Here is a 72089-nt window from a genome sequence, read left to right on the forward strand (position 1 = left end):
AACTTTATGATTCCATTATTCAGATCATTTTATTTTCAATCTGCTAGCTTGCTCATAAGGGCTCATAGACAAGAATTTTATTTCAGTACAACCAAAGAGCAGTATATTAAGACAATGCAACCCATCTGGATTTTTATTTCAGAAAAGGGATATATATCTCTGCATCAAATAAGGGAGCTAAGTCTAATATTTTTTACTTAACGAGATACCGTGTGATGCATGTACTTACCTCTAATGCACATTAGATACAATTTTTAAAATGTCACCATAACTTTATTCCTTAAAAATTTACTTATTTACCACTAAGAAGTTGGAACCAGACACTTATTTTTTGCAGAACAGCTCTTCAAAGTATAAACTTACTTAAGAGAAAGATAACTTTTAACATTTTACCTGTGGTTTAGTCACTTATCAGTGAATGAGAAAACAAAACCAAATACCATCTTCTGGCCTTAAAAACAAAGAGAAAAAATTCACTGAAAAGCAAATGCTGAGCAGTGATAAAGAATAAGTATTTAATTTATATTGTCACCTGTTGGATTAACAGGTAAGCAATGAATATAATGTGTATGCAGAGTATAATTGAAAAAATCTCTAGCCAATCAATCCATCAATATAGATAAAGAGGGAATTTAATAGCTTCTTTAATAATGCAGTAGGGTAGAATCATAGAGAATTCTATATATAGGCTCAAAAATAGATGCAAACATGACCTACTAATTGAGATATCCCTGTTTTGATATAATTGCTATGTAAATTGTGCCAAGAGTAGACAATATATTTATACTGATAATCATTATAGTTAAGTGAGAAAAGAATGATAATATAAATGCACTCATAATTTTCTGATTTTTCTTTATCAATATCAACATGATTAACATTATTGCATTTCATTTACATTGGATATTTGAGGTGATAATTTCATGCAACAATAAATATTTTGGAGTGATATTAAGTGATGTTTTAAACAGAGATACAATTTTTATCAGAGGAGAGGACATAGAGTTTGACAACTATCCACTTTTCTTTGGGAAAAATATTACCAATTAGAAGTTACTAAGACAATTTGGAAGTTTAGTATTAAAATATAGTATATAAAATTGCAGCTATCTAATGAAAAATACTATTTTGCAATTGGCAGTTCTTTTTTTTTTTGTACGTGCAAACCCGGGACTCTCTGGTCCACAGGCCGATGCTCCAGCCGCTGAGCCAAACGGGCCAGGGCGCAACTGGCAGTTCTCAATGTGCTCTTACAAATAAGGTCATGTTAAATATGTATGTGAACAATTTTTTATCATTTCTTAATTTTTATTGAAGTATACATAAAATCATTAGAGATAACCAAATTGTATTGTTTTATTTAGATTTTTCATTTGAGTGTTTAGAAAGCACCACATGAACCAAAGAATTTATATGCATGTATGCATAATCAACGGACATGGACAACAATGCTAGGGGGCTGGGGGGCCGGGATGGGGCGAAGGGTATCTAGGGGGGAAAGGAGAAACATCTATAACAGAAATAAATTAATGAAAATTGGAAAAAATAAAATAAAAAGCACCACATGAACTGCTTTAACAAACATGCAAACAAAACCATGACAACACTTCTAAATGAACTCTGTAATGTCCAGTCCTTTTTTTTCAAGGTCCAAAGACAAAGAATATGATTAACAGGCTTAAAATTCTTGGGAGATTCTGGATGAATTTCAATCACCTCATTTAAATATGCAGTCATAAAAAAATGTGTAACCAGAGCTCAACTGCTTTAAATACATACGGATAAATGAAAATTTTTGTTTAAACATTTGAATAACAGGTCTATCTTTACGTGACCTTTACTGTCTTGAATGCATAAAAACAAAAAAATTGAAAGACCAGTGAACAAACAGATAAAGTTGGTCTTGTGAATTTTTGAAATTTAAAGAAAAAATACAGAAACAAGTTATCCTGGTTTAATTATTTTTTTGATTCATCAGTAGATACAACCTCTGTATGTAGGTAAAAACAAAAAAATAAAAAGCTTGTGTGAGGACTGAATGTTAGAAGCCAGGCAGAAGTTTTAGTCCCTCTCAAGTTTGCAGAGGAGCTGAGTTTTGAATATGACCATGCAGAGGGAGGGGCACCGGCGCCCACTGCTGTTATAGAGAACATTTTTAAGCTTCAGTGTCGCGCTGTGGCCATGGATGACAAGCACGTTGGGAGGAGATCGGAAGACTTCTGGCATCCGTCTGATGTGCTTTTCCAACCATAACCACACCTTAGAGAAAGTGCTGGGGTGGAGGTGGAGGAGGGTATGGGGGAGATAAATGGGATGAATGGAGACTTGACGTGGGGTGGTGAATACACAGTACAGTGCTGTAGAATTGTGCACCTGAGACCCATATTATTTTGTTAACTAATGTCACCTCAATAAATTCAATTAAAAAAAAAGAAAGAGCCCTGGCCAGTTTGGCTCAGCGGTTAGAGTGTCAGCCTGCGGTCCGGAGAGACACGGGTTCGGTTCCCGCTAAGGGCACGTACCTCGGTTGCAGTTTGTCCCCGGCCCTGGTTGGTCGTGCGCGTGGCAGCCACTCGATGTGTCCCTTCACGTCGATGTTTCTGTCTGTCTGTCTCTCCCTTCCTCTCTCTCCCTCCCACTCTATCTGTACAAAAAGATGGAAAAATATCCTCGGGTGAGGATAAAAAAAAAAAAAGAAAGAGAGAAAATGCTGGGTGGGTACAGAGGGTCTCCGTTATAACTTTAGCCAGTTCTAACTTTCTGCAGCACCTATACATGAACCAGCATCAGGCTGTTGTAAGAAGTGACATCTCAGTCCCCTCACGAGGCCATGTCTGTTGTCTAAGTGTCTGTGTAAGGAGAACTGTTTTTTGATCGTTTTAAAATGAATTTTGTCTTCATCAGAATCTTAAATTTTTATGTAAAATAATACTTCTCAGAAATGACCACAGGCATATAAGAAATAAATTCTCCTGTATGATTTTTAAATTAAGAAATGAATAGAATAAAAGTATAGTAACATTATGCAATTTGAAACACCTTGAAATATTTTGTATTGAGATGTCTAAGCATATAAAATATATAATGTTAGCATCTGACATTTTGGTAGCATTGCAGAAATGAATAATCCTGTTTTTTTCTCTTTTTTTTTCTGATTTATCAATAGATAAAAGATTAAAACCAGAAATTCAGAATTTTTAAATTAATAAAAGCAAATTACTTATAAACACTTGAAAGCACTCTTCTTTTTGGTTTTCTATAAAACAAATATTCAGATTTGTTTTCTTTCATTAAAATGTAGAATTTCAAGGCCAGTTTTTTTTCTTGGTATTATTAACAACAGGCTAATGTTATTCTTGTTGCTAGGGGATAATTATTCATTTCTTATATAACATCACATATCCTCATTTTAATAAAAGGGAACAGAAATATATATTTATATTTATTTTATGTTTATATTTTATACATGTATTTTTTTCTTCAACAACAAGCTAAGGTTCTTTTAAATAAATATTATTAATATTATTAATGATTGATAAGTCTAATCATTACATAGTCTTATATTTAAACTTGAGTGAAAGAAACATAGAAGACTTTTAAAAAACTTGGCATGGTTTTGATCAGGGTTATGCAATTATCTTTATAGAGGAAATTACTTTAGGATACATTATTAAATTTATTTTAGGAAGTATTTAAATAGAAAGAACTTATACGCCCACCCCATGGACACGGACAATAGTTTTGTGAAGGCCAAGGAGGGGGCAGAGGGTGGGTGGAGGTGGGCAAAGGGACAGGAAAAAAAGGGGTGCAGCTGCAATAATGTCAAATTAAACAAAATTTAATAAAAAATTTCCAAGTAAAAAAAGTCAGACATTTAAATGCCCATTTATATTAGAAATTCCAGCTTGTTTAAATTCTGTGTTTGCTACATATGCATATCTATTACAAACAGTTAAGAAGAGAGTGAGGGGCGTATGAAAGGAATAAACTGGTAGGAGCCTGAGACTTGGCTTCTGATGCAGGCACCTCACAGGACTGCTAAGGAATGGTTAACTGGGGCTTTTTCATCGCCTCACTACATATTTGTATGACAGTTCCTTTGATCTCAGTGGGTATCATTTTTCTAATACTGTCCTGAGAAAGAATGGCTGGATCTATCTCTCAAATGTTTTACTGAAATAGACAGCTAAAACTCTGATATTGATATAAATGGAATTTATATTAGTTTCTAATATCAGAGGAACGATTGTCCATTTTGGGCCAGGATATGTGATTTATAGGATATAGTGAATGTTTTCTAACGTGTGTGTGTGTGTGTGTGTGTGTGTGTGTGTGTGTGTGTGTTATTTTTGTTGTTGTTGACAACAAATACTCTATGAGGAGAGTTTTGACTGTCAGGAAGTTGGAATTATTTATTTCTAGCTTCAATCTCTTCTTTATATTTGTTTTAACCAACCAAGTTACTGTTTTTTAGCTTTCTCATTTTATAGTTGAAAATATTGGGCCAATTAAGTAAATTTTGGTGGTCTTTGAATTATTTTCCTTAATGGTGGTTACTTCTATTATACTTTTATTATAATTTCAAAGGCTCCTTAGATGAGAAATAAAAGGAAGGGAACAGTTTCCATTGTTATATTTCCAGGATCCAGGTCTACATTTGAGCGTCTGCATGGAGACAGGACCCAGGTCTGTAAGTCGGGGGCGGGGTCTGTGTGGGGAAGGAACTAGGTCTACAGTGAATGTTGTCTGTACAGAGACAAGACCCAGGTCTATGAGTGTGTGTGTGTGGGTGGGTCTGTGTGGGGAAGGAACTAGGTCTATAGTGAATGTTGTCTGTACAGAGACAAGACCCAGGTCTATGAGTGTGTGTGTGTGGGTGGGTCTGTGTGGGGAAGGAACTAGGTCTACAGTGAATGTTGTCTGTACAGAGACAGGACCCAGGTCTATGAGTGTGTGTGTGGGGGGGGTCTGTGTGGGGAAGGAACTAGGTCTATAGTGAATGTTGTCTGTACAGAGACAGGACCCAGGTCTATGAGTGTGTGTGTGGGGGGGGGTCTGTGTGGGGAAGGAACTAGGTCTATAGTGAGCAGTATCTGTAGAGAGACAGGACCCAGATCTACACTGAGGGTCTGCAAGGGAACAGGACCCAGGTCTGTAATAGGAGGAAACTGAAATAAAAATGGAAAGATCACAAACATTGATAAAACATGATAGAAATTTAAGAGACCCATTTGGCAAACAAAAACAGCCTCACCCATAAATGAGGGAATACCTGAGCAGATAAGAGATTTAAAGGCAAATTCAAGCAGACATGATATTTGGGATGAGTGTGCAAATGGGTGTATTGATACACAAAGAGGAAAAAAATAAGACAATATACTAATTAATTACGGTTATTTGATAAAGGGAGTTAGAATGAGCACCTTTTCAAGTGTTGTTTATCTCCTTAGACATCTTTACAAAAAATTTGGAAAATACAGACAAAAAGGCAATACATTCAGGCAGCTAGAATTGATTTATTTGCATTGAGAGTATGATATTAGTATTTTGTGTAGAAATACTAAGTAGATTAAAAGGCAGTTGTAAACTGTAATACTTATTTTAACTGATTTAAAATTTTTTATTTATAACATGATTCTGATATAATTATCATAGGTAAGTATGAATTACTTTATATCTTCAAGGTAATAGAATAATAAATGATGCTATTTATTCCTAATGGCAATTATACTTCAATTAGTATTTAATGTGATACTTAAACCTGATGTTTTTAATCCTTTCAATATTAGGATACATTCATGTTAAGGATATTCTTTTAATTAATTTTTTTAATATAAGAGAATTGTAGCTAATACTTACAAACTTAAAATGGCAGGCATATTAATCTCTCTTTTATAGATGAGAACACAGAGGAGCAGAGATGTGCCCAGGGTCACACAGTGAGCAGCCAGAATGTGCCCCTTGCCATAGGCTTGAAAGACCATGGCTTTATCTGTTGCCTCTCACATTCTACTGCTATGTGTAAGAAATTAGAATCATAATTTACTAGAACTATAATGCCAAATTTAAGAATTCCAGATACATTTTGCAAAATATTCTTTTTTAATTAAACTCAGAACTTCTCAAAAGTTATATTTAAATGTTTCATTTTAATAGTGTATTCTGTACAGACTTTTTGTAACATAATATCAAAATCTGGCATACAAAATGGAGAACATGGACTTCTTTTCTAAATACACTTTTGTATTTGAGCTTGGAGAAGCTCATGGTAAGAGCATTTTAATGTGTGATTAACTATCAAATTGATTCTTTCTGTTTTGTTTTCCTTTTTTTGCTTTTTGTAGATACATATTATTTTCCTTTGGAAAAGCTAATTGCTTATCTGTGGAGGGCAGGATGTTTTCACTCAGCCCTCGAATTTTGGCACTAATGTTGTTGCAACAATTAAATGTACCAGCCAAAGTGCCAACTTAATATACTACATTCTCTCTTAAGTTATTTTCAAGAGTTATTATTTCCACTTTTGAAAAAAAACTAATAATTTGTCCTTTAAATAAATGGCATAACACTTTGCTCCTTGATATTTTAAAGTCAACATTTTGCTATCTTTCAATACATTACAGAATTGTCTAAAGAGGTATATTTGAAATTTCCTGATGACATAATTTCCATTATTAACAGTCTTGTAAAATTATAATTGAATATTTCAGGATGGATTTTTGTCAACTTATCTATAAAAATATTACTGAGTTAAAATATAATCTCATCACCAAATTTTAAAGGGATAATAAATGGTGACGGAAGGAGACTTGAACTTGGGTGGTGAATACACAATACAGTATATAGATGATGCAGTAAAAAAATGTATCCTTGAAACCTCCATAACTTTATTAATCAATGAGACCCCAAGAAATCTTATAACATTTTCTTTAAAAGTGTCTAAGTAATCTTTTGACACATTCCACCATCGGTGGATCATTAGCAGCATTTTTTCCAAGAGGACTCCCTATGATTTCCTACATTCTTGTATATATATATATATATATATATATATATATATATATATATTTAAGCATTTGTTATTTTTTTGAAAATATGAAAATTGGGTAATTACTAATTATCTTTTCTTCATGGGACAAACGAGCTAATAATTGCACTTTCCTTTAACATTAAGGGATTTATACTTTTCCAAACAAATTAGGCCAAGTTCCTTGACTTCAGTGTTCTTCAGTGTTAGATGCCAAATCATTATTTACTTTTCTCTAAATCATACCATTGAGTAGCAGAATTTTCACCATTTCTTGTTCTGCTTCAGCACCAATACTTGTCAGTATTGCCTGATACTAGCCGATTCTAACCACTTCACTGTATATTTGAAACTAATACAGAATAATATTGAATGTAGAGTGTAATGAAAAAATAAAGTAAGAAAAAAAAGCAAATCACAATAACAGTGATATCAATTAATATTGTTTTCTTACTGCATGCCAGACAATATTCTAAATTACATTATCTTGTTAAATTTTCTCAACAATTATATGTGGTTGAGGTTACGTCACTTTCCCGAAGTGACAGACTGGTAAACAGAGGGACCAGGCTTAAAACCCATGGGGTCCATATTTGGGGCCCATAGTTCTCACCATAGCCTCTCAATGATTCAGCATGAGACTATGACTTCATTTTCTGCATTATTAATTTTAACACTTCATAAGAAGCAAATTGAACCTTTGCTGATATTTAACCTTATCATCAAAAGACTTTAATTAGTCCTTATTCTGCTGACACCAGTCTCCTAAAATAAATAGTTCTGACCTTATAAGGTTTGAATGTTTCATTGTAATATGACATTTCAGATTTCTGGGAATGATTGCTATGCTATTTTACTTTAATTGCCATGCATAACATACAGTAGAATGGGGAATTTTTCTTTCATCAAACTTGAGCTATCAGATACTCCTTTCATAGTGCAGCTTGGAATTTAAAATATTTGGTTCTGTTTTGTTTATTTGGTCATTGATGGTCCTCACACTGTTAGTTGTGTTAGTACAGCTTAGGGTGACTTCAGACTGCTGTCGCCCTACACATTATTATATTTTCAACTTATATATACTGGGAAAAAAGGTGGAATACATCTGAAACTGATTTTAATGTTTTTTTTTTTTCTTGAGATAGTCCACATATGACAGAATGCTCTAAAAATAACATTAAACATACCCATGATAAGTATATTTCAGTCACCAGGACAGTGTAGAAAATGGCTGTCGGTGTATAAAAGCCTCCAGGGATTCATTTGCAGATCTTCAGAACAGTGTCCTGAAGACACAGTTTGACTGGACCTCTTGACTGCCTGTGACTGCTGTCTTCCTACAAGCTTATGAAACCTTGTATCTTTCTTTAGTGTTCTCTTGGTCCTGTCCAAGTTTCTTGCCATTTGTTAGCTATAAATTGAACCCAGCAGCTCGATATCATGCATGGTTTGCTCCTCGATAGTAGGAAAAATAAATTACACATATTAATCAAAATTTAGTGGTTGTACTAGAACTCCCAAGGTGATAACGCAGGGCTTTAGGAATGGTGATGGATTCAGAGGGTCCTACGGTGTGTTCAGATTTCTGTGTGGTGTGATGACATGCATTTCGAAGGTTGTGAAATTAGAGTAGGGGCTCTCTCTTTTACTCAGGAGAGTGCCACGTGCAACATTGCAGTTTTCTATAAACATAAAAAAGTTACTTGTAATTTGGTTGCTTACCAAAATCAGGAACACTAAAACTTTTTAAGAAAATGATGTCAATGGTAACTTCCTAAAGGGTATGGTGCTCCTTTTTCCTTTGAAAACCTGTGCCGCCCAGATCATCATCTAAAGGTGTCTGGAGAGAAGAGCACAAGATAGAACAGCAGTTTGAACTTGGCCACACACATCAGGATCGATGTGGAAGCCTACATAGAAACACAGGTTCACAGATACCTCATCAGATATGCGGGATAAGGGTCTGAGGCTCAGGGTTTAGGGCTTCAACATATGAAATTGAGGTCAGGGTCAGGGTATGGGGCATTAGCCCATAACACCTCTCTAATACCTGATTCACATTTCTATCCCAATAACCTTCCAAAAACAAGGGGTGGGATCTTGCTAACCATTTGTTGAAAACAGTCGATGTTCCATTCTTGTCTTCTGGATAAATCTACACTATCTTAGACAGAATACATGACCTGGTCCTGGTAGCCTCTTTAAGTAAACTGATTGACTGCCTGTGAAGCTGTTCTGAGGATTGGTAGGCTGTGAGGAGGTCCCTGAGAAAGCGAACTTCGATTAACTGAATGTTTGTCCCTCTAGAATTCATGTGTTGAAGTCTAACCCCCAATGTGAGGTTATTTGGAAATGGGGCCTTTGGGAGGTGCTTAGGCCACTGCGTGGAGCCCTCATGAATGAGATTAGTGCTCTTATAAAAGACCCCAGGGAGCTCCCTTGTCCCTCCACCCTGTGAGGACGCAGAGGGAAAGTGGCTGTTTATGAACCAGGGTTCTCAGCAAATGTTGAGTCTGCATGTGTCTTCTGCGTGGACTTCCCAGCCTTTAGAACTGTGAGAAATAAAAGTTTGTTGTTAAGCCTCTCAGTCTATGGATGTTTTTAAAGCAGCCAGAATGGACCACGAAAGCACTGTGGTCTATTGACAGAGTCTGCCGTAGCTTCAGGAGGCAGGGGTGCCATTCTGCAGACAGCGAATTTGCTAACACTCATCTGCCCTCGGCCTGGTCCCCCAGCTCATTCTCACCACCCCCTTTTCTCGGGTCCTGGGAAGTACTGAGCGATGTCTGTGCCATTGTATCATTTTTCCTTGTTTTGGCAAATCTTATTTTCTTGTTGGCGAGTGCCTTTTAGTCTCTCTCTCTCTCTCTCTTCTCTCTCTCTCTCTCTCTCCCTCCCTCCCTCCCTCCCTCCCTCCCTTCCTTCCTTCCTTCCTTCCTTCCTTCCTTCCTTCCTTCCTTCCTTCCTTCCCTTCTTTCTTCTTTCTTTCTTCCTCCCTCCCTCCCTCCCTCCCTCTCTCCCTCCCTCCCCTCCTCCTCCTCCTCCTCCTCTTCCTCCTCCTCTTCCTTCTTCTTCTTCTTCTTTCTCTTTCTCTCTCTCTCTCTCTCTCTCTCTTTCCTTTTTATCCCCTCTGGTTACCTCTTTTTCACTTTCCAACTTCAACTCACATTTCACCTTTTCCAAGTAGTGTCCCTGGTTTCTTTTTCCTCATGTGGCCTCTTTTATGTGCAGGAATTAGTACTTATCTCAGCAAGTATTAGCATACATTACAATGGTTAGCTCCTTTTTTTCTGTTTCCAAAAAATGGCTTGACCTTGTTTTAATCACAAATGTTTTAGACTTAATGAAAACCTTATGTATTTGATAAGTGATTGGCTGGAACTATTTTTCATATATGTATGATTACATGGTAACATTCATACATTGTTTTCTGTAACAAGAACTAATCAGAACCTACAGGTGCTATTGTCCACCAAAATACTTCTGCCAACCATCATGTGTTCAAAAACACTCTGGATGTATTAGTGGTTACAGTGGATAAGACCATTTACTTGATATTGACTCCCTGTGAACCCAAGATGACAAAAGGAGCTAAATTCCTCCTATTAATCCTAGAGTATAAATTCAATAAAATATTTGAGTTTTATAAGAAACCTGTTTGGCTCCATAGCCAATACCAATGGTTAGGATGCTATGGAGGCATTTCGAATAGTTTTTACCATAATTAAAAAGAAAAAAACAATAGTTATGTATAGACCTGAGTTGAATCTTGGCATAAAAGTACATTCAGCATCCTGCTGTGTTCCCGACCCTATTTTATGCAAGAATTGCAAATCTAAACAAGACTCTGATATTAATAACTGCTTTAGGGTAGTGATTCATACTGAATGAAATTCTTGGCCATTGCTGTTGAAACTAGTAAAGGTAAATTAAAACTGCCCTAAAGTGTGAGCAAAGTCAAGATGTCTTCCATTCTGATTGCTGAGTGACATTGATACTTAATCAAAAAGTTAACTTTTGCGTGGGTTTAATTGTAATTTATATACCAAAGCACTAAATAGAGGCAAGTAGTGATGCCATGCTATCTATCGCCAATTTTGCTATTAAAAGCACGCCACTGAGGCATGGAAAGTGTATATAGATTGGATCAGAGCATTTTCTCACTGGAAAGGTTGTAACTATAACCTAACAGTCTATTCAGAGGTTACTTTCTACCAAGGAGTATTTGCATCTTTCATGAGTAAGATGCCCGAGTCTTACTGTACTATTCGAACAGTTTTTTGTTTTGTTTTTATTGTCTTTGCTGAAGAGCTGGGGGAAAACAAAATCTATGAACATCTGTTCACTTATTTTCCCCTTGTAGGCTGGTGCTTCTGGGCTTCCAAGTATCGATGGCTTTGCACTAGCTACACTACTTTCTTGTTACATGTTTGCAAAAATGGATAATACTTTAGTGTGTGTTTTACTCCTTAGCTGAACCCTCTCAATGTTTCTGGCCAAAGAGAAATACAATTGGGAAATTACGTTTATTTTCTCCATATGTTGAAAGCAGTGATGTGACTAGCACTATTTCTAATTGCAAAACTTTAACTATAATGAGGTATTACATTTTAGAGGTGTGGAAAGTGATGGAACACTGATGCTCCTGATTAATATCATCACATATTAATAACAGTTAATTAAGTTTCAACTGAAGCGGTGCAGCTGGATTATATGATATTTGAATAAATTGAACTGTGACAAAAAGGACCTTCATGCTAACATATTTTTGCTTTAATCTTTATTAGTAATTAACTCATATGCTGCTTATTTATAGAGACTATCAATAGGATTTTTCTGACTGCATCACTAGGATTTTTTTTTTTACATGAGACAATGTGTTCTTTGTCATAAAAACATATAATGTAATATTTTCAGTCATATGCTGGAATAACCCACAAAAGTATGTATTTTATGGTATAAAAATATTTTATCATTGTTTAAAACCATAATAAATTTAAAGAGACTTCCTAGAAGTGAATATTATTCGCCTATTAAGTATGTAAATATATACTGAGAAGGAGAATCTACATGGCTGTGTGAATGTTGGGGAAAAAGAAAACAAACAAATATATGATCATAAAATAAATGCTTAGCTTCAAATGTCAGAAACTTAAAAAGAGATGCATTCATTTCCCCAAAAAAGCTAAGAAAGATAGCAGCACCCTCAAGATAAGAGAAATCCCCCAATATCTACCCATTTTCAAAGAATTGACATGAAATAGCACCCTCCTTATCGGTCTGGTTGAAAGCAACATTATAAGATTTTCATTAAAGGCAAGCTGGACTTACAGCACTGATGATGGGCTATTAACCAAGGATCTTCTTGTGCGACTGGGGTGCCCTATTCGATGACTACCTTTGAGAAGCCGGGCAGAAGTTTCAGTGCCTCTCAAGCTTGCCAAGGAGCTGAGTTCTGAATAATGACCATGCACAGGGAGTGGCACCGGTGCCCAGTGCTGTTTGGGACAGAGCAATTCTTAGCCCAGTATCAGGTTGTGGTCATGGATGACAAGGACCTTGGGAGAAGATCCAGAAGATCTCTGAAGTGAGTCCTTCTGATGTGCTGGTCCAAGCATAAGAACAGCTTGGAGAAAATGCTGGGTGGAGACAGAGCCTCTCAGTTGTAACGTTAGAGTCAGTTCTGATTTTCATCTGACTTTCTGCCGTGCCAACGCTTGAGCCACCATCAGCCCGTTACACGAACGTCCGTCCCAGTCACTCTCACGTGGCGTGCCAGCTGTGGACAGGCATGTGTAAAAAGAGATTTTTTGATCATTTTAAAGTGGATTTTGTCTTGATCAGAATCTTGAGTTTTTGTATAAATAAATACTTCTCAGAAATGACCATTGGCATAAAAGTAAATCAATAAATGCTGCTGGCTTATTCTGGGCTGGGAGGTGCTGGTTGCTCCTTTAGGTCAGCGATGTCCAACCTTTCTATCTCCTGGAGCACACTAATTGTGTATTAAAATCCTGCAGCACACCAAAACATACGTTTTTTTGCCGACATGACAAAAAAAATAGGTATCATTTTGATTCATTCACACCACTATTGTTGTGTTGGCTGTTGTCATGTTTTAATTTTTTTTATTTGACAATCTAAGGGAAAAGAGGTCAGTGCCCCCGACTAAGTAGTCAGATGTCACACGTTTTAGAAATTCTTGCGATGCACCTGTGTGCCTCCTGCGGACACTGGTTGAAAATCGCTGCTTTTGTTATTGCTTTCTCTGAATCCCACTAAATTTTCAGTTTTTGCTCTGATCTCCCACACTGAGCATGGCACTCTGTGTTTTTAAAGTGTGTTTGGTTAATTGCCACCTTGTGAAATACCAAAATTCATGACTGTGTGGGGCAACATCTGTTGAAGGCTTGGGAACTGGGAGGGGAGGGCATTGGTTACCAGCAAACAAACGAGACTCCACTCCTCACAGGTTCTCTCTATCTTTCTCTATTTCTGCTCAGCTCAAGCACCCATTTGTGCTGAAGTCAGAAAATGTAACCTTGACAATTGAGGTTAACTAGGTTATTTCTGGATTGAAACATGACCAGCTGAGGGCTTTCCTTGGTCCAGCCAAGCTTTTCATATGCTCTATGCTTCCCTAGCAGACAGAATCCTCAAGGCCCTTGGGCTCTGTGGACTCTGCTTCCCCACCTTTATACCCCTCCTGGGCCACGGGAAATGAATCTCTTCTTTCTTACGCCTTGTTGGGGAGCACAGGGCACTGATGTGGGCACCCTTGGGACCTCCCCCTATGTCATTTCCTCAATTATTATTGAAGTACTATTCAAGTAGCATTTTGGATATGTATTGCCTACTAGTTTTCAATTACTCAAGTTAACAGTCCAAAATCAGGCTACAGAGACTTCGGCACTGGGGATCCTGTAGGCCTAACCGACTGTCTCCTGCCCTGGCCACTGCCCAGTCTGGGCACAGAGCACATTCTGCACCGAGTTCTCGAGGGTAAGCCACGCTTCTCCCGTCCCGTGCCGCAGCGTTTCGTTCTTCACAACCAAGAATAAAACCATTTCTATGGAAGTTTCAGTTGAGCACTACTAATATTTCAGCCTAATGACATTAGCTCTCCCTTCCAGATGTCACTGACCCAGTTAATGGAGGGTCACATGGCGACTTTGCTTATCCAGGAGTAAGTGAAGGTTAAAAGTTGATCGGTTAATATTCCAAAAATATTTTTTCTTATATTTCTTAACAAAAAAAGTAATTACATCTTTCTTTCTCAGCCCTGAGTATGTTATTTTTACAGTGAAATAGGTCCAATAAGACGTTATAGCATCTATAGTAAATACTTCTATGTAATTCTATGTCCAACTATGAGAGTAACAGCTTTCGCTTTTTTTTTTTTATTGTCATGCTGCATTGAAAATGTTAGGAAAACTAGATTCATCAGCTACATAAAAACTGTAAGATGACATGAAATGCACTCAATTCTGCCTCCTATTTTTGATCCATATTTTGGCCAATAAAGAACTTTATCCTATAGGAAAATTCAAGCTTCTCAAGGTGACTTGTGTAAATGTGTTTCCACAGAAAATCCCAGGAAGAGCCGTTAGTGATATAAGAGAGTCTATCAGGTTATACCATTAAAAATTAGGATGTTAGATTTAAATATGAAAAGTAAAATAGAACCCTAATGATGTTCTCAGTGATTATTGTAATGAAATCCACTCTGTGTTTTACATGTGAATTACTTGACATTGACATGACACTGAAGAAAGTTCTGCTGCTCTGTAAGTTTGGGAGCAAATTAATTTTTCAAAACACTACTGGCAATTTAATATACATATTAATTGATATTTAACTTTAAACAGTGAAATTGTTTCCTGAAAAATTAATTACCTTATCCTGCATTTGGGTTAATTATGAAGCAATACAACTTCAAATTAAAAAGTGTAAATGGTTTTGATTTAATTACATTGTGATCATTCATAATGTAGGTATATTTCTTCCACTTAAGGTACCCATGATCACAGAATATTCTTGGAATATATTTATATTGTATTTTGCAGAGGGATGCCTAGGTATGTAAGTGGAAGATAAAAGTATATTAATAAGAAAAGTTACCGGTGGAATTCCTATGCAGAGTCAGAATAAACAAACATTATAGTATTTGCTTAATACAATGAGAACAAGATTTAGTAGTGGGAAGATTATCAAATTATCTTGTGCGTGTCAATTCAATTATGTACAATAATGTTGAAAAAAATGATTCTTTAAACAAAAATTTTTTTTCTTTATTACTTTTAGAGAGAGAGAGAGAAACATCGATAAGCGAGAACATCAATTGGCCGCCTCCTGCATGCCCCCCACTGGAGATTTGGCGCACAACCCGGGCATGTGCCTTGATCGGGAATCAAACTGAGACCTCTTGGTGCATGGGTCGACACTCAACCACTGAGTCACACCAACCGGGCAAAAAAATGATTCTTTAAAATGTAAAACATACAATAAGTGAGATGTAAGGGCACATATTATTTTTCCTTTCTACAGGTGTTTTAATACTTGAAATGCTTTCATTTCTCTTTTGAATATTTCCTTTTCTGGGAATATTTAGTTTTTGAACTTCATTGTTTGAGTCAATGCTACAGTATCACTTCTTTTTAAAAGTACATTTCTTTCTTATCTATAAAGGAAACATTCTTGCTGTTTAGCTCATAGTCTTTAAGTGCCTAGAGGGCTAGCATACGAAGCCTAGGAACGCTGAGATTCACAGCTTTCTAATCGTGGTCCCTTTCAATAATAGTTCTCCTTCCGTGTGTTTTCTGTGTAGAACAGAGGCCTTACAGACTACTTAAACCTTTGTTGTTAAGTTGACAGCTCATGAAAGTTTGCCCTGGGCTTCTGCAGCTCAGTCTTACCTGGAGAAGAATCTGGTGGAAGAGGATCCCGCATTTAAAACTTTCTCTCCATCTCCATTTCAAGCTGACCGACTCAGAGAAAAAGTTATGCAAACTTGAAAAGCGTTGGATAGTATAGCACTTAGCCTACACGTATAATTGGCAAATATATAAAATTGATCACTAAGATAATATTCCAAATTTCTACATATTCAGCAGGAAAATATAATTTACCTAAGACTGACTATTTCATTGGGAACAAATCACTTCAAATTTATTCAATCCCTGCTGAAACTTTGAATGTAATAACCAAAAATCTCAAGGTAATTGACTCTACCAAAGTCAATGTTGACAGTACTGTATATCACTAGATGGCCTCCCACTTAATAACTGTGTTTTGCCCTGGCCGGTTTGGCTCAGTGGTTAGAGCATCAGCCTGCGGTCCAGAGAGACCCGGGTTCGTACCTCAGTTGCAGTTTGCCCCCGGCCCTGGTTGGTTGTGTGGGTGGCAACCACTCGATGTGTCCCTTTCACGTCAATATTTCTCTCTCTCTCTCTCTCTCTCTCTCTCTCTCTTCCTCTCTCTCCCTTCCACTCTATCTGAACAAAAAATGGAAAGATGTCCTCAGGTGAGGATAAAAACAAAACAAAAACCAACCAACCAACAAACAAACAAAAAACTGTGTTTTGAGAGATAGATTTGTGTATATCACAGTAAAATATCTCTTCTACAATTTATCATCAGAACATCAACTATATTTATACTTCTCAATTTACTGTATAAATACTACTGATTATTTCAGACTGTAATATTAATTGGGGCCCCCACCAAAGACCAAAGCATCTGAATGTTTTTCTGTCTTTTCTTCTATATTAATTTCCTTGGAAAACAAATCATTCATTATTTGACTTCAAGCTTTCTTATTCCATAAAATCTCAGAACTAAAACAATTCTAAGTATTTAGTGAATACAGTAAGACCTTCACTGGGATGTCCGTGGGATGTTCTCCTTTCAGATGCAGCCTGTGCTGTTCTTCCGAAGAACGCGGAGGGCTGGGCCACCCCTCCTCGAGCGCAGGCTCGGCTGGCGCCTGGGTACACAGCGCGCCAGTTCGTGCCCAGCCGCCCCTGGGCCGAACACGTTAGACACACGTCCAGCTTTCTACACTGTCTATTTTCTTTGAACTGTAATTCAAGGCATGGAGGCCAGTCCCTACATCTCTGGATATTCTAGACTCTAGTTTCTGCATAATGTTTAGCCCTCTGTGTCCCACGGCAGAAAGTGGCTGGAGAGAAGGTGGCCTCCGGGGTGCTGTTGGACGTGGGAAAGGAACGGTGCTCTCCTACTCCCTCCCCCCGGAAGGGTGGCACCGCCTCCTCGCTGCCCGCTGCCCAGGACGTGCCCCCGGGCTGCAGCCTGGGAGGGCCCCTGGTTCCTGGCGCTGCTTCTCCCATTCCGGGCGAGATACAGAGAACCGCCGCCTGGATGGGGTTTGCTTCAACTTTAGTGTCCTGGATTTGCTGGATTTGCCGGTAAATCTGGGAAGAAGCAAAGATAAAAATCCAATTGAACCCTTCAAGAATATTTATCTCATTTATTCATATTTGACTGTTGGGTATTTATTTGTATTTAGATAAGCAGAGCTGGAGACTCAAGAAAGGTGAGCAATTATCAGTTTAACAGAGGGTCCTGACGTTCTGAAAGGACAAGGAGATTAACAAAAAAATTTACAAATGGATCATGAATGTGACACAAGGATTCAGAATATCAAAACTTCTGTGTTGTTCATAAAAATTAGAATGCTGTTGGAAACAATCCTAAACACAGAAGGCGACCTACACCAAACCGGAGGTTGAACATAGAACTGCGCCCTGCCCAAAGAAATTTTAGTTCAATGATTCAAAAATGTCCTAGAAGGGCACTAGATAGATAAGCAAGATGTATCAACTTTATAATATTGCATTATTGAAAAGATATTTGTTGCCAAAGTATCAAACCTGAATTTGATCAAGCGTCTACCTCAAATGTCCAACTCTCAGGACACACAATGATCAGAAAATCAAGTTAAATGATACCGTGGGGCTAAAGGACTCTCAAAGGAACAAAACACCAGCCTGTTTTTTTAGCCCCCAAATGCTAGATAAAAAGAAATAGAGGGGAATAGAGCCATAGATTAAAGGAGAAAAGACATGAAAAAGAATTTCTAAATGTGGACTTTACTTGTATTAGGCTTAAAACAAACATTTTTTGAAATCCTCACACAAGGATATTTTCCCATTTATCTTCAGATAGAGAGGGAGGGAGGGAGGGAGGGAGGGAGGGAGGGAGGGAGGGAGGGAGGGAGGGAAACATCAACATGAGAGGGACACATCGACTGGTTGCCTCTCGCATGATCCCCAACCAGGGTGGGGGACCAAATCTGCACCCAAGGTACATGCCCTTGACCGGAATTGAACCTGCAACTCTTTGGTTCACAGGCCGATGTTCTAACTGATGAGCCAGACATTTTTAAAAATCATAAGACAATTAGGGAAATGTGGATTCAGACTTGTGATTTGCTTATACAATGTAATTTTTGCTGTTTTATAGACAACGATGGAATTGTAATTATGTTTTGTCAAATTGCCAGTATTTCATACTGAAATAGTTAAAAACTAAATGCTATACTCTCTGGAAATAACTTCAAAGTAATTCAAGAGGATCAGAGATATGGATGAATCCATATTGGCCATGAGTTGATAACTATACATGGAGGTCCATTATGCTATTCTCTATATTTATGTAAATGATTGATTTTCCATAATAAAAAGTGAAAAGACGTTGTTGAAGCTAATTCTTATGAAAGTAGCACTGCTCTTCAACGATTACCCCACTCTGGTATATCTTCATAATGTCAGGTACTAATGTGGTGAAAGTCTACATTAAAAGAGAACATGGGTTGAAAGAATCTGACATAGTAAAGAGTCTGTGGTACATGTATACAAAAATATAATTCCAAATAGTTGAATATATAAATAAGCAGGAGAATATAAAGGTAAAATAGATATAGAATGTAGTTGGGGCTTTATTATAATAAATAAAATGAAGATGAATTTAGGAGATGAACCAGTATCTGATGTCCTCATTTGCTATTTGTCTAGTTAGAAAATCATTGAGTCTTCTGAGCCTCAACTTCCCCTGCTATAAAGAGGGTGGTACACATACTTACCTAAAGAAGTATTGTGGACATTTAATAAATTGTGAAAGCCCAGCCAGTGTGGCTCAGTGGTTGAGCGTCGACCCATGCACCAAGAGGTTTCTGGTTTGATTCCTGGTCGGGGCAGAGCCCAGGTTGTGGGCTAAACCCCCAGTAGGGGGCATGCAGGAGGTGGCCAATCCATGTTCTCTCTCATCGATGTTTTTGTTTCTCTCTCTCTCCCTCTCCCTTCGTCTCTCTGTAAAAATAAAGAAAGAAAAGAAATAAAAATAATAATAATTTGTGAAAGCTCCTAAAACCATGAAAGAATCCCTGGAACTTATGTAACACTATGTTCTACATATCTTCTTAACATAGTAACTCACTTAATCCTCACATCAACTCTGTAAGGCGAATATTTTTCTACCATATTTTACAGATGCGAAGATAAAGACACAGGAATTAAAAGAATCCTTTAAGGACAGACAGCTAGTAGGTGGCTGAGTTGGGATCAAACTATGCCATCTGTCTCCAGAAGCTCTGCTCTTTAACCAGATATGTGACATAGAGCAAAATGACAGATAGCAGGTGCTTAATACGTATTTTAAAGATGAGTAGCAGTTGGTACTTTTAGTGGTAAAGCATGAAAAGAAGTTAACTTTTATATTGTATTCATTGGAGACAACCCCTTTCAAAATTATATCTGAGTGTTTGAAAAACTAAGATTAAAAATGTTCTACAATTTAATTTCTTTCTGGCAAACTGTTAAATTGACCACTTACAATTTCAGTCACTATACTTAACACTGCGCATGTCAGCTTAGTTTCTGCTCACAACAGCCACAGCAGTCAGATAAGGTAGGAAACAGTTTCCCTGTTGAACTGATGAGAAAAGTGAACTTAGAAGATGATGAATATCTCATCAGATAACATACATCTTGTAAGTGAAGGAAACTCTTTTTTTTTTTTTTTTAATCCTCACCCGAGGACATTTTTCCATTTATCTTCAGATAAAATGGGAGGGAGAGAGAAAAAGAGAAAGGGAAAGAGGAAGAGAAACATCAACGGAAGAGGGACACATCAATTGGTTGCCTCCCACACGACCCTGACCAGGGCCGGGCATGAAAATAAACCAAGGTATGTGTCCTTGGCCAGAATCAAACCCTCAACTCATTGGTCCATGTGCCGATGCTCTGCTGCTGAGCCAAACCGGCCAGGGCAGTGATGGAAACTCTTGGTGCATGAAGTGTGGCAGACTTGGCTCCAAATCCCGTTTGGGTAATTTTATTATTCAGATATCTCAAGAAGGGATAAAAAAACTAGCAATTAATTTGCATCTGTTGTATTAAAAGTTTTAACAATTATATTACACTGTACTCTTATTACATTCTTCTGAGAAAGGTGACATTATCATATTTTTCTATATGATAAAACTCAGGCTCAAGTGAAATTAAGCAATTTGCTCAAAATTGTACAGCCAGTGAATTCTGAGGCAGGTATTTCAGCCCATGGCCCATCTCAAAGTCCACGCACCTGGCACTGTATCAACTACTGGAAGTTTTTGGCTTCAGACACTTGAGACAATAACCACCAACATTAGAATCCAGCAAGAAATGGTTTGTTTCGGTTTTATTTACATTTTCATATAATGCCATTCACTCCCTTTTGAAGTGCTATTTTCTAGAGAATGCACTTGATCCAGCTGATACACTTCCGAGTGTAAATGCATTATGATTTCAATGTGTGGTAGGTCTCGCATTCACGGTCATGCAGCTTATTCATGGTCATGCTTGTTTCTCCATATAGAAATACTAATGCTGATGTTGTTCCTAGAATCAGGTGTATTGACTGCAGCAAATTGGAATCTTCAAGTGTTTGAACCATATAAACAAAAAAACTTGAGTTGGCATAGAAGAAAAGGATATTATTCTAATCTAGTTTCTAAAGCATTGCTCGAATAGCTAAGGCAATCAGTCTATGCTGAGGAGTGTCCGTATGTAGAAATGTGCCCACCCTTCTCCCTACCTTTTCACACAGAAAGCATTTGGAATTGACTCACTTTATTTCAGTAGTCCTCTAACTTCTACCAGGTGCTTCCTTCCCTAGTCATTCTCAGGAAAGGGCTGAAAAGAAATCTAATTTGTGCTCCCTTAATTTTGGTAGCACCTTAATACAGATGGAAGGATAAGGAGAAAATTATAAAATACATTCTGATGATAAAATGTATGGAAGATTAAGGAACCAATTAAATTGGGGCCGATTTAGTTGGACAAGATTATATAGAAAAAAATGGGATTTGAACTGAGTAACTAAGGGGTAATTTCAATGAAGGAGATATATGGTAAAATGAGATTAGCAAGGTTTCAGTGCAAGGCTCAGGCAATGTGCTTTATTCCGGAGCAAATAAGAATCGATAGTAGACTTCTGAGCGAGGGAAACAATTTTATACAAGTTATATTTAAGTTAAGATTTAGTATGGCAGTCTTATTTTTAGTGAATTGTGTCAAGGAGAATTTATGAGCAAAGAGATTGTTGTTATAGCCGTCTAGATGTCAAGTAATGAGGTATGGTGTGGAGTAGGTTGTGGAATTGAGAAGAAAAATAGACTAAGGGTGAAAAGAAATAGAGAATGTACAAATGGATGAGGATAGATAAATGATGATAGATAGATGATAGATAGATAGATAGATAATTTTTCTACACTAATTAAAACAAACATAAAGATACTGTAAAAAAAAAAAAAGTTGAACCTCTAAATATAGTGACATAAAAAAGTAGAACATTTCTGGTTTTATGTCAGTCCTCTGGGACTCCCAGTCTCTGATCAATGAGAAGCAGTTTCCTTCTTGCTCTTTGCTCTGCTTCCTCTTGTTTACTTTCTGCATCAGATCTTATCTGGCTCACTTACTTTTCTCAGCATGGAGGAAAGAGCATGACCAGGCCAAGAAATGTCCTTCTCCTGTAGTGCCGACCATAGTCCACAGACAGCCGTGCCACCACATGGCCAACCCTGGCTGCCAGAGCGCCCAAGCGTTGATGTCTTAGCATTTATGGGATCTCCATCATTTTACTTCTCTAAATCTTGATATCTCTAGTGGTAAATCAGAGTCTGCATAACTCCTAATTTCTTGTAATAAGGACTATGTTGGCCTTTTGGCTAAGATCATGTGTAAAACTAATTATAATATTGTAAAATAGTTTCTGAATATATCATTTCCCGGGTTTAATACATAGTGAGAAAAACAAAATATAAAGCAACAAATTAGTGGAAACTGGGAAAATACAAAACTTCCTTCCAATCACTTTATTCATATAAAGTATTATTTGTTGTCAACTACCCAAAGCTATCACTACCTATTCATATCCTAATAATCAGTTTAAGAACAAGTAAATTATATTTGTCTTTCATGCAAAATGTGTGTTGATTTCAAAGACATGGTTTTGAAGTTTAGGGACTGGTATTAATGATAATAGTGCCTTTGATTCAAGTGCACTTAGCAAACATTTTCTAAAATGCAGTCTGTGCCCAAGGTTTGATTCATTCACTTCTGTAAGTGAAGTTTTCTCAGGGGAGATAATAAGGTAGCAATTAACATTAAAGCAACACTTAACAGCCATAGCCAAAGGACATTAAAAAGGCAGCTCTATTTGAAATTCCAAAAGGGATTATGTAAGCATCTTGCATTCCTTTCCCATCTTTGTAGATCATTTAATTTTTAATGGCTACAAATTTGGGGGATCCTGGCTTTTGAATTAAAGATGCAAATAACTGACTATAAATACTTTGACAATGAAATTTAGCAACTCCAGATATTTATCTATTGGAATTAAGTGTTGTGTGTGCCTATGTTAGAGTGTGTGTTTGTATATTACGGTCATACACATTTATGTTTTTATGACAAGAATAAGCTCTCATAAAATTTTATTTTTATTTTTGAGGTCACCTGGGAGGGACAGTACACTTGTTTATGTTCAAATTAGTGCCTTTTCAGTATATTGATAATTCTATTTTCCCACTGTTTTGTATTTATGTTTTGTCTCTAGATCTTTGATGGCAGAAAATGGGTAATCAATTCTTGCTCTCTCTCTGTGTTAGGGAAATAGTAGGTGCTCCATAAAGCCTTACTTTATCAAGAAAGGTATTTAAAGACATAACATGTGAGTACACTGGGCTTTGAAGACATCTTCCAGGTTTACCAGATGTCAGGTGCAGGTAGTAAAACCCACTTAAGGCTACGTGGCGATAAAAGCTAGTATACAAAATTAAGCAGAAGCCACTCTGATAGAAGTTTAAGGTAGAAGACATCAAAGCAAGCAGACATAATTTATGCAAAGTAACTTTTAGAAACTAAAGTAAAATTTTGAAGAAATATAGATGAGTCAAAGTGGAATATGCAAAGCTGATAGAAATCACCTAAAAATTATACATAAATTTTTTCCTGAGTTTGAAGGGTGACAATTAGCTTATGATATGCTTACTATTCCTAGAAAAATGTGTCTCTTAACCATGAGAGAGGATTTTCATTTCACAAGTGTGAGGAGCAAGGTCCAAGCCTTAGGGCAGAACATGGTTCAGAGCTGGGCTTCAACATGGTGTGCTGCGTGTCTACTTCAGGCAAGTCTTTCTTTTTATATCTCCAAGTTTTTCCTCTCCCGTATTTTAAAAGCAAATAATACTTTTAGGTGGTTTAAATGAGAGAAAATGCAATGCAAAGTACCTTACAGTGTGCCTGGCACATACATTCTCAGTGTTAAAGTGTGAGAAAATATTATTTGAATAAAAATGTATGATGCTGCAGTTGTGGAAAATGAGAGAGTACTACTGCTTAAAACTGGAGATGAAGTAAATGTTTACCGGCATGGAAGGAAACATGGAATAGCCGCTCAGGGCCGGGTGCAGGGACTCCCTCACGATTCATTCCGCAGGTGTTTATTTAGCACCTGCTATGTACCAGGCACTGTTCTCTGTGCTGGTGACAGAGCAGCAAGAAGGGGCAGTCCCCATTCTTTAAGGAGATCCCGAAGCTGGGTGGGATGGAGGCTCATCTGTGAAGAAGACATAACACCTATTCTTAGTGACTTGTCTAGCAGAACGCTCTTTTTTTCCTAACATTTTTTTTCCATTATTGATTTTAAAGAGAAAGTAAGGAAGAGAGAGATAGAAACATTGATGACAGAGAACATTGATTGGCTGCCTCCCGCATACCCCCCATTGGGGATCAGGCCCACAACCTGGGCATGTGCCCTGACCAGGAATTGAACCAGCGACCTCTTGGTGCATGGGCCAACGCTCAACCACTTAGCCACAGTGGCCGGACTAGCAGAACAATCTTGCACAGGTTTCTGTATCAGAGAATGCCAGGAAAACGATGCATAGTTGAAAGAATGATATCCATGGAAAAGGTTACACCAACACAAAGCTCTGTGTTCTCCATATGCCACACTGTGCTTGGATGTGTCCCCGACAGAGGAATGACAACCACAGTAGTTTTTTACAATAAAGCTAATTTTAAGTTCAGCAGTGTATTTCACCCAAATTTTCAAGCAAATTCCTTTCCAGTAGTTAAAACACTACATATGGTGGGTCAGGTGCTCAACTTGGCCTGACTACCCACCCCTCAAACCCCCACCCTTTTTTTTATTCTTAGCATTCAGAGATTCATACAAATGGAAGGGTGGCAAATGTTCTGTAATCCATGAGCTTTAGAATAGAACCAACATTTATCTCAAGATTCACACTGGTGTGTGATGGTGTAAGTTTTCATCTTATTCGTTTTTGCACTCTGTATCTATTCAATACCCTTCACTGAATGCTGCGAGCACTCTCCTGCCAATTTGAGGGTCACGCTGCTATAAGTGCAAATGTGGTCACACCTTCTGTGTTGTCAGACCCTTCCCAGGCAGAGGTAGACGTCTTGCATGGGTTATAAGATTAAATATCTATAGATAGATTTATAAGATATAAAGTAGTTTATGCAATACATACAATATTATAAGTAAAAAATCAGAAACCAGGGAAGGCAGCAGCAATTAATGGCAATAGTGTTATTTATCAGTATACTGGTATGTAAAATGTTATTCTTCTAGACATTTTTGACTGTGAAACAGAGGCACACTTTAGTGTTCAAACTTCCTGGCCAAAACACAGGGAACAGCTGCGTCACCAAAATCATATTGTCAACAAGGTAAAAATGTACCATTTCTTATGTGAAAACACAGCATTTTCTGACCCCAGGACTGGAGGGAAAATGGCTCCTGTGGATTATTCCAGAAACATTCACTGAGTTCTACCTGAGACAACAAAGGTCTACGCATATTTATTACACTTCTCAATTCAAGCTGCAAGTCCCGTCTTAAGATAGACTCCAGTGGAAACAACCCTATATGACCAAAAATGGGGCGCAAAAGGGCCAGCTTGCCTCCTAGAGGAACACATCTGGACTGAGCAGCATGGGACCCCACCCATCCTGCAGGTCATTGTCTGTGACTGTTATCTTCTGCGCCCAGACACGGATTTTCTCTTCAGTATGATTTGGTTGACTGTTTCTGGGCACTTTCCCTTTAGATGAGCCTGGGGTCCTTTGGTATCATCTCTTTTTGAACACTGTCATGACGAGATCTTGGAGACATAGCAGGGAGACAGCCTGAAGTCCTTTCCCCATTCACATGGCTGGGAATTTCGTGTCCAATCACTGGGCCTCTCAGAGAGCTGAAGTGATATCATTCAATTTCCTTCCCACTGATTTTTTTCACTCAACTGGATTTGCCAAAAGTATGTTTCCAAGTACTTAAGTACTTGTAGTATAATGGACTACAGGTTATATATAACAGCACGTGCACCTCATAGGGCTGTTGTGAGAATCACCATGAAGTCATGCACTCAGAGTGCTCAGTACAGAGCCCAGCACTGTGGCTCCCACATTCGTGTGCACGTTGAAAGATCCAGGAAGCTTTGAGAAAGACTGAGGCTGTGTTTCACCACCAGAGATCTTGTTTTAATTGGTCTGGGGTGTAGCCTGGGCTTTGGATGTTTTAAAAATCTCTGAGTAATCTTAAATGCACAGGAATGTGGAAATCACTGCCCTAGCACCTAGTAAATGCTCCTCAGATTAGCTATTCCTATTTCCAGATATACTTTGGTAAAAGCTATGGTAGCATAGTGTAACATGCTTATTTAAATATCCCACATGCATATTCAATGTTACAACACGTGCCATAAAAAGTAGCATTTTTGTGTTTCCATTAGGGTAAATCACTGCATACACTTTTTAAAAGTATGTAAGAATGTACGATGCAACTTCCACAACTAATCGAATCTTTTTCTACATTGAAATAAAAAAAAATCAAATCATGAGTCCAACAATTATGGGCAGTTCAAGAGCTGACTTTGCACAATGTCAACAAGTAAAATGATGTGCTGAGGCATCCAGTAATGATCTGCAAGTCAGCAAACAGTGATAGCAGCTGTTTTATTGGGTATAGGAAAAGTGTACCTCGTTTTCTCCCTCAGGTGATGTACGTGTTTAATTCATCTCCCTCTGTAAATGTGAAAATGATCATCAGACTTAAAAAAAGCAAAGTCTCTTATGTCAAGTACGCAACTTGATGTAAATTAACAAATTAAAAACACAGATGCACTGAGATAGCCTAAATAATCAACAGTGCTGCAGCAAGAATGGAATCAAAGAGATTCAGAATTCAAAGGCAAATTAAGAGGTCTCCGTATCCACTCCTCTCATCTTGTAAAGGAGGAAACTATCGAAGCATCAGCAACTTTTCCAAGGTCACAGGAAGATCTAGGAGGAGAATATAGAGTTGTTTCTTCCCATTTACAGAACCATCGAGCCTTTTGATTATGTGCTGCTGACTTCCCGGAAAAGGATGTCATTGGATGCCAAAGCGTAGAAGTTCAAGGAGGTGAACATGCTAAGGAGACAGCAAAGCAAACATTGCCCTGGTAACGGCAACAGAGACTTGAATTGTGCGTGCGTGTGTGCGTGTGTATGTGTTGGGGTAAGAAGAACATGGGCCATCTTTATTTGCTTTATACAAACTGGTTTTACACAGAGGGAAAGAAAGGGAGTGGTCTCTGGTAGTGTCCAGCTCAGGGAGGTGCCCAGTTAGGCCCCTTCCCTCCCACAGAGACGGTGAGGGGTGGGGAGGGGCTATTTTCCAGGAGGATTTAAGAAAGATATTCCTGGATTGTGTAACTGGCAAGAGGCTTTTAAAAATATTTATATCTCAAAGGGGCAAAGAAAGAATGACCGAGAAGTAAAATAATACTACTTAATTAATTAATAAAAAAATATATAAAATAAAATAAATTTTTAAAGAGAGTGAATTACATATTTAAGTGTCTAACATCTCTCTGTTACCTTGAGTCTTGAATAAAATATAAGTTTGCTATCACTGTGGAAAAGAAAAAAAAGAATGGACAATTACAAGTTTTCTAGAGTAAATACTCCAAGAAAAGGCAAGTCAGAGGCCTCGATCCAGGAAGCAGCCTGGGCACAGTTTAGTCAGCCAAGGCAACGGGTAAAGCCATTTTGGTCAGAATAAAATTCCTGTTTTATTTCTTAACGATATCTTATATTTTAAAGTATTTATTCACATCCATTTTCTTATTTGATTTTCACAACAAATTATGAATTAGCCACAATAATAATGATGCTTATTCAGTAGATAGTATTGAGACAAGGATGTCACCAATCTTAGTAAGTCTCAAAATTGACAAATGGCAGAGCCGGGATCAGTCATGAACACTCTAAACCCAATGACTGAAAGTCTTCAAAACAGCCAAAGATTTTGCTGGTAATTTTGAGCATTTATTATACTAGTTTGTATATGAGTAAAATATTGTTTGTTAGTATGCTAGACAAATAAATCCTAGCACTGATTTATTGTTGTTGCTGGAAGTGACCTCAAAAATATTGTCTCCATTCAATACCCCATATGGTAGCCACTAGCTACTGAGCCCTGGACATGTGCTGATTGAGCTGTGTTATAAATATTAAATATCCGCTGGCTTTTGAAGTCTTAGTAAGAAACAGAGAATATAAAATATATCATTCACATAGATTTCTTATTGACTAAATGGGGAAATAAAAATGTTTTAGATAGCCTGGCCGGTGTGGCTCACTGGTTGTATGTCGACCCATGCACGAAGAGGTCACCGGTTTGATTCCCAGAGTTGTAGGCCAGGTCCCCAGTGGGGAGCGTGCAGGAGGCAGCCAGTCAATATTCTCTCTCATCGACGTTTCTGTCTCTCTCTCCCTCCCCCTTTTTCTCTCTAAAATCAATAAAGAAAAAAATATTTTTAAAAAATGTTTTGGATATAGTAAGCCAAATTAAATATAGCTTTGGAATTCATTTTACCACTTTCTTTTTGCATTTTTAATTTCCTACCAGAAAGTTAGAAATTCCATATGTGGCTCATTATATTTCTATTGGACAATAGTGATTTAGGTAATGAAATAAATAGGAAACATCGAATAAGATTTGTCATACAAAATTACTTAAAATTTGGATAACAAATGATCTTGTGCATATTTTGGAAGCTACGACATGGATAGTTTGCTTACAACAAAACAATTTATATTTGTAGTGAAAGAAGACCTACGACGAAGGTAAAGCTAATTTGAAAACTTGGGTATTTTGAGCCAATTTTTTGTGGAAGCATTTTGATGAAATGAATCAAAAAGCAGTACACATACAAAAAGAGACTTTAGGAGAGTGCGGGAGGGAAGCTCAGATGCACCATTGCACAAAGCCTCAGACCAGGAACGTGTTATAAACACGGAACAGCTGCTGGAAGTGTGCCTGGGAACATCATTCCTTAGTGCTGCGCGGGACTAGGGCGCTCTGCAAAACCACAGATGAGATGCGAAGATGAAAAATATATAGTCTGCACTAGGTTTTAGATGCTTGTTTCAGACGTGCAGTTTTAACCAGGACCTTGACAGAATGCAAAGCATGTGTACTTTTAATATATTTCTACCCAATACAGCTGTTAAACATGTTACTCTCGTGCCCTTATAAAAAATAAAAATATGTCTATAAAACTGACAGTCGACTCCATCTTCAGTGTATGGCCCAGAAGAGGTAAAATAAAACAAGAGAAATGGACAGACATACAAAACAACAGTTTTCAAGTCACTGTCTAGCAGCAATGACAATGACTCTTGAGAGATGTGCAAACAAGGAGGTGAGCCTTGTGATTCCCGAGCTAAGTTCCTGGAGGGAGTACCGAGGCCGTAAGGTTGGGTAGTGAAGTCAAGTGACCAGGTTGAACTCCTTGAATTGAGAAGGTGAAGCTTTGAGTTCCACTTTACAAGGTGACCTATGAGGACCACAATAACCTGAAACTAAACGTAGATAGAAGTATTTGTGGCGGGGGGTGGGGGTGGGGGGGGGGGTACAGACCAATGTACATCACAGATATAGATCCAGAAACTCTAAACTCAATTTTAGAAAATTATACCCAGCAACATATAAAAATGATAAAGTTTCATGACCGTCTAAGATTTATCTCAGTTTAATATTTGTAAATGAATTTACTATCTTAACAAAATGAAACACAGTAAAATTATCTCAGAAAAAGCATTTGACAAAATTCAGCATTCATTGCTGATAAAAATTCTCACCAAACTGTGAATAGAAGTGAACTTTTTCAAAATGAAGAAAACACCTACTAAAAACCTACAGCCAGCATTACGCTTAATAATGAATGACTTGATGCTTCTCTCTAAAATGAGTAACAAAATAAAAGTGTTTTCTGTGTTTACTTCTATTCATTATTATATCATAGATGTTAACCAGTAAAATAACACACAGACACACACAAACACATACACAGAGATAACAAGAAGGCCTCGCCTGAAAAAGAAGACATTACATTGTCTTTATTGAAAGATGACAACCACCCAAGTAGATAATCAAGCAGATGGAATCATAAAAAAAAATGCTACTAGAACTAATAACTGCAAGGTTGCAAGATAAAAAAATCAATAAGCAAAATAAATGATATTTCCACAAACTAGCAATAAAAAGTTGGAGATAAATAAAACATGCAAAATGTTTTGGGGTAAACTTATAAGCCATGTGAAAAAAAATGTAAAATGTTGCTAAGAGAAATAAAAACTACCTAGGTAAACATATATATGTTGTGTTCATGGGTAGGAAAATACAATATTTTTAGCATGCCAGTTTTCCCCAAATTGATCTATAATTTCAATGCAATGCCGATCAATATGTAAAAATTGGCAAACACAAAATCAATGTCAATGGAAAGTAACTCAAGTAGAAAAAATTGCATTGATAAAGGACTACATTGGAGGATTAACGCTACCTGATTTCAAGACTACAATAGTCAAGCCTGCGTAGTTTTGGCACAAAGATATGAATGGCACAGAACAGGTGCATGCATATGTAAACAATTGATTTTCTACATAGAAACAAAGAAAGTGACCCTGTTCAAGGAGTGGTGTTAAATCTGTCAGATATTCATATGCAAATAAGGAAATTCAATCTGTAACTCATACTATATAAAAGATGACTCACAATTCATCGTAGACTTAATAGTGAAGTCTAAAACTATAAAACTTCTAAAATATAGGGGAGGAAACCAAACCTTTTGTGCCTTAAAAAAAGTTTTCTTTTTGTACATCAAATGCATAAATCCCATCAATAATTGTACTTCATCTATTTGGAAAAAGTTCTACTCTCTCGAGAACAATGTTAAAGAGTATGAAAAACAAGCCAGAGTAGGGGAAAGTATCTGCAGATTAGGTATGCTAAAGGACTTGTATCAGAATATATAAAAATTTCTTAGAACTAAATAACAGTAAAACAAACAGCCTAATTAAAAGTAAGCAAATGATTTGAACAGTCATTTTACCAAAGCAAGTATAGAAATAGGAAGCAAGCTCCTGAAAAGATGTTCAACATCATTAGTTATTAGGAAATTGAATTAAACCTGCAATGAGACACGAGTATACAACTAGGAGAATGGCTAAAATTAAAGTGACTAATCTTACCAAGTGTTGCAGAGAGTATGGAAGAACAGAAACTCTCATACAGCAGGAAATGTAAAAGGATACAAACAACTTGCAATGTAGTTTGACAGTTTCTTAAAGTGGAAACTTATGTCTACCATATTAGTCCTGAGTATTTAACCAATATATCTGAAAAATATATGTCTATATGAAGACTCATACACAAATGACCATATCAGCTTTATTTATAATAGCCCTAAGCTGGAAATAATCCAGATGTCCATCAACAGGTGAGTGAATAAAAAAGCTGTGGTACATCATACAATGGTACATCATAAATTACTCAGCAATTAAAAAAAGAAAAAAACAGGGATAGATACTACAACATGGAACAATCTCAAAAACACTATGCTGAGTGAGAAAAGCCATATCCCAAAAAAGTACATTCTGTATGATCTTATTTATAAAATACTTTTTTAAAAGGTAAACTAATACACAGTGTCATAAAGTAGATTAGATGTTGCCTGGGAACAGGGGTTAGGGATTAGTAAGAACAGAGCTGAATTACAAAGGAGCAAGAGAAAATATTGTAGGGTGATATGTATGTTCATTATCTAGATTGTGATGATAGAGTTATCGTTTTATACATATGTCAAACTTATCAAATTATGTATTTTAAATACGTGCTGTTTATGTCAATTACAACTGAAAAAAATGCTTTAAATACATTATAGAGTAAATGGTTGAGTGTATAGTTGTAGAAGCCAGATCGGATGCGGTGTCACAAACAATTACTGTGGTGACCTAGAAATTTAATATCTCATAGACATCTAAATTTATTAATATATCTTAATAGCAAACATTCTTTGGAAATTGTGGGAGAAACATTTTAAGCCACAAATATAGTTCAATGTTTTTGTTTAAAAGAGTAACTTTATTGCATGTAAAAGTGCTGTGTTAATTGGGTCATAGATTCTCAGTAACTTGACCTCTTTCTCAGTCCAGGTACACTTTCCAAAAACTGCAGTAGTAATGACTTATGTGTTCTCATAAGGTTAATGTAGACTGTGTAGTTGAAGGAAATCTTCTGCACTTCACAATTCCATCTTTTATATGCACAGGAAAATGTTTGTGTGAAAAAAACAAAGCCCAAATGAGGAGTCATCCGGGTCATTAAAACAGTTTATTCAGAACTTCATGAAATTTGAAAGCCTTAGCCTCCAGTTATTACCAGTAATGTCCAGTAAGTTAAATATATACAAGTGAAATCATGAAAATGCTTCCTCTGTCCAGAATGCCTTCCCAAACACCGTAACTAAGATACCTCCTTTAGCCTTTGAACACTTCACGTAGGAATCATTTGCTCAAGTCAGCCTCCCTGTACCAAAGTCATGACCATTAACTGTTTATGTTTGTGCAGTCATCTGTCTATAGCACTGGGCGCCTCCGTTTCAATGATCTATTGATGGGTCTATTTTGCCCATCAGATTTTAATATCCCAAGAGAATATAATAATGACATTTTCTCATGATTCTAACCTAGAGTCTGTTATGTGATACATTTTTAATAAAATGTTAACTAAATGTATTAGTTTTGGGGGTATATTCCTGGTTTATAGCAAATCCTGATAAATTCTTCTTTTTCCGTTATGTCTGCTCTATAAATCTAAGTTAGTAAGCCTACATAAAATGCTGAGGTTCTAAATGTTTCCTGCTGATCTATTCAAGTGATTTTAATCAATCTGTCACAAAAATTAGAATAGAAACGACAGTTATGTTGTATACTATATGTTTGGTAGTATCAGGATGAGATACCACAAATTGCTTGAATAAATCAAATGAAAGAGCCATATGGACTGTGGATTCTGATAGTAATTTAATCTCTAAACTGGAGCCACACATTGATTTTAACCAACCTGATGAGACACCAGAATTGTTGCAGTTTATTCATATGCTTATGATACCGCCATACCCAGATTGGGTTCAATAAACTCTAGTTGGATTAAATTTTGTACAAGACTGGTACACTGCATTGCCTATTTATTTGATGCAAACAAATGCCTACTGGACATTTTGTATTTAAAAATAATTTCCCAGTGGAGGTTGTATAATCAGAGTGACTGGCTCTGGAGTAGGCAGAGCTCCCGTAGGTTGCTCAGTTATCGGGCCGTGAACATGCAGATTTATTTAGACGCATATATTTCTTAATCAACATTTTATTCCACGTATCTCTTGAGTAGTTGCTTTGTGGAAATGCTGTCCTGGTGCCTGGCACTATATGGCGCGCTGTCCATGTCCCTTTTTCTCTGCAGAGTCCATTGATTTATGTTCCAAGTGCATTGTTATCTCTGATTAGGACTGTGGTGCTTTAACTTTCTCCCTTGTATTTCTAGCCACTTTTCATTCCTTTTCTATTGCAGTACATACATTTGCCAGTTACATAACGGCTTCTGATGCTCACATACCCCGTTCCTAGCTACTTCATATTCTGGCCTAAAACTCTACATTTTGAATAAGAATTATGTGCCCCTGCCTGTGTTTTTTTCTTTGTTTGTCTGCATTTTCTAAGTTTGGTCATTTGGGGCTATTACTTAATTTGCAAACTTTTTTGTCATATTTTTTAGGTGTGTGCTCCTCTAAGCCCAATAGAAAATGGCATGTAGTTCTGGGATTTTACACTAGAAAAAGTGAGTAGCTAGAGTTAAATACCTCACGTCATGTTGGCCAGCCAGAGTCAGTGGTGCCATTGAGGAGGGCTATCAAAGCGCTGGAGTCATAATCAAGTCAGTCTGTAACACCGGCTGGCTTTACCTTGAATTCCGAGACTGGGCAGTGGAAGTTGTCCCTAGCGGACCCCCTCCCGAGTTTATGGATCATCCTGACAGGCTGGTATCTCCACTCCCAATGAACACATTTGGTGACTCTCAGCATATGAAAGAATTAGCCCAGGATTAGTGAACAGAGTCTCCTCCAGGGTGAATTAGAGCTAAGTGGGTCCATCTCCTGAACAACCACAAGGGAAATGAGTGTTAGTGGTGGTCGTGAGCTTCATTCAGTTTGAGGGACCCTGGATAGTGGTGACAGCAGAAAGGGCTGGCACGGTGTTCCACCTCGATTGAGACACTTGCCTCGAGGTCTGGGACCGCTGGAAGCTGACAGCGCTCCGAGTTCTTTCCTGAGAACTGCCCTGGACTGAAGTGAACTGCTTTCCCTGGGAGCAGCCCCAGCGACTCTGAGCCAAGTTCTAAAGAACATCCTCCTCGCTTCGCTTCAGGACAACGCTCAGGGCCATCCTGTCTCCAGAGTTCCCCCGGAGATGGACTGGGTTTGCATTTTCCCTCTGCCCAGTCCTGCTTTCTGTATTTCCTGCATGTGTTGATCCGAGCACTTGCCCAGTGACATTCCCATGTGCAACTCTGTCCCAGAGTCTGTTTTTCAGAGAACCTGGCTAGCAGTCTGTCTCCACAGAAACACAAAGATAAAAAGGTCTAGGCAGTAAATCTTTCTGATTTCTAGTGGGGGGGAATTTTTCCTCCATGTATGTTGAACTGTCTCATGCGGGAATAAGAAATGAACAACAAAGTTTCATGTCAAGGCACCATCTTGGTTCCATGTCTCATGATATTATGAATTATCTGTGTCCATTTCGATGGGTTAATGTGTTTTGTACTGCGACCTTGCACATTAGGCTAAATCAGGAGAGAAAGGTTTGAATAGGTGGGCAAGTAGTTCGAATGGGGACAGAAGCACAAAGTGGAAGAAGTAGGTGGAGGGGTCGGGGGGACACTTCTATTAAAGCAAACCATTCAATTAACAAATATGTATGGCTTATGCTGTTTCTTCGATGCATGGTGTCTAAGACAAATCTCTTTATTTCTGTAAGTTCTTTATAGGATTTAAAGAAGAGTTTTATCGACTCTTGTAACTTTTAAAGAATGTGTAGGCTTTCGTTTTAGGGACTCGGCTGAACAACGTAAACATCTTTTTTTTTCCCTCCCTGGGATAAAGGGAATGATGGGTAAAGATTGTGAGTCTAGAAAGCATCGGAAAGAAATGAATAGGTTTAAAAGAAAATATGAAACTTTAAGACTGCAGTGAGTGATCGCTGCTGCAGAAGCATACATAGTGTCTCAAGTAGTGGACTGTGAGAAAGGCTGCCAAGGATTAACTGCCTGAAAGTATTTCCCCCACATCTCCATCAGTTTGGGCAATTAGCAATTCATTTCCATGAGCTAGCTTGAAATGCAAAAGAATACTATTTTGAAAATTAGAAAATGAATTTATACCTAACGGGATAGCTCCCATTTGTTAAAAGTGTTATTTATTTGTCGTCTGGTTCCATTTTGCCATATGTAGACATTTATTCATTCTCCATTACATATTTACTGAGTACCTAGGATATACTTTTTACTGTGGGAAACCTACCTGCTTAATTTCTGTCTTCCCAGAAGTATTAGTTATGATTTAAATTAAACAAGTTTGTGGGCTTTGGTTTTAGTAAAGGAATATCAGAAAAGGGTGTTTTCAAAGCAATGCCAGAGCATGAGACACCCTCGGAATTGTGGATTGAACATCATAGCCGGTGAGTCTGAGCAGCCGTTAAGCAGGAAAGACTGCAGAGCCTGGGACCTGGAAATTAGAAAAGAGGGTTGTGCTAGCATGTGGGAGAAAGGGCCATGCGAGGCGTGAGATCCAAAGAAGACCACTTACAAGTCCAGGCATTCTGTAATTAGAAGGGGATTCGGGGTTGATTTTTACAGATCAGTTAAGAGACTCGGACAAACTCATGTTGCCATGTAGTTCATAAAACGGATGAAATACAACATCCAAACTTTCCGTCCAAGAATGTCCCCACTCTGTTAACATGTTCCTCCTCCTATTTCAAAATTTTGCCTAGAGCAAGCCCTGAGGAGACCTACTTTTAACTAGACCAGGGCTAATCCCCTATTGCAGTGACATTTTATATGGATTTTCTTTTTTTCATGTCTGCCGTGGAAAAGAACAAACTGTTCCCACGATACGCAGCAGAAATGATTCGAGCCCTCTTGTTCTGCGCGTCTTACCGCTGACAAATGTATGTGGGGCACTTGCCCAAGTGCAAACATCATTTGTGGCATCGTCCCTGTTATGTTTAAACATCCTGTTTAAACAATTATCTTTATGCCAACCTTTCACATAGAATCCAATTGATCTAGCATTTACCTAAATGACTAGCGATTGCGTTGCTCTTCTTATTCATTACTATGTCAAATACACCGCAATGAATTTTCAAATTGGAAAATTTTCTCATATTTTGCTAATGAGGTACAGAGAAACCAATGAATTCTCAAGCTGGATAAAGCTGTGTATTTTAAAATTAGTATTTGAGAAAAGTTCTTCTGTGATATTTATTGTACCTATAAATACACATAGAATACTAATTCGTTCTTCTTGTGTGCATGATAGATCAGAAATGGTACAGACATATCTGTGATGACCTTCATTTGATATTTTTTTTCTTTCTTAGTATTTCTTGTTAGGAGGGATAAACGCTATTAACCTTTGAGGCAATATGTCTTTTCTTAATTTCATGGTACAATATATTGAGGAATAAAAAATACATAAACTATTATCTATATCGGAAAACCTAATCCCTTAAGGGGAAGAGAGACTGGGAAAATAAATCAGAAACAGAGATGTAATAATTCATACACCATTTTGGGAATTCGGCGACACACTCAGTGCTCAAAGAAGCAAAGAAATAAACCTTATTTCTCCCCTGCCCCTTTCCCTGTCCTTCTTTCTGTCCTCTGTCTATCGAAGGCTTGTCACCAGGTCTTGAAAATTTACTGACTAATTGGAGAGAGAAATATAAATACAATAATTAAAGAATGATATAATAAATGCTATAACTAAGGAATGAAATATACAGAAACCCCAATAAGGTATGATATAGATTGACCTTCTCCCCGGTGACTGTGGCTGGGAAGTTTGGGCTATTGCTCTACACACTGATGGCAGCTCTGTGCTCTGCTTTGGGCAACTGGTCCTACCACTTGCACCACGTGTGAATTTCTTTTCCCTCCGCTCTTGTTCCTCCTGTGATAACCCTTGTAATGTACACTCTGTTCCTCTGAAGTAAACCTGTGACATCCTCATTAGAATAGAGAAGCCAATGTGTTTTCCAAGGTGTTTCAGAGAAGGTCACTCTTCCTACAGTCAACAACTGGTCAGTAGGTAGTCCATTTGAATCTAGGCTAGTACATAGAATGGGAAGAGATTCACTAACACATAAAAACACTGAGGAAAGGCAAACGATGGAAGAAAAAAGGTCAGCAGATTGTTTAAGGTCATTAGCAGACAAAAAGTACCTGCAGATTAAAAAGCATAATTCAGTGCACTTCATGCACCACTGAAGCATTGACCTGTTCCTCGCTGCCAAAGAGCTGACCGTTAAAATGGTAGGCATGTAAAAGGACATCCACGGATAGACAATAAAGAACTCTGTTATTTGGCAAAATGAAAAACTAGCTTTGCAATTTCTGCTGGAGTGTGTGTGTGTGTGCACGCACATGCACGCACGTGTTCTGTTTTCTTGGAATAGGAAGATGATATTCCTATTCCCTTCTGATGGATACATTTTACTTTCAATGGCTATGTAGTTCTGTTTATAGCACCAAACCACCTGCAGGATGTGTACAATATTATTATTAATTTCTTTAATTGACTGAGCAGACAACAAAAGTACTGAATAATTTCATGTAAATAGGCATCTTTGGCTATTTCACAGCTCAGAAGTGGTTCAATATTTTTGGCCACTGATTCAATGACATAATGTACTGTATTATGACTTTACTATCTCACAATTATGTTTCAGTAATGTTCAAGCTTCTATGACAGGGATGGACAAATTGTCCTCACACTTCTGGTACCGCACTATGTGACTCTCTGGTATGCGACTATTGCTGCAGTTGAAGCAAACAATGAAGCTGCTCAAGATATAAAATGAAGACTATGTTCTTCAGTTGCTTGTGGTGAAGTTAAACCGAGTTTCACACTTTGTAGATCTTCTAGTACATGAAAATCTGACTGCCAACATTTTCTTAAAATCATTGCATCTAGAGCTTATTTCCTGTTTTCAGAAGTGCTCCTTTGGTACAATTCCCAAAACAATCAATGAAAATAGGGAAGCCACTTGTGTTTCATGGTATCTTAACCCATGGCTAAAAATAAAATGATCAAATCAAGCAAATCATGGAATTGTATTATAGTAGCAACTGATCCATGGGCCACAGTAATTAGAAAGTCTATATTGTAGTGCCTTTTATGGGAAAAATACTGTTCTCTCTCCAAAAGCTATGGGAAAAAGTTAACTTGTGGATATCCTAAAACTACTTTATGGACAATTTTTCATCCTATTTTGTTTTTGCACATGTATTTTATTCTTCAGCTTTACAATAGGAGCAATCTCTTTGCTTCTGATTGTTATAGGACTGATTTGGCAGCAAACTAAAACTAAAGGTATTGAAATGGCAGCGTGAGCTCTATAATGAAAAGATTTTGGAAAACTTTTGATTGGTTGCTTAGTTCCATAGTAATCAGTGAAAGCTGGCATTCCCCTCAGGGCATGCTATACGATCAGGAGATCAGGAGAAGCTAATTCCCTGCTCCCTGCCTTTACCTTTATTCTCCTTTTCTAAAAACAGGGTAGTGATTCTTTATTTGGAGTAAAGACTACTTTCAAGTACAACCAGGTAGATGGTAAAGAGAATCATACGCCAACTAGTAGAATTAAAAAGTGATTTATCACACAGAATCTTTAACATGTAATACAAGAACAGTTTGTTTTGAATGGCCCCTGCTTTGCTCTAAAACATATATGTATAGTGATAAATTTAAGTGTTCAATGATGGCACTTTTTGCCGCTGCGGGTAGATATTGAACAGAAGAACCCGAAAGCCCATATATGGATATCATATTTTTTTAAAAAAACAGACATTCTGCATTAGGTACTGTTAAATTGTTCATTTTACCCTTTTGCTTTTGTTTTTAAAACAAATTCATTCTATGTTATTAAGAAAAGATCATGACACAAATATTGAAAGGCAACATTGAGTTTACCCATTCATTTGGGGGTTACTTCATATATATCCTTGGAAAACTTAGTTTGCTAATTTTTAATCTTTTTCTGTCTCACTCCCACTGCGACATAATCAATATACTGGTCAACCAAACAAAGAAAATGATTTTATCACCAGTTATAAAAGAATATTCAATATGTAATCTAAATTCGGTTATATCTCCAATATATCAATATAGATATAATGATTTCCCAATGAATCATAATGTTCATGTGCCCCTAGGTGAACAACCTCTGATATCTGTCAGACCTCTGAAATATTTATGACTCTATGCTGATATAGTTTGGTTGTATTGTTAAGGGAAAAACAGTCTTTGCAATCTACTGGTAACTATAAATATAGTCGACAGTGGTGCTTCTATAGTAAATTGACATTACTGTTCTCATAACATAATGAAGAAAAATTTATGTTCCACATACATAGTAGAGGTTCTTAATATCATTTTAATTTTGTTCAAAGAAGTTAGGAAATTTCAAAATTATAGAAGAATTAAAGGAATTTTACAGTGAACCTGTATATCTAATGCCTTAGATTCTAAACCATCTACCCAGCTCTCTATTCCTCCATCAAACAACCCTGAAATTTTTATGCATTTCAAAGTAGCTTGCATACATTAGTGTGTTTCTTCCTAATATTTCAGCATGTACACCAAGAGTTCAATATTTAGTTTTTATGCTCTTGAGATATTTACATACAATAAAATGCACAAATCACCCATGAAAAACTTGAATTTATGCAAATGCACACAACTTGTATAATTCAAATTCTTATTAAGATACAGATCTCACCAACTAGAATGTTCTCTCATGCCTTTCCCGGTTTCTACCTTCACAGGCAACTGCTATTATTTTTTTTCTCCCGCCATGGATTAGTTTTGCCTGCTCTAGAAGTTCATGTAAATGACATCATATACAATGTACTCTTTCACAGAAGTCTTATTTACTCAACACTATGTGTTTTGACTTCATTCCTGTTACCTCATGTATCAATATTACATTTCTTTTTATTGCTAAGTATACCTTTATATGAATATACCACTAACTTTTTTATCCACTAACCAACAATACTTTATTTGTTTCCAGTATTGGGGTATTATGCGTAAAATTATAATTAACCATCTTTTATAATTTTTATGGATATATATTTTCATTTCTCTTAGATAAAAACCTAGGAATGAAATGTATGAATCCTTTTCAACTTTAACTTATAAGACTAAATAAATTATTATTCTTTTTACTTTCAAAAATATAAAAAAACAAAAGAACATAAAAAACTTTAAAAATAGCCCAAAGAACCCCCATTTATTCTATCCATCATGATATAAAGTAAAATTATTCTTTCATGAGTAATATGCTCAAGTAAACCGAATTTGTGATAAACTAAACTCAGTTTTATGACTTTTAAATGTGTTATTGTTTATCCCCTTAAAGGGCTGTAGAATTCAGTCAGTATTTTAAAGGATTTTATTTTTATTTTTTTCGAAATTTATTTTAGATTTCCCTATTCTCACACGTGTATTTTCTGCAAGTCGTGTTATCTATTTTTAAACAAACGCCCATTCATTACAAAGCATCTTAGGCTTTCAGATAGCAAAAGCTAGACTTTGGTTGACTTTTTTTATTGTTTATTTTTTTATTTGTGTTTCCAAGTACAGCATCTAACATGAGGAGAGAACTTTAATTCACAATACATAAGTATATACCTATAATATGTTCAACTGAGTTTGCAATACATAAAGTTACCATTAAAAATAAGGGACTAAAATAATTGCTATGATCCCAAAATAGCTTTAAAAATGTGTCTGGACACCATGTGTATAATAAAGTTGAACAGTTTACCTCAAGTAAAACATGGCAAGTTAGATAGTTCTATCTCACTACAAATTAAGCAAATGATTTATAAAATTCGGTTTTTGGAACTAAATATGTATATTAAATATAAAATATGTTTCAGTGTCAAAATAAATGTATTGTTAAAAGTCAACAAAAAAAACACAAATGATTAAGAGTGGAAATGAATACATTTTATCATAGCTTTCATGAAAAATATATCTCAATAATGTAGATATTAATTTCCCACATACATATCATAGCTCTTCCAAATATATTCACCACTAAACTTTTATGCTAACCATTAAATTTTAAAAAGATGAAAATTTATATTTGTCAAATAAATTTGGATGCATATGTTAATACATATTCATTCTGCAGAACAATCTCAACATCTGTTTCCATATTTACATGGTGATTTGCATAAGAAAGATAAAACAAAATTATACATATTTACAGAATTTAATTAATTATAATAATTGTAATCAAGTTAAATTTTATGTGGAGATAGCTTTTCATAGAGGCAAAAAGTAATTTTCCTCAAGTCCTTCAAATTAATTTAACCATCAAGAATCATAAAAATTAACATAGTCTGCCTTTACGTTATGTACATAAATTTCCAGGTTTTTTTCATGCAAAGGAATGTTTTATGGGTGTGTGTGTATACACAGAAACTATTTTTTTCTTTGTTTAAGGAAAAATATGCTCTCAAAAAGGACTGGCAATTTACTAAAACTAACAAATGTTAAAATTTGTTATTCTCCCTACAAATTGGAAGAGTGGTAAAAATTTATTACCATATTATTCTCTTAATAATTTATCAACATGCGTAAAACAAAACAAAACTGGGCATTGTACTCTGCTCATAAATTCTAGAAATACAGGGGTGAGCAAAAGTTGGTTTACAGTTGTGAGTACATGAAATATAGAGTTTATTTTTGTATTATTAATTTATTTATTATTGTATTATTGTTATTATTATTTTGTATGTTTCCATATGAACAACTGTAAACCTACTTTTGCCAACTCCTGGATTTTACAGCAAAAATTTGAAGATCTATGAAATGTGAATTCAGTTGCCTGATGACTTGTACATTAGCCAATTGTCTGTAACTTCATCATCAAAAATAGAGGTTTATACTAGTGGGTTGCATTGGGTTATAAAAGTTTTTCTTTATCTCTTATGAGATATTCTAGGTATAAAATATAAAAATTGCTACATTTATCTCTGTTTGGACCTGGTTTAGAGTTTTGAAAAGTAGATTTTAATTATAGTTGTACCTAAGGTCTTATTTACTTCAACGGTTTTGAACATAGAGGAAGATGTGCTGAATACTTGAGATCATTCCTCTAAAGAGCATTGCTGACAAGAATCCACTGGATGATATTAAGTACTTTGCAAATCAAATCCAGGGTTCCAGGCAAATCAGTGTAATTGTCCTTTCTTGTACTTGTTTAGAATTTCATTTAATGCTACCAAAATCATGGAAATGATCTCCAGTGTGTTTATAAAATATGCTTCATCATTGTCAGAGTTGTACTGGCTAAGCATTATTGCAAAATTAGTCTAATAGTTGGTAGAGGATGAGGATGGAAAAGAAAGAAAAAAAGCAAAGCAAATTCATCAGCACTATCAAACAGAGGTCAACTTAATATAGTCACCTTTCTGATGATGGATCCAGAACTTAATGTCATCATAAAAAATTAACTGTTACCACTAAATCAGCATCACCGGGATAGAATTGAAAATGCTAAGACATTCAAATATAGATACAGCTCCGAAGTGCTTATAAAATAAACAAAGCTAGAGTGATGATGCCTGACCCATGAGCCAAGCTGTGTCTATAATTTCTATGGATCTTGGTAAAATGATAGAAAATATGTATGTGTGTATATTTGTGTGTGTGTGTGTGTGTGTGTGTGTGGCTAAATGTAGGTTAAAGAATATAATTTAATTTAGAATTTTTCCTTGTATTTTAGATAAAATATTAATATTCAGAACAATATGTTACTCAAGACAGAGTTAATATGAGGTGAAAAAAATAATACAAATGTGTTTCTTGAAAAACATTTTATCAAATGAATACATGAATTGAGGTAGGCAGATCCACCAGATGTTTCAAAATGTCCACTAGGCAAGCAAAAATTGCTTGTTTGAAATAAAAGTGTCCACCTGTTTAGAACAGATTTGAAAATGTTATCTAAGAAGGAAGGTTGATTTTCTTTATTTGCTGTACATGGCCAGTTTATGGGTTTGACGACTTGCAAGGAGCCTAAATGAAAACTTTTGTGATACACAGGGATGTAGAAGTTGAGAGCCCATGTCCTCGATATAACCTGGGAATTTGGAGCTTTTTTAAAAAAGCATGGGACTGTGACTTTAATCATTTGACCACTTCAGAATGCAACTTACCACTTATTGATAGCATTTACACTAGTCGGTGGTTTGCGGTGCACGGCCATGCTGAATGGCAATCTCAGGAAGAATACAGGAAAGTTGGGCTTGTTTAAAGAAAACGGGCTGAGCAATGGGGCTCCAAAGAAAGGGCGACATATCACCAGGCCGTGGGAAACTGGGTTCACGACGGCAGCACCGGGCCGCTGGACTTAGCCCTTGTATGCATCCACTGGCCGGAAACTTTTGTCCTCAGTGGGTTTGGGGTCGTGGTTGGTGGGTTTGGGCAGGGGGGTTGAGTGTTCAGGAGTGTGGATGTTAGAGCGAGTGCTTCTTTGGCAGTTCTAGGTCCTCATATGGCTTGATTCCTGGTGTCTGGCATTTCTGGTCCCCAGTTCTCCTGTGGAAGGAAGTTAGGTCTTTGCTCTCCTGTGACAGAGAAGCTTACAACACGCAGTTAAGAATTATATTGCCTTGTAAGTCCTAACAGTGATTAATTGTAATTTTTAAATGTTTAACTAGCTATAATGTCAACTTAACAATATTTACACTTCTAAAAACGTAATATTATCAGATAAAACTTGACATGTTCACAGTTAATCTTGTATTTTACTATATAATCTCAAAGCAGTATTTAAGAGTAATTGATCATGGTCAGCATGTTAAAAAAAAAACAAAAAACACAACTGCTCTCTTTTTTTTCTTTCCTGAGACAATGAATTTGACATGCCACATAGGTATTTAAATTTACTCTAAAAATCTAAAATTTATGATATAAAATGCACAAGAAAATAAAATATGTTTTAAGTGTTCTAAACACAATGCTAACCTTTTACAGCTTATTTCTTGAACTAATTTTGTATGTTTTAACATAACATTAACCATTTATAAGTTTTAATTTAGCATGACAACTAGGATTGAACTTTAATTATAAAAAGTAAACTGTTTAGTCCAACTTCTGTGATAATTGTTTGTCCTTAAGATTGTGTTAGGACCTTTTTCTTTTTTTTATCCTCACCCGAGGACATTTTTCCATATTTTGTTCAGATAGAGTGGGAGGGTAAGAGAGAGAGAGAAACATCGATGTGAAAGGGACACATCGAGTGGTTGCCACCTGCACAACCCAACCAGGGCCAGGGACAAACTGCAACCGAGGTACGTGCCCTTAGCGGGAACCGAACTCAGGTCTCTCTGGTCTGCAGGCCAATGCTCTAACCGCTGGCCAAACCAGCCAGGGCATGTTAGGACCTGTTAAAAATACTGTCCTAGTGTAATAACAGCCAGATGAAAAAAAATGTCAGTTCCTCATTGGACTTTGTTCATAAAATTGAGGTTAGAGGAAACAGTGTTCATTTACACATAGGCTATAATTTCTTACTGTTCACTTTTGACTTATTTTCATGTACACTTGATCTTTTAATTTAAGCATAGAGTATTCATTAATTTATGCTCTTCCCACTTAAATGTAAGACTTTTTAATTAATCTATTATCAACTATTTAATTTTCTTACATATTTAATTAAAAGACATCTACCCCAATTTTATTATGGATAATATTATCACTAATACAGATTCAATTTTAAATTATTTCATACTACATATCTCATGTATTTAACTCTTGTGTACTGCTTGTTTTATTTTTGCTCATCCCATCCACATTTCTCAAATAATATTTCTTCTACATGGATGCCTGTGTTGCTAGACTTTTTCAATGAAGTACAACTTCATTTCCAGCAGCCTAACTTTAAAAACTACCATTTCTACTAGCAAGTTGAAAACACAAATTCACTTAGACATATACAATGTTGTTTCATCAGAGATGACTGCTGAGAAAAATAAGTGAATAAAGACTGTTACAAATTAAAGATGCTTAACTCTTGGCCTTTGGGTACTTATGAAGAAAAGAGAAAGAGGAAGGAGAGAGAAGAAAGAGGAGAGGGAAGTGGGAAGGAGAGAAGGGAGAGGACAGGAGGGGAAGGAAGAAGGGAAAAGAATGCTTGGCAGTTCAGAACTGTTTTATTTGGTCTGTCTCTACTTATCATTTCCCATAAAGATCTAAAGATCATCTGGCCCATTTTTCTTTTTCTCTGCAAAATTGTGAGAGTGGCCATCCAGTTATTGGACGCTCCAGAAGATGAACTTCATCTTCCAAAAGAGAACGGAGTGCTCCTGGAGAGAGAATGAATAGTTTCAGTGTTTTAGGGATGGTTTAGCATCACCTGGATCCTGATTTATTGAAATCTGTTTTGAAAGCCTTGACTAGGGAATCAGGTACAGTATTTGAGAAGAATAACATCTCAGAAAGAAATATCTGGTGTTCTCATTTACAGTTATACTGAAAGTGAAAATAGTTCATGTTTATTTACATTAAAACATTAGTTTTAAACATGAATTACATTAACTTTCTATCTTTTGCCAAATGCTTTTATACTTCCTTTGGATGAAATGGTTTTTCTGTTCTAGAATTATTGCATTGACTATAAACCTTTATTACTTCATTTCTCATCTGCCTTGGTTTTATTGATTACAGTTATAGAGCAAAACAAAAATTTGTAATCAAATGTAGAGTAGCACCACATTGTTAAAAATACAGCAAAGATAATCCAGAAAGATAATTTGTTGTTGGTTTTTTTGTTTGTTTGTTTAAACTAAAATAAAATACAGAATGTCAGCAAAATGACCTCTGGAGTTCCCAAAATATAAATGCCCCAATGTTCCAATAAAACATCTTGCCTTCAGTTCTCAATTCATGCCAAGATTTAATGATATCCAAAGTATTGATTTTATTTTCAGTTCCTGAAATAATAACTTCTCATGATAATAAATCTTCATACTCTAGATAAATCAGTCATGTGTAGTGAAATCAATCTTTTTACACAGTAACATTTTGGTCTATGCATTGAAGGCTTTTCTTTTTAAAGAAATAGGTGCCTATTTCAACCCTAATCTTCTGTTCTTTTTTTATTCTATCTATATACAATAGTCTAAGGTAAAAAATAAAGCAATGTTTCTAGTCATTACTTTTCTCAGTAGATTCTGATCAGTATCTTCCTTCTTATAAGGTAAAATAAATCTCATCTCTGTTATCTTTGTTTAAGGTTTTTATTTATTTATTTATTACATGGAGTATCATGCCTCTCACAGTTTAAAGAGAAATGTGAAAACACGGTTTCTACCCTAAAATATTCAATACACTTACTAATTTTTTAGTTGTCTTTAAAGGTTGATTCTTGGGTTTCTTTTTTTATTTTGTTATCCTCACCCGAGGATATTTCTCCATTTTTTTTTTTTTGTACAGATAGAGTGGGAGGAAGAGAGAGGAAGGGAGAGAGAGAGAGAAACATCGAATTGAAGGGACACACCGAGTGGCTGCCACCCGCACGACCAACCAGGGCCGGGGACAATCTGCAACCGAAGTCCGTGTCCTTAGCGGGAACCGAACCCGGGTCTCTCCAGACCACAGGCCGATGCTCTAACCGCTGAGCCAAACCGGCCAGGGCTATTCTTGGGTTTCTGATTGGGAACTTACGAGATCAAATTCTGGGACAGTGCATGTTTAAGAGACAGTATGCTGAATGTATTTTGGGCGTACTCCACCGGACTACATGTGGGGAATTTCTGCGGATATGTCCTTCCATAAGGTCACCCAGGGATAATAAGGAGGAAAAGAGAACAAGTGAGCTCCAAATGAGGACACAAACGGAGAAATCCCAGCTTTGAAAGATAGGTTGGAGAAAGGAAAGACTGAAACTGAGACAGAGAATGAACTTGCAGGGAGATAGAAGCTAAAAACAAAAAGCCAGTTGTGTGCTGTGATGGGGAAGTCAGGAGAGGAAGGGGCTCACGCAGGAGAGAAGGGTTAGCCCTGTGCCATGATGCAGTGATGAAACTAACATTAGAATTGAATTCATACACAGTTTGCAAAACAGGAAGTTGTCAATGGCCTTGGTGGGAGGAGTTAGTGGAGTAGATTAAAGAACAAATGTGATGTGAGAAAGTCAAAATTACCAGCTTTGGTTTTGCTCTTAAAAAGCAGAGGGGAGCCCTGGCCGGTTTGGCTCAGCAGTTGGAGCGTCGGCCTGCAGTACAGAGAGACCCCGTTCGGTTCCCGCTAAGGGCATGTACCTCAGCTGCAGTTTGTCCCCGGCCCTGGTTGGTCGTGTGGGTGGCAGCCACTCGATGTGTCCCTTCACATCGATGTTTCTCTCTCTCTCTCTCTCTCTCTCTCTCTCTCTCTCCTCCTCCCGCTCTGTCTGAACAAAATATGGAAAAAATGTCCTCAGGTGAGTATAAAAAAAAAAACAACAGAGGGGAAGAGAAGAATAATAATAGCTAGAGCTAGGGAATAGCTATTGTTCTATTTTTTCTTTTCTTTTTTTTTAGAGATGAGAGGGATAAACAAGGACAATCTGTCAAAAATATCTGTTAAAACAGAGTTAATAATCTCTCCACGTCTTTCTTATACTATGAATGAATTTTAGAACTGAAATTGTCTTTTTACTTTTAAATCCCTCATCGCCAGAATATCAGGGGTGAAGAATAATCAATTTTTTTTAAATTTTTTTATCATGGTTCAAAGTCTTTTTACAGTGTCTATCTCAACCCACTGGAAATATGAAACATGATGTTTTTGCCTACATCCTCTTTAGTCAGCAGTTTAAATCTTCATCAGTCCTAGGATTATTCCCAGCAAGGGACTAGACGTGGCCGTTCCTTTCACAGAGAAGAGGAAAATGGCCACGTGTCTAGAGCCTCCCGTGGCCTCTGGCAGCTCCTTCCTCTTCCCCATAATGAAGGACCCCTCATGGCTGTGCCTTCTTCGGACACTGTAAAAATGCCTTTTTAAAAACCTTTGCTATCATTAGATACAGTTTTGGTGGAAAAAGACTTAAAAATAATGGGATCAACTCACATCATCAGATCTTAAAATTCAATCTGATAAGTTTTCTGAAGAAATGTTTGTTCTTCAGTAGCCGCCTGCAAAGCAAATCAAATGGCTTATTAAAACATTAATGCTTTGCTTGCAGTCAAAGCTGTGCTGAATGCGATGCCCTCATGTCTCCTACATTGAAATCACAGGATCCTTGTGAGGTGGCATTCTATTTCATGCTTTTCTTCCAAGTGTCATCTATAATGGATTAAACACAGTGAATAAAGTACTTGATGATATTTGCTCTTGCTCACCTCACAAAAACGATTATATGCGTGGAAGAGGCACCGCGCCTTCACTAACATGAGCGTGAAAATTTTATACTCAGTGCAGTTACAGAGCAGTGTGGACTCCCCTGCTGTTCCCCTACCTCCCCTCACACCACTTTTCCACTAGAAAAAAAAGCCAAAAAAGATTTTTTTAAAAAGGATCAGTGATCTGGGAATTTTCAAATTTTACGGAGGCTGTTCACATCAGGACAAAGAAATAGTTATAAATGAACAAATAAATAAAAAAAAAAGGTCTGATCAATTTGTTTTTGATACTTCAATGACTGAATTGATCTCACTCTTTGATTTTAGCCTCTGATCAAAAGAGGGCCATCCACCCAAATCCAGAGCTCTACCTCACTGAGTGTTTGCTAATGGTCCATTAAAGAATTGAATTGGTTCCAGGATATTTTGCTTTTGCCTTAACTCTTTTTTTTTTTTTTGCTCCTGATAGGATCTACTTGTCTTTCCCCAAACATTCCCCCATCACTCACAAGATAGATGAAAGTATTTCTACTCAAAGCTGGATTCAACTCTATTGATATAACTGAGGTTACTTTTTTGATGGGGGAGGGATAAGGAGATAGAGAGCCTTTTGTTTTGTTTCATTTTCTCAAAGTTCATTTTCTGTTTTTGAACTCAATATAGAAAGAGGCAAAAACTCATATGTCTGTCAAATCATCTGATTTGAGAATGAAGTGGGTTTGATCTTGCTATTCAATACCGTTTCCACACTGCCTGTGTATACCAGTACTGTGCCCGGTCACTCAGCAGAATACAAAAGAGAGATTCGTTCTCTGCATGGTAATTTTCTAACGTAGATGGAGAACCCAATTAGACAAGTGGAAATACTACATAAAGCACATCCAGGGATCAGCACACTAGTGCACCCAGGAAATACCCTGCTGAGACTAGCCGTCCACACCTAAAGGTGGAGCATCGCGTAACTCTGCCTGGCAGTGTTTCCTCATGACCTGGGCCCGAGGCTGAGGCGACTGGACTCCATTCTTATGTAGCCTCCTGGCTAAGGCGATTTTTATCATCAATGGGCCTTCCTCAATATTTAACCAATAATAGGTTAATTACTCCTAGAAATAAGGGAATTTTGCCTAAGATTATAGTTGCCCCACGTGTTGGGAGGCATCTGCAGTTGCCAGTATCAGTAATTGCAGACATTTGCAGGTATTCGTGAGCCTGGTGAATAATGCGAATTTTGACGTCTGTCATCGCTGTCACGCCCTCTATTGTACTGGCCCTCGGAGGGGGGTGGGGGGAAGGAGGATGGGGCTTCTGTCTTTAGAATCGGAGGAGCAAGAAGAATGGGGCTGCTGATAGGAGGGGGAGACTATCCCTCCGCAGCCCCAGCGAGAAGGAAGCTCTCCTTTACAATATGGCTGTGCGTCTCTGGTTATCTCGCTGACACATTATAACACTTACGTTCTGGGTAAGGACTGGATGTAGCCACCCCTGGACTAGCAGCTTCTGAGACAATGAGCCTGCAGTCTGTCTCTTTTTTATTTATTTATTTATTTTTTTATTGATTTTTAGAGAGAGAGGAAGGGAGCAGGAGAGAGAGATAGAAACATTGATGAAGAGAACATCGACTGGCTGCCTCCTGCTTGGCCCCCACTGGGGATCGGGCCCACAACTTGGGCATGTGTCCTGACCGGGAATCGAACCAGCGACCTCTTGGGGCATGGGTCGATGCTCAACCACTGAGCCACACTGGCTGGGCGAGCCTGTGGTCTCTTCACTTCTCCACCTTCAAGTCTGCATTGACCACTGTGAGGTTCTTGGGAGGCACCAAGAATCTGCACATTCACTGTGAGAGTGATCACCACATCCTCTGCTCTGATTGCTCCTAATTCAGTGGTAAAGCAACAGGAAAGCTACCTCGAAGCGAAATTGAATTGTCATTCTTGCCAGTCTTTGAAATTCAACCAACTCTTTGCGAAACTACTTAGAATGACTGCCAAACACAGGGACCTTGGAGTAAAATAATATACAACCTTGTAAGTTATCACTGATTACCTACCACGAGTCTTACATAGGATGTGAGAGAATTAATCAGGGAAGACAACCAGGGTGTCGATGGCAGAGGTTATGGAAGAAATGGGGAAATTATAATTGAAATTTTTTCTACGTCTTTTTTCTTGCATTGGAATTTGTCTTATTTATAATAGCACATCTACATAAATTCAACTTAGAAAAATATACCATAACGGTTCTCCAGTCTCTCTCTACAGTAAGAACTTTAATGGCTCTTAGTGTAAGTGCCTCATTCCCTGAGGTTTCCTTGTTCGTATCTCACCTCAGTAGGCGCCTTTCTCTGGCACTGGAGCTCACAGGGTGGAAATGGGGATGATTAGGCTGAAATGGTTGAAGAGACTGATGGTTGTGCCTTCTGTTGATGACAGAATGTTCTGCAGCCTGCCTGCCAGGGGCTTTGAGCATCACAGCTCGCATCACTTGGTTTTCAGAATAAGAACATACATAAATATATGTGCAAATATAAGACGTATTTTTTATTTATAGAATTTATGGAACCACCTGTCCTTTACTGAGAAGAATAAACAAATGTTCTATTATTTTACTAGTAAACTAGGCTCTGTGTTATTTTATCTGCATTTTTATCTATTCTCTTTTATTAAGTGAATGTGACATAACTACCTAAAGTTTATTTTCAGAATAATGAACCCATAACATAGCTTAAATTTTCCAATACACTCATCCTGTCAGTACTCAGTTCATTGTTATTAAAACCATACCCCTATGGACAACCAAGTTATATTATTATTCAGGAAATCTGATCACCAATTCAGCCCTGTGATGAATATATTTTTCTTAAAAGATACTACTTTCCTGTCACCCATTTATGACTGCCTGGTAGCATGGCATCATTGGTTTAAGTATTAATATACTTTTATCTTTGAGGAATTATAAAACAAACACAGGTTTTACTATGGAGATACTACGTGTCCTATTAACACCAAATTACCTTATTGTATAGTTTTGGAGCAACATAAATATTTCACTCAACATCCTGTTACATGGTTAAAGTGGAAAAATAAAATATTTTTACTTCTTCAGAGTATATGGCTACATCTAAAAAATGCTGTTTGCATCTTCATTCAGAGGCTGTTTCACAGCTTTGAAAATGGATCCTTTGCTGACACGTAAATAGTCTAGATTTAGTGAGTCGAGGGAATAGTACAAGTATTTTGAATGCAGTGTTGTGAATCTCTTTTTGTATATTCTGTGAATACTGGTGAAATATGTCTGCATTATAACGATTCTTTCTTGTAAATAATGTTTTATTTTTCACAGTTAGAAGACATAAGAGCTGCATATGTCTGAATAAGGCAGGCATGATACAGCAATCAATCTAAAAATATGGGTGCAATATGTTAACAATACTCTCTGAAGAATAGGAATACAGCCTATTGTCAGTATTTGGGGAATGCTATAAAGTATCTATAGAAACGTGAAAATGAGTGATATAAGATGGCTTTTTTAAAAAAACATAAATTGCAATATAAATCCCTAATGAATCGGTGTATAGATACGAAATGGCCTAAAAGACAAAAAATTGTTCCAACTATAGAAACACTTGGGCTATCATATGATTTAATGTATTAGCATATCCAAACGGGGAATCTGTAGAGGTGGTAAGTTTATCATCAGCCTTGGAAACTCAGGAAAATGGCTATTTGCAGAAGGAAAAGTTGGCTCATTCAACTTTTACCAGTGGAAGCTTACCTTGATACCTTTAAATGGTTGGTAATTAAACTGGCCTGATTTATGATTATTTAGATATCAGGCAGTCTTTTGATTATTCTTTGACTCCCTATTATGTCATCCTATAGGAAACCTATGGATTTTAATTTCTCTACCTCCATGTTACTGTTATGTCTCATGGTAAATAAATACATTAGAGTTTTTATTTTATTCTGATTAAAATTATGTTTTAAATGGGTGTATCAGGATCCTGTTTTATACATCTCTCTTAGCTGAACATGAACATCCCGTGAGAGAAAGGTCCTTATTTCTAAGGGACAGAGTGGGGTTAAAGTACACTCAAGGTAGAGGACCAGACCCTGGACCCAGGAAATGCTCACCATCCTAAGTGGTTTCTATGGAAACAGCCTAACTACAAGGCATGCTTCCTGCTGGGATTCATCAAGTTCCCTGGACTCATTCTAAGGGTTTTAACCAATCCTCCTGAGGCTTAAGCAAAGTTCCAATACAGTATGATACTATATAATATATATAGTAATATTAATTAATTATCACATTGAGCTTATGCATTTAAAATTTTATATTTTAACTTTAAAAAAATTTGACTACTTTACCTTATATGGTTATTATATTTATATATATTATCTTTATTCGGTAACCCATAATTTCCTACATATTATGTTGGAGTTTTAGTAGTTATTATAAAAATATAAACATATTATACATGCTACTTTGTAACTTGTATTTATTTCCCTGTTAATTATACAAATGAAAGTTTTAAAGGCACTTTTTAAATACCTGTATACTATTTTATCGTGTGCTTGTACCATTCATGTATTAATTTGATTCCCTCTTGATAAATACTTAGATGGCTTTCTGTTTTTGCCACTATAAATAAAAGTGTGATAAATATCCTTAAATATAGATTCTTTCACACTGTTATTTTTATATTTGTAGGATAGTTTTCTAAAGATAATCTTACTATGTTAAATTTTCATTTTTTAAACTTTAAAAGCTGTATTCGATTCATTTTCTAAAATGACTGCAGTGTTTCCCACTCCAAGTAATGTATAAAAGTGTCCAATTACCAGCTTCCTCACCATCACTCAGTGTTAACTCTCTATAAACTTTGCTTATATGATGGGCAAAAATGGTATTTTGTTGCCATCTTAATTGCAGTTTACTACATAGTAGAAATGTTCCACAACCATTTATATGTTTATTAAATATTTGCACTCTTTTCTGTAAATCATCTGTTTGTATGCTTTTCTTTCCTATTAGAATGTCATTTCCTTAGTAATTTGTAGGGGCCCTTTATATATCAGACTAATAGTAACAGTGTAGTTACTTTTTGGTTCTTATGTGTTGTGAAACTTCTCCATTCTGTGGTTTCTCTTCTGACTTCTTCATCTGTGGAACCTTTGGTGATCTATAAATACATGCATTTTATTCCTACGTAGTTAAATATGTTTGTCCGTTTCTTCTGGCTCCCAGGTTGTCTGCCTTACTAAGAAGACTTCCTATCTCTCAAAGTTAATAGAATATTTTTATAAAGTTCTTCTGGTATTTTATCCTTTTATTTATATGTTCAACTTTTTAGCCCATTTCTAATTTAACTTAGATATGCTTTGACTTAGGATTCCAAGTTTATTCTCTTAAAGTATATATATTTTAGGAAAAATCAGAGCATTATTGATGATGAAAAGATCTACATTCTTTTTTGCATGTTGGTAAAGTATAAGAGCATAAATATAGCTACTAACCAATAAATAAACTTATAAGTCAGGTTTTCAAATTTGAGGACATTTTGTATAAATTTCCTATGAGGCATGTATTAGGTAGGATGACAAGCATTGTTTGAAGGTGAGCTATAGTATTGTTCTTATAGTGATAAGTTCATATGTTGCTGCTTTCAAGTTTATAACACCTTGGTGGTGGTGGTGGTGGGGGGGGGGGTTCTTCAGGCTTTTGGGCTTCACAAGTACGAATCCCAAGAGTCTGGGTTACTGTGCCATTTTGACTCTTTAATTATCACCGATATCTGAAGATAGAAGTGATCGTTTCAAAGACAAGATTTTTCCCAGTAACTCAGGCCAGGAGACAGGTGTGGGGATTGGGCAGAGGTGCACAAAGAGGGAAAAATGGGAGACATTTGGAATAGTGTCAACAATAAAATTATAAAAAAAGAATAGACCTTAAGAACACATCCTTATATAAACATAAACATAACTTGTAAACTATTGCCCAACTGAATTAATTCCATTAGATTCCCTAAGCACTGAAATAGGTTACTCAATAGATTATTCATAATTACTTTATTAAACCACATAGAAGTGAAAATGGTGAATATTCGAGTTGAAATCAGTGTGATTTTAGTTTCCTGAACTGTGATAAAGTAAGGTGGGAGCTAGAGTGGAGAGGACTCCGGGCAGGGGCGTGAGGAAACCTCCAAGTCCCGAAAGGTGCTTCCCTTGAGTGAATGCCGTGTGCATCCGTCTCACCTGGGAGGCCCTTTGGTTTCATGTCAAATATGTCTGAGGACTGGTGATGGATTTCCACCAGCTCTTAGCAAAATGAATATTTATATAGGTCAATATTCATCTTCCAGTTGTCAGCTATTCTGAGATGATGTCATTCTTTTTATTTCTTTATTTGCTGAAGTATCATTTATTTTATGAAACTATGTTTATCATTTTTATTGCTTGATTAGTTTTATTTTATTTTGTTTAACTATCGCTAGTTAATACAAGTTGTCTGCACTATTTTATTCTCTCATTACATTTGTTTTGGAGTGTGCATGTGTGTGTGTGTGTGTGAAATTCAAAAATTAGAAACAACTTTTTCAGAAAGCATTATATTCCAAAGTATATTACTTAGCAGTTCTAAGGACTCTTAAATTTTCACTTATATAGACCTCAACGTTGCTTTAGTAATCCTTATAGTATAAAATGAGCCAAGACTAGTTTTAGGTGTGGGATTCCATTTCTAGTTATTCTACCAAAGGTGCCCTAGATCTGGGACGGGCCAAAGGTCTTCAGTCCTTATTGTTCGCTGGCATAGGGTCCTGGCTGGCAAACAGCAGCCCAGGCTGAAATAGGAATCAGGAAACCTGCCATGCATTGAAGTACCTGCAAGGCCCTGGAGCTATTTTAACATGGAGAATCTAGATAAGCCAATGTCAAACAGAAAAACACCAAAGAAATGTTTTAAAAATAAAATATGCATTGTTATGTATATATGTTGAATATATAGTATATTTAAAATTGGAAGAGTTATGGTGATAAATTTCCAATGTTACATCTAGTATTTCCAAATCAAATGTTTCTTAAACTGACCTAACAAAACAAAAACATGTACTGAACTCATGAAAGCTGACCTTCTCCTAGAATACTAGACAAATGTATTATTTTACTAATCTATCCATTATACATTTTTTTAAAAATCTGTTTTTTTCTCTATAACATTTCTAATTATTTAACAGATATTTTTATTTTATTATAATCTGCATTCATATATGAGGATGTATAAATTTGTTACATGAAATTTAAAAATAAAATGAATACATATTTATTTGATGAGAAATGTCACATTTTAGAAATAGGATTTATAAAATAAATTAATAAACTTCCTACTTTAAGACTTCAATAAAATCCAGTGTTATTTGCTATTGTGGTAAAGTGTGATCTCTATAAAAAAATGAAATTATACTTTAATGTTGTATTTTTTTTCTCATGAGTTGTTTGATTTTCCTTTTCCTCCCATAATGTTCTTCTTTGGCGTATGTATAAAAGTGATACATTTATAAAACAGTTGTAGAGATTTTATAGAGTTTCTAATTTTTATTTCTTATGTGTGAATTGGTTGGAATGATTTGTGTTTTGAATGTTCAGTAGAGATGACCTAACAAAAAGATGCATTTATCTAGACATCTTGGCTTTCCTAAATTATTTTTACATGTCATGGATGACCGTTTGACAAGTCAGTCAAAAGCGACCAGGACCTAAAACTACATAAAGACAGAGGCATCTGTCAGATGTTGGACAAATAGTCTGGTCTCTAGAGGTCAACTAAGGCCACAAGGAGTTGACTGTAATGAGACATTAGTCAATAACTTTCAGGTTCTTGGGATATTCCAAAGTCATCAAATGTGTACTAAGGAGAATGGTTGAACTCCATGGGAGCTATTTCTCTCTATTCTGTTATGTGTGAGGAAATCCTGGTATTATTTGTACTACTTGTTGACAGAAGAAACTTAGAGTGGAATTTAACCCCTCAATGAAGCAGGACAATGCTAAGTTACCATATTTTACTTTTAAATCTTAAATTATTTTTCTCAATATGTTAATGTATTTAAAAGATTTAAAACAAACAAACAAACAAAAAAACACTGTAGTAAAATTATTCAACAATTCCCTCAGATAAACATTTGGATCTTTCCTTCCAGTGCTCTGCCTCCTTCCTGTCTGTATCTCTCACTCCCTTGCCTTTTTTCTACAGTTCTCTCTCTCTCTCTGTAGTTATTTCCTTCCTCCTTCTTTCTTTATTCTCTCTCTCCCTTACATTTATATACTACAAATAAAATCAGCCTTTCGAGTGTTTAAAAATAGTTTTGAGTTTAAGAATCAAGATACTTTAATATGTAAAACTTAAATTTTCTATAAAAAATACAGTTGATACTGAGAGACTACCTATATGGTATGACCATTGGATTGTGACATTCTGGAAATTTCAGGAAGTTGTTTAGATACTCAGTTCTCTTTAAAAACCAAAATATCAACTGAGTTCACCTAGCAGTCCTAAAAAACCAATGTGACAAAATATAATGTTATTCCAACATTTGTTTAGAATTTGGAAACAGTGCATTTGAGATGCTTAGAGGATAAGTGTGCAAGCTCCAGCAAGTTTTTCGTTGATACTGACCTTAAAACAAATTAACAAGGTCAACGAATAAAAATTTTAACATTACTGATTCTATATATTTTCCTAATCAATATAATTTAAAAATCTGAATTAGGCATAATAATTTGTGTAAATGAACACAATGACAAAAATCTTTCTTTTAACTATTATCTTGTGTGCTTATTTTATATAAAATTAGCTGAAATTTGACTTACATATTAGTAAAGGAGTATATAAATGCTGTTAAAACTTTTAATATCTATGTTGTTAAAATATGAAATATTTTCGTTGAAATCAAACCTTCAATGTAATGGCCACTGTTCTTTTTAATGATTGTCCTATACATTAATCATGATTTATATTTTCCCTTTTGTGAATTCATCTACATTGTTTCAGATAATTAACTTTAAGACCCATCAAGATAATCTGCACTTTATGATTCCCTTTACGCGTTTCTTGCTCAATTCCTAAGGTATCCCCTGTTATTGGACCTTATGTCCTTCTCTGGCACTCACAGAATACGAAGACCAGAGTACTGATTGGTCTTGCTTTTCTAGTCTACCTGGGATAGTTATGAGAATTTGGAGCCAAACAAAACTGGAAAAATGGCAGCTTTATAGTGCCTGCACCAGGGATCTTGACGCTTCGACCAGAAACACCAGGGTTCTTTAAGGAGTTGCTTGCCTTTTCAAGCATCCTCTGGCAAGTTGCCAGTCTCAGCCATTTCTGCCCTTCTATTTACAGGCGTGCAGTCCTTGAGAGGAAATGTAAGCCTTTGAGAAGCGTCTTTTATAAAATGCTCTATCTGGCCCTGGCCAATGTGGCTCAGTTGGTTGAGCATCATCCAGGGCATGTGCCAGGGTTGTGGGCTCAATCTCCGGTAGAGGGCATACAGAAGGTAGTCAATCGATGTCACATACCTATGTTTCTCTTGCTCCTTGTCCTTTCCTCTCTTTCTAGAAATCAGTTAAATAATCTCAAAAAAATAATAAAATGCTCTATCTGTTAGGTCAAGTCTTAAATCTTTTTAATTCTTGTTACATGAAAGTAAAGGACAAAACTGAAATTTTTGTCTCTTTTTGTTACAGCTTGGATTCTCATGCCGTGGGTACAGTAAATTACTGCTACTGAGAAATTAAAATAAAACTAAATGTCATGTGAATTAGAATACTATTCTGTTGAAGAGAGAACTTTGTCTTTGACAATGATAATCAGAGACCATATTATCACATGTATACGTATATGATGAATAAGAAAATCAACATTCAAATTCAAGTGCTGCAGCACATTAAATGTCTTCAATTCCTAGATAAAGATATAAGACAGTATACTTGAAATAAACATAATCAAGTCAAAATAATAACAAGACTTTAACAAGTAAGCTTTTAACATATTGGGATATTTAGCTTTAGATTTAAGTGCTATGTTGAAAAATGATGAGGAACTTAATTCTATTTGAGTATTTTGGAAGTATAGGCTATTTTTTCTAATATCCTTTTGTAGAAAAAAATAGCTTCATGGTGTTTTGTCAAATGACAAAATAGCGAGTGCTTTTACATGCTGAGCTGTGCCCACCAAAACGAGGCTTTGGCTTTGGATATTCTCTTAGCAATAGATCTATTATATTCTTTTTTTTTTTTTACTAATTTTTTTTTTTTTTTTTTAACCTCACCCAAGGACATTTTCCCATTTTTTACTCAGATAGAGCGGGAAGGAGAGAGAGGAAGAGAGAGAAACATCGATGTGAAAGGGACACATCGAGTGGCCGCCACCCAACCAGGGCCGGGGACAAACTGCAGCCGAGGTACGTGCCCTTAGCGGGAACCGAACCCCGGTCTCTCCGGACCGCAGGCCGACGCTCTAACCGCTGAGCCAGCCCGGCCGGGGCGATCTATTATATTCTTTATTCTGGTGATGTCCTGCCGGCTTTACGAGTCTGACTTGTGCCTACTTAGATTTTGATGTACCATTGGTCAAAACAGCCCCAATTTCTTGCCTTATTTTATTTCCCCGTGTCCCCACTGGTTTTTGTAGTGGACTTGGTGAGTTTTGCCGGCTTCCATGTCGCTTTCTTAGCTCATTTTCCCTTGTTGGAATAATCCTTCCTAATCCAACCGGCCTGACCTTCTCTGCACGTTCCTGCGAGCCCCCAGGGCCCCGGGAGGCCCACCTTGGAGATGAGGTCAGCCACCAACCCAGCCGTGTGGCCCACGAGTCTCACCGAAACCCTGGGTCTCTCCCAGCCCACGTTTCCACCCGGAGGCATTAGGGAAAGAAACCGGAAGCGCTCGGCACACTCTGTGAGCGAAGCATGATGGGAGAGGAGCTTCGTGGGCTCCAGAGAGCAGCCTGGAGGCCGAGCCCCTCCGCTGCGTCCAGGCCCGTCCTGGGGTCTGCCGCCGCCGTCTTCACATCCCATCTTGTCGCCCAACCTCAAACAAGTCAGTAACGAGTTTATCCTTTATTCGAAGGAAAACAGGGCGTGGACTGGGGGAGCACAGTGGCCTGGGGTTGGGGGCAAAGGTGCGCCTGGTAGCTGGAAGCAGCAACGTGGACAGGGCCCGGCTGGCCAAGAGGTCCAGGTTTCCCTGTAAGGCTGGCAGGGCCTCCCAGGGCGAGCGACGCAGCTCCAGCTGGTTGGAGGAGCGTGCTTGTGTGCATTCGGTGTCCTTGACGAGGGTTGTGCGTGGACTTAGGTTTAGATCTGTGACCTGGGCAAGGCCAGAGGGGTGGCCTCCATTTGTGGGTCCTCATACACGGATTGACCGGATCATATTTGATATTTGAAATGTTATCTAGGTGCCTTGATTGCTGTTGTCCAGGAGGAAAACCCGTTCCCTTTATTCTTTTAGGTTAATGAGTGTGAGCTTGTGATTTGCTGACAAAGGACTGATTAACAGGAGAAAAACAGCTTCATTCATATGCATGCGAGAGCTAATAAAAGAAGTATCCAGCTCCCTAAAAGTTTATATTTAAAGGCTTATCTACCTAACTTAGGGGAAGGGGGAGAAAAAAACATCTGCAAGAACAAATAGGTTTCTTTAGAAACACTAGTGAGTTTTTAGACAAACAAGAGGTTAAAAACAAAAATGGTTGTGGAACTGTTTGTTTATGGAGGTGCACGTGGTCTTCCCCTCCACAGCGGAGATTTATGGTAGGTTTACTCTTGGTCTTCACCTGGGAGTAATTTATGGCAGCCTCATATTCTAGAAGTTACTGCTTTTGGTCAGATAAAGGAAACTCCACAAAAGCTTCTGTCTGCATCTTTGAATCTCAAATGACTTCAGCCCAAGACAATTGTCAAACCAACTCTGGAGTCCTGAGCTGTCCCCACACTAGAAAGTCTGTAATTCCATTTGAGATGTCCTTGTAGCATAATCACTAGCTGTACTGATGACTGATTATATAAAATAAAATCTTAAAACATGATTTTTTTTGTTAAGAAAAACTACCATAGCCTGTAAGCATTTGGCAGAGACTGAGCTTTTGCTTAAGCAGCAATTGTTCTCTTGTGACATTATTTGCCAGGCAACGTTATGTTTCCAATGGATGTGAAATTATTCATTGCCTTTGAATTTGATCCCACATACAGTGAAGTAGAAGAGGACTCTTGAAGTGATTTTTTAATAAATTTAGCATAGTGGCACAATTGATACATGGCCTCTTGGGGGTTTTCCACAGTATTATAAAGAAAATAACTTCTTTAACTCAGTTTATAACCTGCTATATGGTAGCTGTAGAAAAATTCCATATGAAGAGTAAACACTATGAAAACAATTTTAGTGTGTTTAACTGTTACTATATTCTGTATAGTGTATTATAGTATATATTAACTGTATCTATATTCTGTCTCTGCAATCCAGTTCTGTTACCTCTGTAGTTCTAAATATATATTCAGAGAGGTTATCTTTTTTTTTCTGAAATTAACAGTGCTAAATTTACACATTTTTATTTTATGTTATTTAATTATTTATTTATTTTTGGATTTATCTTCAGATAGAGTGGGAGGGAAAGAGGGGGAAGAAAGAGAGAGAAACATCGATGTGAGAGAGACTCTTCAACTAGACCCCAACCGGGCCGGGGACAAACTGCAACCAAGGTACATGCCCTTAGCGGGAACCGAACCCGGGACTCTCTGGTCTGCAGGCCAATGCTCTAACTGCTGAGCCAAAGTAGACAGGGCAGTTTACACATTTTTAGAAAATTACACTAAATGGACAAATTTTTAATTTTCTATTAGAAACATTGAAGTAGATAATAGCAACTATTTCTTCAAGTCAAAGGAGTATTAAAACACGTTTTGAGCCCAGCCAGTGTGGCTCAGTGGACTGAGCGACATCTCATGGGCTGAGAAGTCCCCATTTGATTCCTGGTCAGGGCACTTGCCCGAGTTGCCAGCTCAATCCCTGGTAGGGGGTGTGCAGGAGGCAGCCGATCGATGTTTCTCACATTGATGTTTCTATCTCTCCCTTCCTCTCTCTCTAAAAAATCAATAAAAACATATTTAAAAAACAAAACAAAACATTTTGATTAGTCAGTCTTCTAGGAGCCAACACTAATTTGCCAGAGAAAGCTGACTTTACCTAAACTACTGCTCTGAAGTTATACAGCAATTTAACTTGAGTTCATATTTTCCTGCCAGAAAAGACCTTTTAAGCACATACAAATAGTTCTCGTTAAGAAAAAGATGCATTATTTCATTTTTTAAAGGCTTCAAATCCATCCAAAAGACAAAGATACACCTTAATGTATAGAAGTTCAAATTCCTGTTATAAAGTTAATTTAGTCAGTGTTAGAAATTGATGATGGACATTTCAGTCCCTCATCTGTGGTTGAGTTTAAAATACATAAATCTGTGAAAGACAACAACTTTGTCCAAGAATTTTCCTTGACCTCCTGGATTGGCAATTCAGTCTCTATTTCCTTTTAGGGTACTTTTTATTTCTTTTTCTACATTTATAACACATACCTGTTGCCTAGAATTGTTGTTTTGTCTTAAATATATGCAACAATACTTATGCTTTAAAAGATGAGAACCATATCTTACATTATTTATGTTCCTAGGGTCCAGTGGAGTACTCTGCACTATTTTATGTATACATATTTTTGTATTCATAATTTTGAAAATGAAGTTGTAAACATTTTATTTGGGAATCTAGGCATATAGATTAAGATTTGATAACCTATATTCACTTGAATCACAATTTTCTCAAATAATATTAATTTAGCAAAAGTTAATTTTGTTCTAAAAACACATTTGATAGAAAGAATATTTTAAGTTGAAGACATTATTCCTTAAAGATTATTTTTATTTAATCCTTTGATATCAAATATATTTTTAAGGCATGGTGAACATAAGATTAATTGCCTAGCCCGGTAATAATGTCATTACAGGTAGTTACGGCAGGCCTTTCGTGCTTGTGGTATGTCACTGGCTGCTCCTGCTTCATGTCTTACTCAGCTGGTTCCCCAGGGTCTGAAGCTAAGGATTATTTGAAATCAAATAAAATAAATTAAAAAGCCAAGTCAAGGATAAGCATGATTTGGCGTGGCTTCAAGTTCCATCGACATCTTGGTGGTAAAGAGAATCAAATGAAGGTCTTCGGAGAAGTGAAAAGTGATCTGAACTCTCTTCAGCCACCAGCAGTGGTTTATCATACAGCAGTTCCTCCCTGATCTGTGGTTTCACGTTCCCGAATTTCACTTACCTGAGGTCAACTGTGGTCTGAAAATATTAAATGGGAAATTCCAGAAATAAACATTTCATGTGTTTAAATTGTATGCTGTTCTGAGGAACAGGATGGAATCTTGCGTGGTCCCCTGTCCCGCCCATGACACATCTGTTTGTCCAGCATCTCCGTACTATGGACACTCCCTGCCCTTTAGTCACTTAGCAGCCAACTCTGTTATCAGATGACTGTTGAGGCATCTCGGTGCTCGTGTCCAGGCCATCCTAGCTTTACTTAATAATGGCCCCAAAGTGCAAGAGCAGTGGTTCTGGCCATTAGGATACGCCAGAGAGAGGCTGTGAAGTGTAAGGGAAAAGTCCTTGATGTAATAAGGAAAAAAATATATATATAGACTGAGGTTGCTAAAATCTAGGTAAGAACAGATCTTCTTTATGTGAAATTGTGAATAAGGAAAAAGAAATCCATGCTCACTTTTCTGTCGCACCTAAAACTGCAAAAGTTAGGCTACTGTGGGTGGGTAAGTGCTTAGTTGTGGTCAATAGTAGCCTAGGTTTCATCACAGTGCCCGTGTCACTCACCCCGATGCATCTCGGGGAGGTCCTGTGCCATCTGATGTCATCACAAGACAGTGAAGGGTGAGTACAGTACAAGGAATTTTGAGAGAGAGGCCACATTTGCATAACTTTTATTACAGTATATTATTATAGTTGTTCTATTTTATTATTAGCTATTAATCTTGTACTGTTGCTAATTTATAACTTAAACTTTATTGTAGGTATGTATATATAGTAAAAAGTATAGTGTGTGTAGGGTTCAGTACTATCCATGGTTTCAGAAATCCACTAGAGATTTTGGAATGTGTCCCCTCCAGATAATGGGGAAGAGACTACTGTCCCCTCTAGATAAGGGGGGGGGGTGTCTAATGTACTATTGCATAAACTATGTTTTTATGGCTTGCTGTTACTTGGTATGTAAAAACCACACAAATTTCTTAGTACCATTTACTTTTATTTTCTAACCTAGTGTTCAGTTTGCCCTTTATTTCTAAAGGCTTCTCTCATTGGTTGAAAAGATTTGGATTTATATAAAAAGTGATCTCTTATTAAATTGTAACAATATATAGAAAGGAGAACAGAAAGTCATCACCATGGACGTTGTTGAATTTGTTGATTACTGCAACCTTTTCATCTGTGAAATGATGTTAGGGACTGTGCAGTTCTTCTGGTAGCAAATTCTGGCTGCTATTGCTTAAACATTGAGTAAGCCAATGGCTGATTGGAGTTATTTATTTAGGAGAGAAAATGCCTACTTGTAGCTTTTTTTTTTTTTTTTTTTTTTTTAAAATATGTGCATTTAGAGAAGCACAGATAACAGAAGTTTAAAATTTCAGCTAACATGTACTAAGTGCTCAGTATTTATTGAGCATATGTTGTGTACACATGCATTATGCTATTTAATCTTCACAGCAACCCTACAGGTAGGGGCTGATGTTCTCTTCATTCTATAATGGAGAAATTGCCTGGAGTCACACACATGGTAAATGAAGAACTGATATCCGAGTTCAGGTTTGTCTGACTTTAGAGTTCAAGGTCTGACCACTACAGTATGATTTAGGAGGATGTCAACCACATCACAGATTATCTTCATTTCTGAAATGGAGATTTTAATGCAAGGGCACTATTGGAGAGTGCTCTCAGGAACTTTCTTAAAGAAACAAAGGAAGCCAAGTTGGGCAGAAGGAGAGGTTGTACTCTGGTTCCACTGCACCAGGGACCACAGAAGTTCTAAAGCACAAGTGGCCCTTCAGGGTTGCCCCAAACGGAGGAAAGGGGACTAGACATGTTTAGCCCACATTGAACCGTAAGTGGATGTTGGCTGCCTGGTAGAGAGGGCATGACCTTGGGTGATGCCAGTATCATGAACCTTCAAAAGTCACTATTCTGGTAGCTAAGGGGAATGACTGACTCATTTTTTTCTTTTTCTTTTTTATCCTCAACCGAGGACATTTTTGCATTTATCTTCAGACAGAGTGGGAGGAGGAGAGGGGGGAAGAGAGAGAGAAACATTGATGTGAGAGAGACACATCAACTGGTTGCCACACACACAATCCCAACCGGGGCCGAGGACAAACTGCAACCGAGGTACGTGCCCTTAGCGGGAGCTGAACCCGGGTCTCTTCCATCCATGGGCCGATGCTCTAACCCCTGAGCCAAACCAGCCAGGGCTGACTGGCTCATTTCTGAAGTGGGTACGCTGTGCCCACACAGAGCCTCTACAATAAGGCTTTAACAAAATAATTCTTGACAAAACATCCTAGAATAAGCAATCAATTATCTATATTAGGTGAATTAAAAAATGCAAGTAGGTACAAAACTAAGCATTCTAATAATTTCTAAGTGTATAGTCGTTAACTGCATAACTGTGTAACAGTATAATTGCTGACTTATAATCTTTCCTTATGTGTTTCTAGGAAAGTCCGTTGTATTTTCAGAGCTCCTTCCTCTCTCTTTGTTCTTTGTTTGATCTATATTCAGAGATGCTAATGGCCTCCTCCACACTATCCCTTTAAGCTATTATCATCTTCTCTTCTTTTCTCCTCGAGTGTCCCATCATTTTTGGCTCATCATTCAGACTAGATTGCTATTTTTCTACTGCTTTTTTCTAAATTAATTTTTAAAAAATGGAAGGTATTTTCAGTTGACTCTAATTTATTCATTGTCTTACCTCCACTGAATATTTCTTTCTTTACATATTTTCTCCTTTAAGCCTTCCTAAGTGGTCAGAACTTCCTGATTCAGAGTGCATGTGAACAGGTTTGTCCATCTTTCTTTGGCGCGCAGACAGACTTCTGAAGTGACAGATTTGCTGGCATGGGATCCAGGGATCATTAAGTGCCTCTCTCAAGTCTTCTTGTAGCCCCGCTTCAGCTTGGTTGTGATGGTTTGCTCCTGCGTGTCGGACAGCTGGTCTCGTAGACAGCAGTGCCAGCCCTACAGCAGTCTTAAGCGAGAATGTTCTCCACGTTTTACTTAGTTTGTCCAGTTTTCAAACAATAAATAATTTACCTAAAGCAGCCCAGATAAGTGACAGTCTCACTTTTACCATTTACTGGTTCTTTCTGCATCTTTACAATGGAAAGACCAACTCTATGTAAAGGATTGCAGTGAAGCTAAGCAAAAAGATGTATAAAGAAAAGAGTGTAGTAAATATTACTAGTAGATGTTTAATAACTCGTAGATATGGTTACTGTTAACAGTTTCCATGGACAGCTCTGGTCAGTTTGGCTCAGCAGATAGAGCATCAGCCTGCGGACCAGAGAGTCCTAGGTTTGGATCCCGCTAAGGGCACGTACCTGGATTGCAGTTTGTCCCTGCCCAGTTGGGGTCATGTGGGTGGCAACCACTCGATGTGTCTCTCTCACGTTGATGTTTCTCTCTCCCTCCCCCCCCATCCCGCTCTATCTGAGGATAAATGCAAAAATGTCTTCAGGTGAAGATAAAAATAAAATAAAATAAAAAAGTTTCCATGGGCATACTATTAACACTAATTGGTCTTAATTATACATACAGAATGTGTATTTTAATTTCTTTAATCTTTTTGTGTGCTCTCCGAGATTAGTAAAAATAACAATATACAATTGACATCCAGGATATTTTTAAATTTTATTTGACAACTATAAATGCAAATTATCAACATGTAAGTACACTATTCTGATTTAAAAAATATTAACTCATTGAATTATCCTAGCAATGTAAAAGCTAAATATTGTTATTTTGTTATTATTGCCACTGATGTATAGAAAGGTGAACATCTTAAGCAAGGTAACAGAGCTGAACACTGGGGAGAGGTTTTGAAACCATTTGGTTGGCCTTCAGAATCTAGGCAAGTAACCCAAACATATATTGTCTCCAGATCAATGAATCATACCACTTACAGTTTTTAAGATATTTTCATAAAATTTATTGGCTGGCTCCTGGCAGCTGTCCTGTAATGTATTCTGCTCATCATCAGTGTTCTTACAATGAGAAAGACTGATTCTCTGAAGATAACTGGATGTTCTTATGCCTGTACACAAAGCAACCTCATCTAACTTCTTTGACCACGTGCTCTCGCCAGGATAGTACTGACAGTAATGAAGCCTTTCCCAAATATATTGAGGACCAAAGTTATTGGTTGTTCAAAGGAAATAATCTTATAGAAAGATTTAATGAGAATGTTGTTCCATTATAACAAATTACTCTATTTAGTTGATTGGTCACTTTATTTCATTTATTTTGTTTATATGTCAATAATTATAGACTTCATTAAGTATTGCACATTTCTAAGGGGTAGGCACACCCTTCTTATTAGAGGATTCTTGAATTTATAAAATCGTTCTATAAAATTTGTTTGAGAGAAAAATGACAAATTTTATTTTAAAATGATGTGTTGTAAGGGACTCCAAGAATATTACCCAGAGACGTATTTTTACTCCTTTATGAAGTATTCGTACTTACACCATCCAGAAACTCTGGACTTTGTTCTGTCAGTTAGTGGAGTGAAGCCCACAGTTGTGACGATGGGGATCAGAAACTGCTGCCGCACTGCAGGTGCAGCGGTCTGATCACTTAAATCTTCCTTATGCATGAGTGAAGAAAACTGAGAAGAAGGAAATACAAGGATGTTCACTTCCTCTGTCTCTTAAGAAGACTGCAGCCCTGCCGGTGTGGCACAGTGGCTGAGCGTCGACCCATGTACCAAGTGGTCACTGGTTCGATTCCCGGTCAGGGCACATGCCCAGGTTGTGGGCCAAATCCCCAGTGGGGGGCATGCAGGAGGAGGCCAATTGATGTTCTCTCTCATTGATGTTCCTCTCTCTCTCTCCCTCTTCCTTCTTCTCTCTCTAAATTCAATAAAGAAAAAAAAAGAAGACTGCATAGTATCTTCTTGAATCTCAAGTACAAAATTAGACAAGTACTGTTAATAGGAACCTTGGTTTTCCTATCTGTATGATTTACCAAGAGAGCAAAAACTCCCCCTCCCCCATGGATATATTTATCAAATTTAAATAAAACAGTAATAACTGGTATAATAATAACTGCCCCCAACATCCTGCGAAGTGTAGTAGGGTCAGCATGAGATACTAGAACAGAGAGTACCTGGAAATGCTAAAACCAGGCAAATTTGATGCATTATGATCCCATATTTTATACTTACCTCTTAATTACTCTAATAAAGAGAGAAAGGTATGTATGGTACCAAAAGACAACAAAAATAATTAAGTTTGATTTTTTTTTTCAAATCTAGTCAAAATACATATTCACAAAATAAAATACATACCTATAAATACATGATTTCTCCTTGACTCTCTCAATTCAGTCCCACTGTGAGTGTTCAGGAAACTTAGGATACAAAACTAGTCATCTATTAACACACAGTTCAGGACTACGGCATCTGCATTTGATTGGTCAATTTATCAGAGGCATTTACTGTGGATAATAGATCACCATGAAATATCAAACCATTGGAATAATTGAAAATTCAAATAAAGAATCTAATCTTAATGTTATATTACTAGGAATGATTTGGACAGTCTCTCTTGCCCAGAAATTTTATTGATTAAACTTTGTAAGAAACTTTGACTTAGGAATAAAATCCTTATTCAAGATCCCCTTAATAAATTTTTCTTCTACTTGGTTAAAAGTATAATGGGAAAAAAGATATAATCATGGTTCAGCCAAAAATATCTGTCTATCTATCTCATGCTTAAATGGGCTGCCTTGTTATTGGAATTTTCAACATATTATTTATTTTAAATTATTTTGTCAATAAAGCATTATATAAAAGTAAGTAGAATGGTGGGATTGCAGTGAAGCATACATCATGCCTAATTACTCAGGCAGAGGTTTATTTGGTAATGTATATCTTGATCAGCTAATAGCAGTACCTGTTGAGTACACCAGGACATGTTTTACCTAATGAATTTGATGTATAGTCAAAGTGTCTCTTTGAAAAGATGTGACTACTTCCAACATTATACTGCTTATTGAAGAGTTGTACCCATGTTACGCTTGGAGTATGGCTGCTTTTTCTGACATTGAATAAGGATATCATGAGCAAACCTAACAGTAGATTAATACAGAAAACAAAGTTTATAAATAACCAAAAGGTATTTTTTAAAAAGTAGTTACACCTCAGTTATGAGAGGCACGCACTCAAACCCTCTGATGTATCTACATGCTTGTGAATATAGATTAATGTCATTTATGTATATAGGACTAGTTACCCATAACAGTTTTCTTACAAAGAGAGGAACTCTGTTCATATCTAGATGAACAAAGTACAATCGAGATAAGGTGCCATTTCACAGAATAAGATCTTATATATAACACTGTAAAATATGAAGTCAAATTGCTTGCTTATTCTTAAAGAAAGGTTTGTTAAATTTTACATACAGATTACTGTACAAAATATGGTCTACATCCAAGTACTGCCTTATACCAGATATAGTTCACAGAATGTTAAGGTCACTGGTAAATTTGGGACGTACTTGAAAAAATAGCCTGGCAAACTAACAATTCTACATTTCTGCTAACATTGTATTACTTCTTCACATTATTGTTGGACTATTTCCTTTCTTTCTTCCATGGTATGTATATCTTGGTAGAACTTCTATCAAGTATTCGCTACAAGTTTTTGTTTGTTATTTGGCTTTCTTGAGTAAGGAATCTTGTTTTGTTTTTCTGTGTTTTACCCATATTATCTAAACAGCATGACTATTGCTATATTTCTAGTTATACATATTTTATAATCTTAAGGCAGTAGATAAGAAATTGAAGTATTTAGTAAAGTATTATCTATTACATTATTATTTACCAGTTTCTCATAGAATGTATTTTTAAAGCTCATTTAAAATATTTATCTGCCATGCAAAAAGGATATTAATCCTTATAGTATATAGATAGTGCCACAAGTATCTTACAGTATACTATGTATAATATAGTGTGTGTTTACTTTATACTTTAAATACAAAATCCAGTCAATTTTTTAAAAATCCCAACAATTTATCAATCTACTGAAAAACATTAAAATGCTTAACATACATTAGAAATATAAGACTGTATATATTTTATTTCTAGATTGCACAGTTTCTCAAGTAAAATGACCCTAATAGCTGATGTACATATACAAATGGATTTTTTTCAAATGGCTTAATATTGAATTACAGACATTTTTATATGGTGCCATTTATCTAGATGTATGAAAACATTGTACACCTTTAAAACTAGGGAAGATATACATACTTTATTTTTTTTTAAGCTCAACTCTCTTCAAGAAAGGGGTGGACAATGGTAAAAACAGTAGATAGACATGAAAGAACTGTTACTAGATGAAAAAAAATATTTTTACTGCAGTAAGAAACACAAATGAGGTATAGAAAATACGTGTCATGCTCAATTCCAAGTGAGGCCACTGGCTAATTCTACTTTTGCTTGCAAAGGCTTTGCAGTGCTAGCAACCTAATAGAAATGATCTGGGGGCTGCTGGGCTGGCTCCCAGCAAAGTGGCAAATTCTTCTATCATGTGAGGTCTTTTGAATTGTGTGATGAAAGGAGTAATGTGTTTCCCAAAAAGTATACAAAAGTATACTGATATTAGTGGAGAATCTGTCTTCTTGTACCTTTGCCTACATGCTTGAGAAGATTTTTGGAACAGCACTTGAAAGAGCAATTTACAAATTGTTTTAAATGCCTTCATTGTTTTGTGTGTTTCTTCATTTACACTTTAAGGTATCATTTTGGTAGGTATTGTTCTTGTAATTCATGTGCTGTGACTAAAAGATCTCACTTTGTATACCTCTACTGTAGGCATTTTTTTCACTGTATCTTACTGTTTCCAAACAGCCTCTTTCCAAAGTGATTTCTTTGTTGGCCTGGAAATGCCAGTGAAGAGAGAAAATTCCCCTGACTTAAGAGCTTTAAGACATAACCAGGAGCACAGATATTGGATGATTGGAAGAAGCTGTAGTGGCCAATATGAGAAGGAATTAGAAATGAAGACGAGGGATGCAGAGGCTAGCATAGATACAGAGATGGAAATTAAAATATTTATACACCTGACACCCCCTTCTTTTTTTGTTCGACATCAGTGCATTCACATTCCATGTGTATGTGTGCATAGTTTGTATGTGTACTCCTTATATATGTATGTTTGCATTGAAGTATATATGATAGAAGGTTACACAATTTTTCTGAAGACAATTTACCCCTTAGAGGTGTTTAATTCTGAATAATCTCTCATACCCTTAAAAACGATGCATTCTAGTTAATGTAATAGTAATCTTCTATATGTTTTTCTACTTTATATACTCACTGTTAGAATGTGAAAAAGAAGATAGTTACTATGTGAGGCAGTGGCTATGTTAATTAGCTTGATTGTGGCTATTACTTTACAGTGTATACATATATCACATCATCAAGTCGTATACTTTAAATATAAACAATTTAACATTGTCAACTTTACCTCTGTAAACCTGGGGAAAATGTGAATTTTATGAGTATGCACTAAACTAGAACATTTTTGTTTATTCTATTACAAACCTGATTTTTTCTCTCTCTCTCACATTAATGAAAATCAGTTGTCCTAGAGATTGCTCTGAAACAAGGTAGCATTAATTTTATCATTCCAAGAGCCAGAGAGCTGTATTGATTTTTCTCAAACAACTTCATTTGGAAAGCCTATTACTAAAGAAACCCTCCTTGCCTCTCCTGCCTGCTGCCATTTTTCCACATTGATTTCTGACTGATATTTTTCTGGGACCTGTTATTATATACAATTATTTTTAATGAGCATAGGACTGTCATTTATTAAATATGCCTCACACACAATTTAGCATAATGGTTGCAAAAATAGATATTACTAGAGTTTTGTGGCAAATTAAGTGAATATGCAGCCCAATGATGGAGGACGGACTGTCTGAGGATGGCCTTATTCATGCGTTTGTTGCAGAGACACCTTCGTGTATTCTTTTAGGGAAACGTTAAGCTTTTCAGGCCAATATGATGAAAGTTTGTTATGAAAAAAGAAGATGCTATGCAATAAGCAAAGTTAAACTAGTATTGTTCAGTTTGCTTAAACGTTTCAGAGCCTTT

Source organism: Molossus molossus, unplaced genomic scaffold (assembly GCF_014108415.1).
Source record: "Molossus molossus isolate mMolMol1 unplaced genomic scaffold, mMolMol1.p scaffold_m16_p_9, whole genome shotgun sequence".
Taxonomy (NCBI): Eukaryota; Metazoa; Chordata; class Mammalia; order Chiroptera; family Molossidae; genus Molossus; species Molossus molossus.